This window comes from Telmatherina bonti (assembly GCF_933228915.1).
Source record: "Telmatherina bonti genome assembly, chromosome: 10".
Lineage (NCBI taxonomy): Eukaryota > Metazoa > Chordata > Actinopteri > Atheriniformes > Telmatherinidae > Telmatherina > Telmatherina bonti.
The window spans coordinates 1,112,973-1,184,802 of record NC_136628.1 but is presented as its reverse complement, the minus strand read 5'-3'; the positions used below and the strand labels follow the sequence as shown (position 1 = coordinate 1,184,802).

General features: G+C 46.7%; 2 protein-coding genes across 2 annotated transcripts; both read right to left on the bottom strand.

Moving 5' to 3' along the window:
• Positions 1–13,453: 13,453 nt before the first annotated feature.
• Positions 13,454–21,827, bottom strand: LOC306761683 (uncharacterized protein). The gene is made up of 4 exons (XM_079247948.1): positions 21,694–21,827; positions 18,611–18,689; positions 17,905–18,140; positions 13,454–13,702 (listed from the first exon to the last, which is right to left on the bottom strand). Exons 1-4 carry the CDS (start codon positions 21,717–21,719, stop codon positions 13,585–13,587), a joined length of 459 nt encoding a protein of 152 aa, XP_079104074.1. The 5' UTR covers positions 21,720–21,827; the 3' UTR covers positions 13,454–13,584.
• Positions 21,828–36,169: 14,342 nt separating this feature from the next.
• LOC306761694 (putative transcription factor ovo-like protein 3) lies at positions 36,170–40,862 on the bottom strand (the record flags this gene model as incomplete). Its single annotated transcript, XM_079247963.1, has 4 exons — positions 40,743–40,862; positions 40,415–40,647; positions 38,485–38,674; positions 36,170–36,492 (listed from the first exon to the last, which is right to left on the bottom strand). Exons 1-4 carry the CDS (start codon positions 40,840–40,842, stop codon positions 36,170–36,172), a joined length of 846 nt encoding a protein of 281 aa, XP_079104089.1. The 5' UTR covers positions 40,843–40,862.
• Positions 40,863–71,830: the final 30,968 nt, after the last annotated feature.

The following is a 71,830-nucleotide window of genomic DNA, read 5'->3' as shown; positions in this document are numbered from 1 at the left end:
TGGTGAATGCTACTAGTGAAGGCTACTGGTGAGTGCTACTGGTGAAGGCTACTGGTGAAGGCTACTTGTGAATGCTACTTGTAGAGGCTACTGGTGAATGCTACTGGTGAAGGCTACTGGTGAATGTTACTGCTGAAGGCTACTAGTGAATGCTACTGGCAAATGCTACTGGCCAGTGCGACTGCTGAGTGCTACTGGTAAAAGTTACTGCTGAAGACCACTGGTGAATTCTGCTGGTAAATGCTACTGGCGAGTGCTTCTGGCGAATGCTACTGGTGAGTGCTACTGGTGAAGGCTACCCGTGAATGTAATTGGTGAGTGCTACTGGTGAAGGCTACTGGTGAAGGCTACTGGCAAAATCTACTTGTGAAAGCTACTGGTGAATGCTACTGGTGAAGGCTAGTGGAGGAGGGTACTGGTGAATGCTACTGGTGAAGGCTACTGGCAAATGCTACTGGAGAAGGCTACTGGTGAATTCTACTAGTAAAGGCTACTGGTGAAGGCTACTGGCAAAATCTACTGGTGAATGCTACTGGTGAAGGCTAGTGGAGGAGGGTACTGGTGAATGCTACTGGTGAAGGCTACTGGCAAATGCTACTGGAGAAGGCTACTGGTGAATTCTACTAGTAAAGGCTACTGGTGAGTGCTACTGGTGACTGTTACTGGTGAAAGCTTCTGGTGAATGCTACTGATGAACACGAATGGCAAATGCTAATGGTGAACGCAACTGGTGAACGCTTCCGGTGAAGGTTACTGGTGAAGGTTACTGGTGAATGCTACTGGTGAATGCTACTGGTGAAGGCTACTGGTGAAGGCTACTGGTGAATGCTACTTGTAGAGGCTACTGGTGAATGCTACTGGTGAAGGCTAGTGGAGGAGGGTATTGGTGAAGGCTACTGGCAAATGCTACTGGTGATGGCTACTGGTGAATGCTAAAGGTGAATGCTAATGGTGGAGGCTACTGGTGAAGGCTAAGGGTGGAGGCTGCTGGTGATGGCTACTGGTGAACACTACTGGTGAATATTACGGCTTAAGGCTACTGGTGAATGCTACTGGTGAATGCAACTGGTGAACGCTACTGGTGAATACTATTGGTGGATGCTACTGGTGAATGCTACTGGTGAAGGCTACTGGTGAAGGCTACTGGTGAATGCTACTTGTAGAGGCTACTGGTGAATGCTACTGGTGAAGGCTACTGGTGAATGTTACTGCTGAAGGCTACTAGTGAATGCTGCTGGCAAATGCTACTGGTGAGTGCGACTGGTGAGTGCTACTGGTAAAAGTTACTGCTGAAGACCACTGGTGAATTCTGCTGGTAAATGCTACTGCCGAGTGCTTCTGGTGAATGCTACTGGTGAGTGCTACTGGTGAAGGCTACCCGTGAATGTAATTGGTGAGTGCTACTGGTGAAGGCTACTGGTGAAGGCTACTGGCAAAATCTACTTGTGAAAGCTACTGGTGAATGCTACTGGTGAAGGCTAGTGGAGGAGGGTACTGGTGAAGGGTACTGGTGAATGCTACTGGTGAAGGCTACTGGCAAATGCTACTGGTGATGGCTACTGGTGAATGCTAAAGGTGAATGCTAATGGTGGAGGCTACAGGTGAAGGCTAAGGGTGGAGGCTGCTGGTGATGGCTACTGGTGAACGCTACTGGTGAATATTACTGCTTAAGGCTACTGGTGAATGCTACTGGTGAATGCAACTGGTGAACGCTACTGGTGAATACTATTGGTGAATGCTACTGGTAAAGGCTAAGGGTGGAGGCTGCTGGTGATGGCTACTGGTGAACGCTACTGGTGAATATTACTGCTTAAGGCTACTGGTGAATGCTACTGGTGAATGCAACTGGTGAACGCTACTGGTGAATACTATTGGTGAATGCTACTGGTGAATGCTACTAGTGAAGGCTACTAGCGAAGGCTACTGGTGAAGGCTACTGGCAAAATCTACTTGTGAAAGCTACTGGTTAATGCTACTGGTGAAGGCTAGTGGAGGAGGGTACTGGTGAAGGGTACTGGTGAATGCTACTGGTGAAGGCTACTGGCAAATGCTACTGGTGAATGCTACTGGTGAATGCTAAAGGTGAATGCTAATGGTGGAGGCTACTGGTGAAGGCTAAGGGTGGAGGCTGCTGGTGATGGCTACTGGTGAACGCTACTGGTGAATATTACTGCTTAAGGCTACTGGTGAATGCTACTGGTGAATGCTACTGGAGAAGGCTACTGGTGAATGCTACTAGTAAAGGCTACTGGTGAAGGCTACTGGCAAAATCTACTTGTGAACGCTACTGGTGAAGGCTACTGGTGAGTGCTACTGGTGACTGTTACTGGTGAAAGCTTCTGGTGAATGCTACTGATGAACACGAATGGCAAATGCTAATGGTGAACGCAACTGGTGAACGCTTCCGGTGAAGGTTACTGGTGAAGGTTACTGGTGAATGCTACTGGTGAATGCTACTGGTGAAGGCTACTGGTGAAGGCTACTGGCAAATGCTACTGGTGATGGCTACTGGTGAATGCTAAAGGTGAATGCTAATGGTGGAGGCTACTGGTGAAGGCTAAGGGTGGAGGCTGCTGGTGATGGCTACTGGTGAACGCTACTGGTGAATGTTACTGCTTAAGGCTACTGGTGAATGCTACTGGAGAAGGCTACTGGTGAATGCTACTAGTAAAGGCTACTGGTGAAGGCTACTGGCAAAATCTACTTGTGAACGCTACTGGTGAAGGCTACTGGTGAGCGCTACTGGTGACTGTTACTGGTGAAAGCTTCTGGTGAATGCTACTGATGAACACGAATGGCAAATGCTAATGGTGAACGTAACTGGTGAACGCTTCCGGTGAAGGTTACTGGTGAATGCTACTGGTGAATGCTACTGGTGAAGGCTACTGGTGAAGGCTACTGGTGAATGCTACTTGTAGAGGCTACTGGTGAATGCTACTGGTCAAGGCTACTGGTGAATGTTACTGCTGAAGGCTACTAGTGAATGCTGCTGGCAAATGCTACTGGCGAATGCGACTGGTGAGTGCTACTGGTAAAAGTAACTGCTGAAGACCACTGGTGAAATCTGCTGGTAAATGCTACTGGCGAGTGCTTCTGGCGAATGCTACTGGTGAGTGCTACTGGTGAAGGCTACCCGTGAATGTAATTGGTGAGTGCTACTGGTGAAGGCTACTGGTGAAGGCTACTGGAAAAATCTACTTGTGAAAGCTACTGGTGAATGCTACTGGTGAAGGCTAGTGGAGGAGGGTACTGGTGAATGCTACTGGTGAAGGCTACTGGCAAATGCTACTGGTGATGGCTACTGGTGAATGCTAAAGGTGAATGCTAATGGTGGAGGCTACTGGTGAAGGCTAAGGGTGGAGGCTGCTGGTGATGGCTACTGGTGAACGCTACTGGTGAATGTTACTGCTTAAGGCTACTGGTGAATGCTCCTGGAGAAGGCTACTGGTGAATGCTACTAGTAAAGGCTACTGGTGAAGGCTACTGGCAAAATCTACTTGTGAACGCTACTGGTGAAGGCTACTGGTGAGTGCTACTGGTGACTGTTACTGGTGAAAGCTTCTGGTGAATGCTACTGATGAACACGAATGGCAAATGCTTATGGTGAACGCAACTGGTGAACGCTTCCGGTGAAGGTTACTGGTGAATTCTACTGGTGAATGCTACTGGTGAAGGCTACTGGTGAATGCTACTTGTAGAGGCTACTGGTGAAGGCTACTGGTGAATGCTACTGCTGAAGGCTACTAGTGAATGCTGCTGGCAAATGCTACTGGCGAGTGCGACTGGTGAGTGCTACTGGTAAAAGTTACTGCTGAAGACCACTGGTGAATTCTGCTGGTAAATGCTACTGGCGAGTGCTTCTGGCGAATGCTACTGGTGAGTGCTACTGGTGAAGGCTACCCGTGAATGTAATTGGTGAGTGCTACTGGTGAAGGCTACTGGTGAAGGCTACTGGCAAAATCTACTTGTGAAAGCTACTGGTGAATGCTACTGGTGAAGGCTAGTGGAGGAGGGTACTGGTGAATGCTACTGGTGAAGGCTACTGGCAAATGCTACTGGTGATGGCTACTGGTGAATGCTAAAGGTGAATGCTAATGGTGGAGGCTACTGGTGAAGGCTAAGGGTGGAGGCTGCTGGTGATGGCTACTGGTGAACGCTACTGGTGAATGTTACTGCTTAAGGCTACTGGTGAATGCTACTGGTGAAGGCTAATGATGGAGGCTACTGGTGAATGCTACTGGTGAAGGCTAATGATGGAGGCTACTGGTGAATGCTACTTGTGAAAGCTACTTGTGAATGCGACTGGTGAATGCAACTGGTGAATGTTACTGCTTAAGGCTACTGGTGAATGCTACTGGTGAAGGCTACTGGTGAATGCTACTGGTGAAGGCTACTGGTGAATGCTACTAGTAAAGGCTACTGGTGAAGACTACTGGCAAAATCTACTTGTGAAGGCTACTGGTGAAGGCTACTGGTGAGTGCTACTGGTGACTGTTACTGGTAAAAGTTACTGCTGAAGACCACTGGTGAATTCTGCTGGTAAATGCTACTGGCGAGTGCTTCTGGCGAATGCTACTGGTGAGTGCTACTGGTGAAGGCTACTGGTGAAGGCTACTGGCAAAATCTACTTGTGAAATCTACTGGTGAATGCTACTGGTGAAGGCTAGTGGAGGAGGGTACTGGTGAAGGGTACTGGTGAATGCTACTGGTGAAGGCTACTGGCAAATGCTACTGGTGATGGCTACTGGTGAATGCTAATGGTGGAGGCTACTGGTGAAGGCTAAGGGTGGAGGCTGCTGGTGATGGCTACTGGTGAACGCTACTGGTGAATATTACTGCTTAAGGCTACTGGTGAATGCTACTGGTGAATGCAACTGGTGAACGCTACTGGTGAATTCTGCTGGTAAATGCTACTGGCGAGTGCTTCTGGCGAATGCTACTGGTGAGTGCTACTGGTGAAGGCTACCCGTGAATGTAATTGGTGAGTGCTACTGGTGAAGGCTACTGGTGAAGGCTACTGGAAAAATCTACTGGTGAATGCTACTGGTGAAGGCTAGTGGAGGAGGGTACTGGTGAAGGGTACTGGTGAATGCTACTGGTGAAGGCTACTGGCAAATGCTACTGGTGATGGCTACTGGTGAATGCTAAAGGTGAATGCTAATGGTGGAGGCTACTGGTGAAGGCTAAGGGTGGAGGCTGCTGGTGATGGCTACTGGTGAACGCTTCTGGTGAATGTTACTGCTTAAGGCTACTGGTGAATGCTACTGGTGAAGGCTAATGATGGAGGCTACTGGTGAATGCTACTGATGAACACGAATGGCAAATGCTAATGGTGAACGCAACTGGTGAATGCTTCCGGTGAAGGTTACTGGTGAAGGTTACTGGTGAATGCTACTGGTGAATGCTACTGGTGAAGGCTACTGGTGAAGGCTACTGGTGAATGCTACTTGTAGAGGCTACTGGTGAAGGCTACTGGTAAATGTTACTGCTGAAGGCTACTAGTGAATGCTGCTGGCAAATGCTACTGGCGAGTGCGACTGGTGAGTGCTACTGGTAAAAGTTACTGCTGAAGACCACTGGTGAATTCTGCTGGTAAATGCTACTGGCGAGTGCTTCTGGCGAATGCTACTGGTGAGTGCTACTGGTGAAGGCTACCCGTGAATGTAATTGGTGAGTGCTACTGGTGAAGGCTACTGGTGAAGGCTACTGGCAAAATCTACTTGTGAAAGCTACTGGTGAATGCTACTGGTGAAGGCTAGTGGAGGAGGGTACTGGTGAAGGGTACTGGTGAATGCTACTGGTGAAGGCTACTGGCAAATGCTACTGGTGATGGCTACTGGTGAATGCTAAAGGTGAATGCTAATGGTGGAGGCTACTGGTGAAGGCTAAGGGTGGAGGCTGCTGGTGATGGCTACTGGTGAACGCTACTGGTGAATGTTACTGCTTAAGGCTACTGGTGAATGCTACTGGTGAAGGCTAATGATGGAGGCTACTGGTGAATGCTACTGGTGAAGGCTAATGATGGAGGCTACTGGTGAATGCTACTGGTGAAGGCTAATGATGGAGGCTACTGGTGAATGCTACTGGTGAAGGCTAATGATGGAGGCTACTGGTGAATGCAACTGGTGAATGTTACTGCTTAAGGCTACTGGTGAATGCTACTGGTGAAGGCTACTGGTGAATGCTACTAGTAAAGGCTACTGGTGAAGGCTACTGGCAAAATCTACTTGTGAACGCTACTGGTGAAGGCTACTGGTGAAGGCTACTGGTGAGTGCTACTGGTGACTGTTACTGGTGAAAGCTTCTGGTGAATGCTACTGATGAACACGAATGGCAAATGCTAATGGTGAACGCAACTGGTGAACGCTTCCGGTGAAGGTTACTGGTGAATGCTACTGATGAAGGCTACTGGTGAATGCTACTTGTAGAGGCTACTGGTGAATGCTACTGGTGAATGCAACTGGTGAATGTTACTGCTTAAGGCTACTGGTGAATGCTACTGGTGAAGGCTACTGGTGAATGCTACTGGTAAAGGCTACTGGTGAAGGCTACTGGCAAAATCTACTTGTGAACGCTACTGGTGAAGGCTACTGGTGAGTGCTACTGGTGACTGTTACTGGTGAAAGCTTCTGGTGAATGCTACTGATGAACACGAATGGCAAATGCTAATGGTGAACGCAACTGGTGAACGCTTCCGGTTAAGGTTACTGGTGAAGGCTACTGGTGAATGCTACTGGTGAAAGCTTCTGGTGAATGCTACTGATTAACACGAATGGCAAATGCTTATGGTGAACGCAACTGGTGAACGCTTCCGGTGAAGGTTACTGGTGAATTCTACTGGTGAATGCTACTGGTGAAGGCTACTGGTGAATGCTACTGGTGAAGGCTACTGGTGAATGTTACTGCTGAAGGCTACTAGTGAATGCTGCTGGCAAATGCTACTGGCCAGTGCGACTGGTGAGTGCTACTGGTAAAAGTTACTGCTGAAGACCACTGGTGAATTCTGCTGGTAAATGCTACTGGCGAGTGCTTCTGGCGAATGCTACTGGTGAGTGCTACTGGTGAAGGCTACCCGTGAATGTAATTGGTGAGTGCTACTGGTGAAGGCTACTGGTGAAGGCTACTGGCAAAATCTACTAGTGAAAGCTACTGGTGAATGCTACTGGTGAAGGCTAGTGGAGGAGGGTACTGGTGAATGCTACTGGTGAAGGCTACTGGCAAATGCTACTGGTGATGGCTACTGGTGAATGCTAAAGGTGAATGCTAATGGTGGAGGCTACTGGTGAAGGCTAAGGGTGGAGGCTGCTGGTGATGGCTACTGGTGAATGCTACTGGTGAATGTTACTGCTTAAGGCTGCTGGTGAATGCTCCTGGAGAAGGCTACTGGTGAATGCTACTAGTAAAAGCTACTGGTGAAGGCTACTGGCAAAATCTACTTGTGAACGCTACTGGTGAAGGCTACTGGTGAGTGCTACTGGTGACTGTTACTGGTGAAAGCTTCTGGTGAATGCTACTGATGAACACGAATGGCAAATGCTAATGGTGAACGCAACTGGTGAACGCTTCCGGTGAAGGTTACTGGTGAATGCTACTGGTGAAGGCTACTGGTGAATGCTACTTGTAGAGGCTACTGGTGAAGGCTACTGGTGAATGCTACTGCTGAAGGCTACTAGTGAATGCTGCTGGCAAATGCTACTGGCGAGTGCGACTGGTGAGTGCTACTGGTAAAAGTTACTGCTGAAGACCACTGGTGAATTCTGCTGGTAAATGCTACTGGCGAGTGCTTCTGGCTAATGCTACTGGTGAGTGCTACTGGTGAAGGCTACCCGTGAATGTAATTGGTGAGTGCTACTGGTGAAGGCTACTGGTGAAGGCTACTGGCAAAATCTACTGGTGAATGCTACTGGTGAAGGCTAGTGGAGGAGGGTACTGGTGAAGGGTACTGGTGAATGCTACTGGTGAAGGCTACTGGCAAATGCTACTGGTGATGGCTACTGGTGAATGCTAAAGGTGAATGCTAATGGTGGAGGCTACTGGTGAAGGCTAAGGGTGGAGGCTGCTGGTGATGGCTACTGGTGAACGCTACTGGTGAATGTTACTGCTTAAGGCTACTGGTGAATGCTACTGGTGAAGGCTAATGATGGAGGCTACTGGTGAATGCTACTGGTGAAGGCTAATGATGGAGGCTACTGGTGAATGCTACTTGTGAAAGCTACTTGTGAATGCGACTGGTGAATGCAACTGGTGAATGTTACTGCTTAAGGCTACTGGTGAATGCTACTGGTGAAGGCTACTGGTGAATGCTACTAGTAAAGGCTACTGGTGAAGGCTACTGGCAAAATCTACTTGTGAACGCTACTGGTGAAGGCTACTGGTGAGTGCTACTGGTGACTGTTACTGGTGAAAGCTTCTGGTGAATGCTACTGATGAACACGAATGGCAAATGCTAATGGTGAACGCAACTGGTGAACGCTTCCGGTGAAGGTTACTGGTGAAGGTTACTGGTGAATGCTACTGGTGAAGGCTACTGGTGAATGCTACTTGTAGAGGCTACTGGTGAATGTTACTGCTGAAGGCTACTAGTGAATGCTGCTGGCAAATGCTACTGGCGAGTGCGACTGGTGAGTGCTACTGGTAAAAGTTACTGCTGAAGGCCACTGGTGAATTCTGCTGGTAAATGCTACTGGCGAGTGCTTCTGGCGAATGCTACTGGTGAGTGCTACTGGTGAAGGCTACCCGTGAATGCAATTGGTGAGTGCTACTGTTGAAGGCTACTGGTGAAGGCTACTGGCAAAATCTACCTGTGAAAGCTACTGGTGAACGCTACTGGTGAAGGCTAGTGGAGGAGGGTACTGGTGAAGGCTACTGGTGAGTGCTACTGGTGACTGTTACTGGTGAAAGCTTCTGGTGAATGCTACTGATGAACACGAATGGCAAATGCTAATGGTGAACGCAACTGGTGAACGCTTCCGGTGACGGTTACTGGTGAAGGTTACTGGCGAATGCTACTGGTGAATGCTACTGGTGAAGACTACTGGTGAAGGCTACTGGTGAATGCTACTTGTAGAGGCTACTGGTGAAGGCTACTGGTGAATGTTACTGCTGAAGGCTACTAGTGAATGCTGCTGGCAAATGCTACTGGCGAGTGCGACTGGTGAGTGCTACTGGTAAAAGTTACTGCTGAAGGCCACTGGTGAATTCTGCTGGTAAATGCTACTGGCGAGTGCTACTGTTGAAGGCTACTGGTGAAGGCTACTGGCAAAATCTACCTGTGAAAGCTACTGGTGAACGCTACTGGTGAAGGCTAGTGGAGGAGGGTACTGGTGAAGGGTACTGGTGAATGCTACTGGTGAAGGCTACTGGCAAATGCTACTGGTGAATGCTACTGGTGAATGCTAAAGGTGAATGCTAATGGTGGAGGCTACTGGTGAAGGCTAAGGGTGGAGGCTGCTGGTGATGGCTACTGGTGAACGCTACTGGTGAATGTTACTGCTTTAGGCTACCTGTGAATGCTACTGGTGAATGCAACTGGTGAACGCTACTGGTGAATACTATTGGTGAATGCTACTGGTGAACGCTACTAGTGAAGGCTACTAGTGAAGGCTACTATCAAAGGCTACTGGTGAAGGCTACTAGTGAATTCTACTGGTGAATGCTAATGGTAAAAGCTAAAGGTGAATGCTACTGGTGAATGCTACTAGTGAAGGCTACTGGTGAGTGCTACTGGTGAATGCTAATGGTAAAAGCTAAAGGTGAATGCTACTGGTGAATGCTACTAGTAAAGGCTACTGGTGAAGGCTACTGGCAAAATCTACTTGTGAACGCTACTGGTGAAGGCTACCAGTGAGTGCTACTGGTGACTGTTACTGGTGAAAGCTTCTGGTGAATGCTACTGATGAACACGAATGGCAAATGCTAATGGTGAAGGCTACTGGTGAGTGCGACTGGTGAGTGCTACTGGTGAAGTCTACTGGCAAATTCTACTTGTGAACGCAACTGGTGAACGCTTCCGGTGAAGGTTACTGGTGAAGGTTACTGGTGAATGCTACTGGTGAATGCTACTGGTGAATGCTACTTGTAGAGGCTACTGGTGAATGCTACTAGTGAATGCTACTGGCAAATGCTACTGGCGAGTGCAACTGGTGAGTGCTACTGGTAAAAGTTACTGCTGAAGGCCACTGGTGAATTCTGCTGGTAAATGCTACTGGCGAGTGCTTCTGGCGAATTCCACTGGTGAGTGCTACTGGTGAAGGCTACCCGTGAATGCAATTGGTGAGTGCTACTGGTGAAGGCTACTGGTGAAGGCTACTGGCAAAATCTACTGGTGAAGACTACTGGTAAATGCTACTGGTGAAGGCTACTGGCAAATTCTACTTGTGTATGTTACCGGCTAATGCTACTGGTGAAGGCTTCTGGTAAATGGTACTGGTGAATGCTACTGGTGAATGCTACTGGTGAATGCTAAAGGTGAATGCTAATGGTGGAGGCTACTGGTGAAGGCTAAGGGTGGAGGCTGCTGGTGATGGCTACTGGTGAACGCTTCTGGTGAATGTTACTGCTTAAGGCTACTGGTGAATGCTACTGGTGAAAGCTACTTGTGAATGTGACTGGTGAATGCAACTGGTGAATGTTACTGCTTAAGGCTGCTGGTGAATGCTACTGGTGAAGGCTACTGGTGAATGCTACTAGTAAAGGCTACTGGTGAAGGCTACTGGTGAATGCTACTAGTAAAGGCTACTGATGAATGCTACTGGTGAATGGTACTGGTCAAGGCTATTGGTGAAGGCTACTGTTGAAGGCTATTGGTGAAGGCTACTGTTGAAGGCTATTGGTGAAGGCTACTGTTGAAGGCTACTGGTGAAGGCTACTGGTGAATGCTACTGGTGAAGGCTATTGGTGAAGGCTACTGGTGAATGCTACTGGTCAACGCTACCTAACAAGCAAACGGAACAAAAACAATTTAAAGACAAATACACACACAGAAATTATTCAAGCAAATAAGCTAAAGTAAATGGACTGGTTACAAATGAGTGACAGCAGGCATAAAGGGGTTAAACTGGTCAAGTGGTTTCAGTGTCTGTTGCAGGTTTCTGTTATTTTCAAAGACAAGCTCAACATGTTTTACAAATCACTCTCAATGCAATCAATACCAGGCCATTTTTCTGCTGCCCAGTATGGTTAAAAATTAAACTAGTACAACAGTAGAAATAACCAAGCTTTGCAGTTTTTTGCAGGTATGCTAACATGTAGCATAGCAACATGGCTGGGAGAAACTCAGCTAAAAGCCACCAGCATCCAAACCAAAGTGAGAGCATCACTGTCCACTTCAGAGCTTCTGGTAGTTTCGTCGCTTCAAGCAAACCACTTGAACTGTGAAGTTCTGTCTTTCCTGGGCTTCACGTCTTTCTGGACCCTATTGTGGTGTTTCTAAGGTGAATGTGGAGTCTTTCTCTGGATTCTCCTTACTCTGACCATTGATAGAGGTGTCGAGGTCCATCATCATCAACAGCCAATGGCTTTCTGAGATATTCACCGCTGGTTTTCATTTAATATAACAGTTTTTTAGGAATACCCTTTAACATTTTCTGCTGTATTCCAGGTGAATTTCCTCTTCATGCAGTAATTCTGACACTTCTCTGGTATTCTCATATGTAGTTGTACTTTTTTTTTCTTTTTTACCACCACTCTGAAGTCAGACTCAGCATTAGAAACGTGACTGGACCGGTTCTTCTTTCTCATGGTGTTCAGAAGAATAATATCACAACAGAATCACACGGTGAAAAAACGATGTTGCTTCTACGGTCTCTGGCTTCAGTCTAAGTCTAATTTGCAGCTTCCAGTGACGTCGGAAACTAAACACTTATAAAATGATACATTTTAGCAAATAAAAGCTTTCTAACTCCAAATCTTTTAAAATGTTTTACTTCTCCTTTAAACTAAATTATAAAATGTAAAATAATACATTTGGCTCCATCATCATGTCTGAGCTTTGTTTTGAGATCCAGTCCTTGTAGCTGTAATTCATTCATGTCAGGCAGAGTGCAGAGAAACAGCCCTCATCAAGAAGCTGTCACCATAAGTTGATGGACAACGTGGATCATTTCTGGCACTTTTCCAGTTTGTCCAAATTCCCATTTTAAATAATCCTTTTAGTAAATATTAACCTTTAACTTAAACCCTCATTGCTATGCTTCTCTGGATAAACATCACACTGAATGCTGTAAATGACTCTGAAGGCAGTCGTCACTACTGTAGCCTCACAGCAAGAAGGTCGCTGGTTCGATCCTCGGCTGGGGGGTTGAACGGTGGTCTTTCTGTGTGGAGTTTGCATGTTCTATGCGTGTGTTCTCTCCAGGTTCTCCGGCTTCCTCCCACCATGCAATGACATGCATGTTAGGCGACCTGGTTGCTGTACTGTCCTTAGGAGTGTGTGTGTGTGTGTGTGTGTGTGTGGCCCTGTGGTGTACTGGCAAGCTGCCCAGTGATTACTGGGACAGACTCCAGCTCCAGGACCAGGCAGTAAGGAAAAAGACTGAGAGATTGTGAGGGGAAGGCTTCTTCGCGGTGGTTTAGAGGTTGAGGTTGAAGCAGCAGACTGGAAACAGTTACATGGACCAGCTGGTTTCTAGAATCATTTATTCAGGTGTCACATGTTTCACCTACATATCAAAACATCAGTTTTTCATTTTCCTCTCAAAAGTATCTCCAAGACGAAGCTACAAACACTGCATCAGTAAGTAGTCTGGAGCCGACGTGTGTGATCTGCGCACGGCTTTGGTCGACTGAAGGATGAAGTACAACAAACACCTTGTTGGAATAAAGCAATTTCAAACATAAAGGAGCAGAACAGGACTGACCTCACAGACAATCATGTTTGTGGGAGGTACAGGGAAACAATAATATGCTCTCCCTCCTCCTCTTCTTCCTCAGCTAAGCCACAGCCTCTTGTCACATCGCCCTCTGGTGGCTGAACTTGGTATTAAACAACAAATCAGGTTGAACCAGGTTAAACTAATGTTTAGTTGCCTTCTACAGACGTCTTAGCTAACTAATGTGACCACACAGTAATTCCCCTTACAAGAGCTTGAAGATGAAGTAAAGTCCCATTAAAAAAGATTTATTTGGCAATGAAATTTATTTTGATTTCAGTCTTTCACAGAACTGTAAAACCTGCTGACTCAGTTCTTGGTGTCTAACCAGGAAATGATCCCTGACTGAGTCACAGCAGGACAGAGACGGCTGTGCGCTGACCACACTTCACATCCGATGGAAAAACCGCCGTGACAACAGAGCTGCTGAGCCAGGAGCAGGTGAGAGGATTTAATAGAATCATTGTTGGATTAGGTTGTCATGACAACGGCTAGAGAAGCTGCTGCCCTGAGAAGTCCTGCAGGATGTTGCTTCAGTGTCTGACACAGCTGAACCTCAAACTGCAGCACTGCAAAGAGCTCGGCGCATCTCAGACGTAACAGACCCACGTCTACACGTGTCCTCGCAGTTACGTCCAAAGGGTTCTGGGAACAGTTGGACATGCAGAAGCTACACATTGCACCAGTTGACCTGATCTCCACACAGCGGCAGGGCTCAGCTCCTCAGGCAGGGGGGGGCTGCTTCCGGAGTCGTAGGGGACGCTGGGGGGGTCAGGCGGTACAAGGACGACTGACTCTGGGACGGTCCAATTGAGGATTTGCGGGTCGCTGAGCTGTAAGGACAGAGGAGACGAATTAAAACCCCGCCCACTTTTTGTAAACTGTAGAAGCCCCGCCCCCTTTAATCCCAGCGACATGATGTCAGACAGCCAATTAACAGCTGATGTCACATGTCTGGTTCAACATGTGCAGCACGATGAAGACCCAACAGAACTTTGCACTGTGTAGAAACTTGGATTAAACTGGTAAATATGGAAATAACAACAGAAATTTACTGGAATTCTGGAAGAAAAGTAACAAATTATTTTCATTTTCATCATCAAATGTCAAAACATTTCCGAGCCGGTTGTCATGGCGATCACATCCGGGACTCAGAGCGACTACATGTGAACTGGTTCTGGTCCAGGTGGGAACTGCTTCTACATGTGAACTGGTTCTGGTCCAGTTGGGAACTGGTTTTGGTCCAGGTGGGAACTGGTTCTACATTTAAACTGGTTTTGGTCCAGGTGGGAACTGGTTCTACATTTAAACTGGTTCTGGTCCAGGTGGGAACTGGTCCTGGTCCAGGTGGGAACTGCTTCTACATGTGAACTGGTTCTGGTCCAGTTGGGAACTGGTTCTGGTCCACGTGGGAACTGGTTCTACATTTAAACTGGTTCTTGTCCAGGTGGGAACTGGTCCTGGTCCAGGTGGGAACTGCTTCTACATGTAAACTGGTCCTGGTCCAGGTGGGAACTGCTTCTACATGTAAACTGGTCCTGGTCCAGGTGGGAACTGCTTCTACATGTAAACTGGTCCTGGTCCAGGTGGGAACTGCTTCTACATGTAAACTGGTCCTGGTCCAGGTGGGAACTGCTTCTACATGTAAACTGGTTCTGGTCCAGGTGGGAACTGATTCTGTTCCAGGTGGGAACTGGTTCTACATTTAAACTGGTTCTGGTCCAGGTGGGAACTGATTCTGTTCCAGGTGGGAACTGGTTCTACATTTAAACTGGTTCTGGTTCAGGTGGGTACTGGTTCTGGTCCAGGTTGAGACTGGTTCTACATGTGAACTGGTTCTGGTCCAGGTGGAGACTAGTTCTATATGTGAACTGGTTCTGGTCCAGGTGGGAACTGATTCTGGTCCAGGTGGGAACTGGTTCTGGTCCACGTGGGAACTGGTTCTACATGTGAACTGATTCTGGTTCAGGTGGGTACTGGTTCTGGTCCAGGTTGAGACTGGTTCTACATGTGAACTGGATCTGGTCCAGGTGGGAACTGGTACTGGTCCAGGTGGAGACTGGTTCTATATGTGAACTGGTTCTGGTCCAGGTTGAGACTGGTTCTACATGTAAACTGGATCTGGTCCAGGTGGGAACTGGTACTGGTCCAGGTTGAGACTGGTTCTACATGTGAACTGGATCTGGTCCAGGTGGGAACTGGTACTGGTCCAGGTGGAGACTGGTTCTATATGTGAACTGGTTCTGGTCCAGGTTGAGACTGGTTCTACTTGTAAACTGGATCTGGTCCAGGTGGGATCTGGTTCTGGTCCAGGTGGAGACTGGTTCTATATGTGAACTGGTTCTGGTCCAGGTGGGAACTGGTACTGGTCCACGTGGGAACTGATTCTACATGTGAACTGATTCTGGTCCAGGCGGGAACTGGTTCTACATGTGAACTGGTACTGGTCCAGGTGGAGACTGGTTTTACATGTGAACTGGTTCTGGTTCAGGTGGGAACTGATTCTGTTCCAGGTGGGAACTGGTTCTAAATGTGAACTGGTTCTGGTCCAGGTGGGAACTGATTCTGGTCCAGGTGGGAACTGGTTCTGGTCCATGTGGGAACTGGTTCTACATGTGAACTGATTCTGGTCCAGGTGGAGACTGGTTCTACATGTGAACTGGTTCTGGTCCAGGTGGAGACTGGTTCTGGTCCAGGTGGGAACTGATTCTGTTCCACTTGGGTACTGGTTCTACTTTTGAAGTGGTTCTGGTTCAGGTGGGAACTGGTTCTGGTCCAGGTTGAGACTGGTTCTACATGTGAACTGGTTCTGGTCCAGCTGGAGACTAGTTCTATATGTGAACTGGTTCTGGTCCAGGTGTGAACTGGTTCTGGTCCATGTGGGAACTGGTTCTACATGTGAACTGGTTCTGGTCCAGGTGGGAACTGCTTCTACATGTGAACTGGTTCTGGTCCAGTTGGGAACTGGTTCTGGTCCACGTGGGAACTGGTTCTACATTTAAACTGGTTCTGGTCCAGGTGGGAACTGGTTCTGGTCCACATGGGAACTGGTTCTACATGTGAACTGGATCTGGTCCAGGTGGGATCTGGTTCCTGTCCAGGTGGAGACTGGTTCTAAATGTGAACTGTTTCTGGTCCAGGTGGGAACTGATTCTGTTCCAGGTGGAGACTGGTTCTGCATTTGAACTGGTTCTGGTCCAGGTGGGAACTGGTTCTGGTCCACGTGGGAACTGGTTCTACATGAGAACTGGTTCTGGTCCAGGTGGAGACTGGTTCTATATGTGAACTGGTTCTGGTTCAGGTGGGAAGTGGTTCTACATGTGAACTGGGTCTACATGTGAACTGGTTCTGGTCCACGTGGGAAGTGGTTCTACATGTGAACTGGGTCTAAATGTGAACTGGTTCTGGTCCAGGTGGAGACTGATTCTGGTCCACGTGGGAACTGGTTCTACATGTGAACTGGTTCTGGTCCAGGTGGGAACTGGTTTTTGTCCAGGTGGAGACTGGTTCTACAAGTGAACTGGTTCTGGTCCAGGTGGGAACTGGTTCTGTTCCACGTGGGAACTGGTTCTACTTGTGAACTGGTTCTGGTCCTGGTGGAGACTGGTTCTGTATGTGAACTGGATCTAGTCCAGGTGGGAACTGTTCTGGTCCAGGTGGGAACTGGTCCTACATGTGAACTGGATCTGGTCCAGGTGGGAACTGGTTCTGGTCCAGGCGGGAACTGATTCTACTTGTGAACTGGATTTGGTCCAGGTGGGAACTGGTCCTACATGTGAACTGGATCTGGTCCAGGTGGGATCTGGTTCCTGTCCAGGTGGAGACTGGTTCTAAATGTGAACTGTTTCTGGTCCAGGTGGGAACTGATTCTGTTCCAGGTGGAGACTGGTTCTGCATTTGAACTGGTTCTGGTCCAGGTGGGAACTGGTTCTGGTCCACGTGGGAACTGGTTCTACATGAGAACTGGTTCTGGTCCAGGTGGAGACTGGTTCTATATGTGAACTGGTTCTGGTTCAGGTGGGAAGTGGTTCTACATGTGAACTGGGTCTACATGTGAACTGGTTCTGGTCCACGTGGAGACTGATTCTGGTCCACGTGGCAACTGGTTCTACATGAGAACTGGTTCTGGTCCAGGTGGAGACTGGTTCTATATGTGAACTGGTTCTGGTTCAGGTGGGAAGTGGTTCTACATGTGAACTGGGTCTACATGTGAACTGGTTCTGGTCCACGTGGAGACTGATTCTGGTCCACGTGGCAACTGGTTCTACATGTGAACTGGTTCTGGTCCAGGTGGGAACTGGTTCTTGTCCAGGTGGAGACTGGTTCTACAAGTGAACTGGTTCTGGTCCAGGTGGGAACTGATTCTGTTCCACGTGGGAACTGGTTCTTCTTGTGAACTGGTTCTGGTTCTGGTGGAGACTGGTTCTGTATGTGAACTGGATCTAGTCCAGGTGAGAACTGGTTCTGGTCCAGGTGGGAACTGGTCCTACATGTGAACTGGATCTGGTCCAGGTGGGAACTGGTTCTGGTCCAGGTGGGAAGTGGTTCTACATGTGAACTGGGTCTACATGTGAACTGGTTCTGGTCCACGTGGAGACTGATTCTGGTCCACGTGGCAACTGGTTCTACATGTGAACTGGTTCTGGTCCACGTGGAGACTGATTCTGGTCCACGTGGCAACTGGTTCTACATGTGAACTGGTTCTGGTCCAGGTGGGAACTGGTTCTGTTCCACGTGGGAACTGGTTCTTCTTGTGAACTGGTTCTGGTTCTGGTGGAGACTGGTTCTGTATGTGAACTGGATCTAGTCCAGGTGAGAACTGGTTCTGGTCCAGGTGGGAACTGGTCCTACATGTGAACTGGATCTGGTCCAGGTGGGAACTGGTTCTGGTCCAGGTGGGAACTGGTTCTACTTGTGAACTGGATCTGGTCCAGGTGGGAACTGTATCTGGTCCTGGTGGGTTCTGGTTTAGGCGGAATGTGTCTGTCAAGAATGAACAGGTTAAGGAAGGTGAACATCCTCCAGGTGAGGTCACCTGTCCTGCAGGTCCTCCTGGTTCTCTCCGTCCACGGATCCCTCGGCACCACTCTGCTCTTCATCATCATCATCAGCATGTTTGGAGGCGAGGCGGTGAGCTGGCCAGACCAGCTCCCCGCTCTCCTGCTCGCTGGACTCGGTAGGCTCCACCACGATGGACGGCAGGCGCTCCCTCCGGTACAGGAACTCCTCTGGATAGTCGGACTCGTCGTTCATACTGACTTCAGGGAAGATCTGGATCAGGGAGGAGATCCGGTCAGAACCACAGTTTGTGTCAAATCAGTCACTTCATTTCATTTGGCAGACACACACACAGACGTAGCCACGTAGCCAGCCATCAGAACCAGGTCAGAACCAGGTCAGAACCACAGCCTCGGTCAAATCAGTCACTTCATTTCATTTCAGATTTTATCAATAATTATTTCCTCTGTTTTCATTCAGAACCATCAGAACTGTCCTGGAACCACACACACACACACACACACACACACACACACACACACACATACACACACACACGTAGCCACGTAGCCAGCCATCAGAACCAGTTTAGAACCAGGTCAGAACCAGATCAGAACCAGTTTAGAACCAGATCAGAACCAGTATAGAACAAGGTCAGAACCAGATCAGAACCAGATCAAAACCAGTTTAGAACCAGATCAGAACCAGGTCAGAACCTGGTCAGAACCAGGTGGAACTCCTACCTGATAGGCTCGGCTCCCCCGTCTCTGGACCGGAACCTCCTCCATCTGGGAGTCGGCCGGACTGAGGATGGTGTTCAGACTGCAAACACACAACAATGTGGAAACAATAATCTGCTGTTCCACGTGAGATTACAGGTTAGAGCCGAGGTTTCCGTCAGGATGAACCGCTGCTCAGAATGAATGAATGAATGAACCAATGGATGAACAAAAGAATGAACATGTGAACGAACGAATGAATGAATTAACTAATGAACAAATGAATGAATGATTGAACGAATGAATGAACAAACGAATGAATGAATGAACAAATGAATGAACCAATGAATGAATGAACCTATGGATGAATGAAAGAACGAACAAATGAATGAACGAACGAATGAATGAACGAACGAATGAATGAACCAATGAATGAATGAACCAATGAATGAATGAACCTATGGATGAATGAAAGAACGAACAAATGAATGAACGAACGAATGAATGAACGAACGAATGAATGAACCAATGAATGAATGAACCAATGAATGAATGAATGAGTAAATGAACCAATGAATTAATGAACGAATGAAAGAATGAATGAATGAATGAAGGCCTACTGCTTGAGCTGAGGAACAATGTAAGGTAAATTAGATCACGGATGGATTAAATATCTGTATTCATGTGTTAAGGACAAGTTTCCTTTGGAGGAGCTGGTGAATGGAAGAATGTGAAGGGATGAATTCTTCTTCAGGTAGCGGAGGCCAAAGGAAGAGCTGCTGCTGAGTTAATCTGAAGATAATCTCTTAATGACATAATGGGCTCGATCTTCCCCTGCGAAACCAGGAAAGGCTGAACGTTGGTCTGCAGGACTTGGGGTCCATCAGACGCCATAACCGACTTGCTGATTTCAATTCCTGCACATGCTCAGAAGCGACATCAGTGTTGACTCAGTCCAGTCCTTCAGTCATCTGAAGACAATGTTCAGATGGTCCGATATTTCGATAGTCAGATGTTTAGTCAGATGTTTAGATGTTTAGATGGTCAGATGTTTAGATAGTCAGATGTTTAGTCAGATGTTTAGATGTTTAGATGGTCAGATGTTTAGATGGTCAGATGTTTAGATAGTCAGATGTTTAGATGGTCAGATGTTTAGATGGTCAGATGTTTAGATGGTCCGATGTTTCGATAGTCAGATGTTTAGTCAGATGTTTAGATGTTTAGATGTTTAGATGGTCAGATGTTTAGATGGTCAGATGTTTAGATGGTCAGATGTTTAGATGTTTAGATAGTCAGATGTTTAGATAGTCAGATGTTTAGATGTTTAGATGGTCAGATGTTTAGATGGTCAGATGTTTAGATGGTCAGATGTTTAGATGTTTAGATGGTCAGATGTTTAGATAGTCAGATGTTTAGATGTTTAGATGGTCAGATGTTTAGATGGTCAGATGTTTAGATAGTCAGATGTTTAGATGGTCAGATGTTTAGATGTTTAGATGGTCAGATGTTTAGATGGTCAGATGTTTAGATGGTCAGATGTTTAGTCAGATGTTTGATGTTTAGATGGTCAGATGTTTAGATGGTCAGATGTTTAGATGGTCAGATGTTTAGATGTTTAGATAGTCAGATGTTTAGATAGTCAGATGTTTAGATGTTTAGATGGTCAGATGTTTAGATGGTCAGATGTTTAGATGGTCAGATGTTTAGATGTTTAGATGGTCAGATGTTTAGATAGTCAGATGTTTAGATGTTTAGATGGTCAGATGTTTAGATGGTCAGATGTTTAGATGGTCAGATGTTTAGTCAGATGTTTAGATGGTCAGATGTTTAGATGTTTAGATGGTCAGATGTTTAGATGGTCAGATGTTTAGATGGTCAGATGTTTAGTCAGATGTTTGATGTTTAGATGGTCAGATGTTTAGATGGTCAGATGTTTAGATGGTCAGATGTTTAGTCAGATGTTTAGATAGTCAGATATTTAGATAGTCAGATGGTCAGATGTTTAGATGGTCAGATGTTTAGATAGTCAGATGTTTAGATGTTTAGATGGTCAGATGTTTAGATGGTCAGATGTTTAGATGTTTAGATAGTCAGATGTTTAGATGGTCAGATGTTTAGATGGTCAGATGTTTAGATAGTCAGATGTTTAGATAGTCAGATGTTTAGATGGTCCGATGTTTAGATAGTCAGATGTTTAGATAGTCAGATGTTTAGATGGTCCGATGTTTAGATAGTCAGATGTTTAGATGGTCAGATGTTTAGATAGTCAGATGTTTAGATGGTCCGATGTTTAGATGGTCAGATGTTTAGATAGTCAGATGTTTAGATGTTTAGATGGTCAGATGTTTAGATGGTCAGATGTTTAGATAGTCAGATGTTTAGATAGTCAGATGGTCAGATGTTTAGATAGTCAGATGTTTAGATGTTTAGATGTTTAGATGGTCAGATGTTTAGATGGTCAGATGTTTACATGGTCAGATGTTTAGATAGTCAGATGTTTAGATGTTTAGATGTTTAGATGGTCAGATGTTTAGATGGTCAGATGTTTAGATAGTCAGATGTTTAGATGGTCAGATGTTTAGATAGTCAGATGTTTAGATGGTCAGATGTTTAGATAGTCAGATGTTTAGATAGTCAGATGTTTAGATAGTCAGATGTTTAGATGTTTAGATGGTCAGATGTTTAGATGGTCAGATGTTTAGATGGTCAGATGTTTAGATAGTCAGATGTTTAGATGGTCAGATGTTTAGATAGTCAGATGTTTAGATGTTTAGATGGTCAGATGTTTAGATGGTCAGATGTTTAGATGTTTAGATGGTCAGATGTTTAGATGGTCAGATGTTTAGATGTTTAGATGGTCAGATGTTTAGATGGTCAGATGTTTAGATGTTTAGATGGTCAGATGTTTAGATGGTCAGATGTTTAGATGGTCAGATGTTTAGATGTTTAGATGGTCAGATGTTTAGATAGTCAGATGTTTAGATGTTTAGATGGTCAGATGTGCAGATCTGTTCTTATTAAGTTGAATAAACTCTGACGCCATTTTACCAGAGTTCTGCTGAAACGAGCAGGTTAGTGTGGGCGTATCCGAGTGTGTTGCGTCTTACCTGTGTGAGGCGGGAATGCAGCTCATCTTTCCTCAGAACGAGAAGAAGCTCCAACCAAGCAAGACTCGGACTGTTCAGGATCTGCAGCTCTGCAGATTCCCGTCTCTTTCTGTCAGCAGCTTAGCTTCCTTTCCTCCATCGCTACCTCCCTCCTTCTGGGTTTACCCCCCCTCCCCCGTGGGATTTTCCATGGTGTAATGCAGAGTGACGCAGACCGCCATGCAACATGCCGACAGGCTGACAGGCTCAGCAGTTATCCACTCAGCCTGGATGGAACATGTGAGGATGCAGCAGCTCAGATTATCAGATAGCAGATTAGCAGATAGCAGATTAGCAGCTAAGCTCTGTGCAAACGTGACATTTTGGAGATTATTTGACATCATGATTATTGTTGCGAGTGTTTGTCCAAATAACCATCCAGATGGCCTGGTAGCAAGCAGCTCCAGCAGAGGACTGGGAACGAGGCTACTGGGTTTCATCCCAGTGAAACACCAACATGCTGAAACGTGGAAAATCGTCCCTTTAAAGTCGTTTTTATCAGGAACTGATTTATTTATCGGATGACGATCAGAATCCAGAAATCTGAACCCACGTCTAGATGTTCAGCTGGATCTGGGACTGAGAGCTACCAGTCCTCCCAGTGCTCCCAGTGCTACCAGTCCTCTTAGTGCTACCAGTCCTCCCAGTGCTAGCAGTCCCCCCAGTGCTACCAGTCCCCCCAGTGCTACCAGTCCTCCCACTGCTCCCGGTGCTACTAGTCCTTCGGGTGCTACCAGTCCTCTTAGTGCAACCAAGTCCCCCCAGTGCTACCAGTCCTCCCAGTGCTACTAGTCCTCCCAGTGCTACCAGTCCCCCCAGTTTTACCAATCCCCCCAGTGCTCCCAGTCCTTCCAGTCCTTCCAGGGCTACCAGTCCTCCCAGTTCTACCAATCCTTCCAGTGCTACCAGTCCTCCCAGTGCTACCAGTCCCCACAGTGCTACAAATTCTAAAAGTGCTAACAGTCTCCCCAGTGCTACCAGTCCTCCCAGTGCTACTAGTCCTCCCAGTGCTATCAGTTCCCCCAGTTCTACCAATCCCCCCCAGTCCTTCCAGTGGTACCAGTGCTACCAGTCCTCTTAATGCTACCAGTCCTCCCAGTTCTACCAATCCTTCCAGTGCTACCAGTCCTCCCAGTGCTACCAGTCCCCACAGTGCTACGAGTTCTAAAAGTGCTAACAGTCTCCCCAGTGCTACCAGTCCTCCCAGTGCTACCAGTCCCCCCAGTGCTACCAGTCCCACCAGTGCTACGAGTCCTCTTAGTGCTACCAGTCCTGCCAGTGCTACCAGTCCTCCCAGTGCTACCAGTCCTCCCAGTCCTCCCGGTACTACTAGTCCTCTTAGTGCTACTAGTCCTCCCAGTGCTCCCGGTGCTGCCAGTCCTCTTAGTGCTACTAGTCCTCCCAATGCTCCCAGTGCTACCAATCCTCCTAGTTCTACCAGTCATCCCAGTGCTACCAGTCCTCTTAGTGCTACCAAGTCCCCCCAGTGCTACCAGTCCTCCCAGTGCTACTAGTCCTCCCAGTGCTACCAGTCCCCCCTGTTTTACCAATCCCCCCAGTGCTCCCAGTCCTTCCAGTCCTCCCAGTGCTACCAGTCCTCCCAGTTCTACCAATCCTTCCAGTGCTACCAGTCCTCCCAGTGCTACCAGTCCCCACAGTGCTACGAGTTCTAAAAGTGCTAACAGTCTCCCCAGTGCTACCAGTCCTCCCAGTGCTACTAGTCCTCCCAGTGCTATCAGTTCCCCCAGTTCTACCAATCCCCCCCAGTCCTTCCAGTGGTACCAGTGCTACCAGTCCTCTTAATGCTACCAGTCCTCCCAGTTCTATCAATCCTTCCAGTGCTACCAGTCCTCCCAGTGCTACCAGTCCCCACAGTGCTACGAGTTCTAAAAGTGCTAACAGTCTCCCCAGTGCTACCAGTCCTCCCAGTGCTACTAGTCCTCCCAGTGCTACTAGTCCCCCCAGCGCTACCAATCCTCCCAGCGCTCCCAGTGCTACCAGTCCTCCCAGTTATACCAGTCCTCCCAGTGATACCATTCCTCCCAGTGATACCATTCCTCCCAGTGCTACCAGTCCTCCCAGTGCTCCCGGTGCTACCAGTCCCCACAGTGCTACCAGTCCCACCAGTGCTACCCGTCCTCCCAGTGCTACCAGTCTTGTTAGTGCTACCAGTCCTCCCAATGCTCCCAGTGCTACCAGTCCTCTTAGGGCTACCAGTCCTCCCAGTCCTCCCAATTCTCCCAGTGCTACCAGTCCTCTTAGGGCTACCAGTCCTCTTAGTTCTACCAGTCATCCCAGTCCTATCAGTCCCCCCAGTGCTACCAGTCCCCTCAGTGCCACCAGTCCTCCCAGTGCTACCAATCCTCCCAGTGCTACCAGTCCCCCCAGTGCTACCGGTCCTCCCAGTGCTCCCGGTGCTACCAGTCCTCCCAGTCCTCCCAGTGCTACCAGTCCTCCCAGTGCTACCAGTCCCCACAGTGCTACCAGTCCCACCAGTGCTACCCGTCCTCCCAGTGCTACCAGTCCCCCCAGTGCTACCAGTCCTCCCGGTGCTACCAGTCCACTTAGTGCTACCAGTCCTTCCAGTCCTCCCAGTGCTCCTGATGCTACCAGTCCTCCCAGTGCTACCAGTCCTCCCAGTGCTACCAGTCCCCCCAGTGCTACGAGTTCTAAAAGTGCTAACAGTCTCCCCAGTGCTACCAGTCCTCCCAGTGCTACTAGTCCTCCCAGTGCTACTAGTCCCCCCAGCGCTACCAATCCTCCCAGCGCTCCCAGTGCTACCAGTCCTCCCAGTTATACCAGTCCTCCCAGTGATACCATTCCTCCCAGTGATACCATTCCTCCCAGTGCTACCAGTCCTCCCAGTGCTCCCGGTGCTACCAGTCCCCACAGTGCTACCAGTCCCACCAGTGCTACCCGTCCTCCCAGTGCAACCAGTCTTCTTAGTGCTACCAGTCCTCCCAATGCTCCCAGTGCTACCAGTCCTCTTAGGGCTACCAGTCCTCCCAGTCCTCCCAATTCTCCCAGTGCTACCAGTCCTCTTAGGGCTACCAGTCCTCTTAGTTCTACCAGTCATCCCAGTCCTATCAGTCCCCCCAGTGCTACCAGTCCCCTCAGTGCCACCAGTCCTCCCAGTGCTACCAATCCTCCCAGTGCTACCAGTCCCCCCAGTGCTACCGGTCCTCCCAGTGCTCCCGGTGCTACCAGTCCTCCCAGTCCTCCCAGTGCTACCAGTCCTCCCAGTGCTACCAGTCCCCACAGTGCTACCAGTCCCACCAGTGCTACCCGTCCTCCCAGTGCTACCAGTCCCCCTAGTGCTACCAGTCCTCCCGGTGCTACCAGTCCACTTAGTGCTACCAGTCCTCCCAGTCCTCCCAGTGCTCCTGATGCTACCAGTCCTCCCAGTGCTACCAGTCCTCCCAGTGCTACTGGTCCTCCCAGTGCTACCAGTCCTCCCAGTGATCCCAGTACTACCAGTCCTCCCAGTGCTCCCATTGCTACGAGTCCTCTTAGTGCTACAAGTCCTTCCAGTGCTACCAGTCCTCCCAGTGCTACCAGTCCCACCAGTGCTACAGGTCCTCTTAGTGCTACCAGTCCTCCCAGTCCTCCCAGTGCTACCAGTCCTCCCATTGCAACCAGTCCTCTAAGTGCTACCAGTCCCCCCAGTGCTACCAGTCCTTCCAGTGCGACTAGTCCTCCCAGTGCTGCCCGTCCTCCAGGAGCTACCAGTCCTCCCAGTGCTACCAGTCCTCTTAGTGCTACCAGTCCTCCCAGTGCTACCAGTCCTCCCAGTACTACCTGTCCTCTTAGTGCTACCAGTCCTCCCAGTACTACCAGTCCACTTAGTGCTACCAGTCCTCCCAGTGCTCCCAGTGCTACCAGTCGTCTTAGTGCTACCAGTCCTCGCAGTGCTACCAGTCCTCCCAGTGCTCCGAGTGCTACCAGTCCTCTAAGTGCTACTAGTCCTTCCAATGCTCCCAGTGCTACCAGTCCTCTGAGTGCTACCAGTCCCCCGAGTGCTACCAGTCCTCCCAGAGCTACCAGTCCTCCCAGTGATACCAGTCCTCCCAGTCCTACCAGTCCTTCCAGTACTACCAGTCCTCTTCGTTCTACCAGTCCTCCCAGTGCTATCAGTCCCCCCAGTGCTACCAGTCCTCCCAGTGCTACCAGTCCTCCAAGTACCACCAGTCCACTAAGTGCTACCAGTCCTCCCAGTGCTACCAGTCCTCCCAGTGCTACCAGTCCTCCCAGTACCACCAGTCCACTAAGTGCTAGCAGTCCTCCAAGTGCTACCAGTACTAGCAGTCCTCTTAGTGCTCCCAGTCCTCCCAGTGCTCCCAGTTCTACCGGTCTTCTTAGTGCTACCAGTCCTCCCAGTGCTACCAGTCCCACTAGTACTAGCAGTCTTCTTAGTGCTACCAGTCCTCCCAGTCCTCCCAGTGCTACAAGTCCCCCCAGTGCTACCAATCCCCCCAGTACTACCAGTCCTCCCAGTGCTACCAGTCCTCCCAGTGCTACCAGTCCTATTAGTGCTACAAGTCCCATCAGGACAGTTCACCATGTTCTCCTGCAGCTTCTAGAGGATCCTGATGGAGATGTTCTCCTGCAGTTTCTGGAGGATGCTGATGGAGACGTTCTCCTGCAGCTTCGGGAGGATCCTGATGGAAACGTTCTCCTGCAGTTTCTGGAGGATCGTGATGGAGACGTTCTCCTAACCTTCTGGAGGATCGTGATGGAGACGTTCTCCTAACCTTCTGGAGGATCCTCATGGAGACGTTCTCCTGCAGCTTCTTGAGGATCCTGATGGAGACGTTTTCTTGCAGCTTCTGGAGGATCCTGATGGAGACGTTCTCCTAAACTTCTTTAGGATCCTGATGGAGATGTTGTCCTGCAGCTTCTGTGGGATCCTGATGGAGATGTTCTCCTGCAGCTTCTGGAGTATCCTGATGGAGACGTTCTCCTGCAGCTTCTGTAGGATCCTGATGGAGATGTTCTCCTGACCTTCTGTAGGATCCTGATGGAGACGTTCTCCTAACCTTCTTTAGGAACCTGATGGAGACGTTCTCCTAACTTTCTCGAGGATCCTGATGGAGACGTTCTCCTAACTTTCTGGAGGATCCTGATGGAGACGTTCTCCTGCAGCTTCTGGAAGATCCTGATGGAGACGTTCTCCTGCAGCTTCTGGAGGATCCTGATGGACACGTTCTCCTAACCTTCTTGAGGATCCTGATGGAGACGTTCTCCTAACTTTCTGGAGGATCCTGATGGAGATGTTCTCCTGCAGCTTCTGAAGGATCCTGATGGAGACGTTCTCCTGCAGCTTCTCGAGGAACCTGATGGAGACGTTCTCCTAACCTTCCGAAGGATCCTGATGGAGACGTTCTCCTGACCTTCTGTAGGATCCTGATGGAGATGTTCTCCTAACTTTCTGGAGGATCCTGATGGAGACGTTCTCCTGCAGCTTCTGGAGGATCCTGATGGAGACGTTCTTATGCAGCATCTTGAGGATCCTGATGGAGACGTTCTCCTAACCTTCTGGAGGATCCTGATGGAGACGTTCTCCTAACTTTCTCGAGGATCCTGATGGAGACGTTCTTCTAACTTTCTCGAGGATCCTGATGGAGATGTTCTCCTGCAGCTTCTGGAAGATCCTGATGGAGACGTTCTCCTGCAGCTTCTGGAGGAACCTGATGGAGACGTTCTCCTAACCTTCCGAAGGATCCTGATGGAGACGTTCTCCTGACCTTCTGTAGGATCCTGATGGAGATGTTCTCCTAACTTTCTGGAGGATCCTGATGGAGACGTTCTCCTGCAGCTTCTGGAGGATCCTGATGGAGATGTTCTCCTGCAGCTTCTGAAGGATCCTGATGGAGACGTTCTTATGCAGCTTCTTGAGGATCCTGGTGGAGACGTTCTCCTAACCTTCTGGAGGATCCTGATGGAGACGTTCTCCTAACTTTCTCGAGGATCCTGATGGAGATGTACTCCTGCAGCTACTGAACGATCCTGATGGAGACGTTCTCCTAACCTTCTGGAGGATCCTGATGGAGACGTTCTCCTAACTTTCTCGAGGATCCTGATGGAGACGTTCTCCTGACCTTTTATAGGATCCTGATGGAGATGTTCTCCTGCAGCTTCTGGAAGATCCTGATGGAGACGTTCTCCTAACTTTCTCGAGGATCCTGATGGAGACATTCTCCTAACCTTCTGGAGGATCCTGATGGATTCGTTCTCCTGCAGCTTTTGGAGGATCCTGATGGAGACGTTCTCCTAACCTTCTGTAGGATCCTGATGGAGACGTTCTCCTAACCTTCTGGAGGATCCTGATGGAGATGTTCTCCTAACTTTCTGTAGGATCCTGATGGAGATGTTCTCCTAACCTTCTGGAGGATCCTGATGGAGATGGTAAATGGTAAATGGACTTGTACTTCTATAGCGCTTTTCTAGTCATACAGACCACTCAAAGCGCTTTACACTACTTGTCACATTCACCCATTCACACACACACTCACTCAACACACTCATACCCCGATAGGCACATCGGGGGGGGCAGTTTGGGGTTCAGTGTCTTGCCCTAGGACACTTCGGCATTTCAGGGGAAGCCTGGAATCGATCCTTCAACTTACCTGTTGAAGGACAACTGCTCTTCCTCCTGAGCTACAGCCGCCCCTGATAGAACCTGATGGAGATGTTCTCCTGCAGCTTCTGTAGGATCCTGATGGACACGTTCTCCTAACCTTCTTGAGGATCCTGATGGAGACGTTCTCCTAACCTTCTTGAGGATCCTGATGGGGACGTTGTCCTGCAGATTCTGACGGATCCTGATTGAGACGTTCTCCTAACCTTCCGAAGGATCCTGATGGAGACGTTCTGCAGACCTTCTTTAGGATCCTGATGGAGACGTTCTCCTAACCTTCCGAAGGATCCTGATGGAGATGTTCTCCTAACTTTCTGGAGGATCCTGATGGAGATGTTCTCCTGCAGCTTCTGAAGGATCCTGATGGAGACGTTCTCCTAACCTTCCAAAGGATCCTGATGGAGACGTTCTTCTGACCTTCTGTAGGATCCTGATGGAGATGTTCTCCTAACTTTCTGGAGGATCCTGATGGAGACGTTCTCCTGCAGCTTCTTGAGGATCCTGATGGAGACGTTCTTATGCAGCTTCTTGAGGATCCTGATGGAGACGTTCTCCTAACCTTCTGGAGGATCCTGATGGAGACGTTCTCCTAACTTTCTCGAGGATCCTGATGGAGACGTTCTTCTAAATTTCTGGAGGATCCTGATGGAGACGTTCTCCTGCAGCTTCTGAAGGATCCTGATGGAGACGTTCTTATGCAGCTTCTTGAGGATCCTGATGGAGACGTTCTCCTAACCTTCTGGAGGATCCTGATGGAGATGTTCTCCTAACTTTCTCGAGGATCCTGATGGAGACGTTCTTCTAACTTTCTCGAGGATCCTGATGGAGATGTACTCCTGCAGCTTCTGAACGATCCTGATGGAGACGTTCTCCTAACCTTCTGGAGGATCCTGATGGAGACGTTCTCCTAACTTTCTTGAGGATCCTGATGGAGACGTTCTCCTAACCTTCTGTAGGATCCTGATGGAGACGTTCTCCTGACCTTTTATAGGATCCTGATGAAGATGTTCTCCTGCAGCTTCTGGAAGATCCTGATGGAGACGTTCTCCTAACCTTCTTTAGGAACCTGATGGAGACGTTGTCCTGCAGTTTCTGACGGATCCTGATTGAGACGTTCTCCTAACCTTCCGAAGGATCCTGATGGAGACGTTCTGCAGACCTTCTTTAGGATCCTGATGGAGACGTTCTCCTAACCTTCCGAAGGATCCTGATGGAGACGTTCTCCTAACCTTCTGGAGGATCCTGATGGAGACGTTGTCCTGCAGATTCTGACGGATCCTGATTGAGACGTTCTCCTAACTTTCTGTAGGATCCTGATGGAGACGTTCTTATGCAGCTTTTGGAGGATCCTGATGGAGATGTTCTCCTAACTTTCTGTAGGATCCTGATGGAGATGTTCTCCTAACCTTCTGGAGGATCCTGATGGAGACGTTCTCCTAACCTTCTGGAGGATCCTGATGGAGATGGTAAATGGTAAATGGACTTGTACTTCTATAGCGCTTTTCTAGTCATACAGACCACTCAAAGCGCTTTACACTACTTGTCACATTCACCCATTCACACACACACTCACTCAACACACTCATACCCCGATAGGCACATCGGGGGGGCAGTTTGGGGTTCAGTGTCTTGCCCTAGGACACTTCGGCATTTCAGGGGAAGCCTGGAATCGATCCTTCAACTTACCTGTTGAAGGACAACTGCTCTTCCTCCTGAGCTACAGCCGCCCCTGATAGAACCTGATGGAGATGTTCTCCTGCAGCTTCTGTAGGATCCTGATGGACACGTTCTCCTAACCTTCTTGAGGATCCTGATGGAGACGTTGTCCTGCAGATTCTGACGGATACTGATTGAGACGTTCTCCTAACCTTCCGAAGGATCCTGATGGAGACGTTTTGCAGACCTTCTTTAGGATCCTGATGGAGACGTTCTCCTAACCTTCCGAAGGATCCTGATGGAGATGTTCTCCTAACTTTCTGGAGGATCCTGATGGAGACGTTCTGCAGACCTTCTTTAGGATCCTGATGGAGACGGTCTCCTAACCTTCCGAAGGATCCTGATGGAGATGTTCTCCTAACTTTCTGGAGGATCCTGATGGAGATGTTCTCCTGCAGCTTCTGAAGGATCCTGATGGAGACGGTCTCCTAACCTTCTTGAGGATCATGATGGAGACGTTCTTATGCAGCTTCTGTAGGATCCTGATGGAGATGTTCTTATGCAGCTTCTTGAGGATCCTGATGGAGACGTTCTCCTAACCTTCTTGAGGATCCTGATGGAGACGTTCTCCTAACTTTCTGGAGGATCCTGATGGAGATGTTCTCCTGCAGCTTCTGAAGGATCCTGATGGAGACGTTCTCCTGCAGCTTCTGGAGGAACCTGATGGAGACGTTCTCCTAACCTTCCGAAGGATCCTGATGGAGACGTTCTCCTGACCTTCTGTAGGATCCTGATGGAGATGTTCTCCTAACTTTCTGGAGGATCCTGATGGAGACGTTCTCCTGCAGCTTCTGGAGGATCCTGATGGAGACGTTCTCCTAACCTTCTGGAGGATCCTGATGGAGACGTTCTTCTAACTTTCTCGAGGATCCTGATGGAGATGTACTCCTGCAGCTTCTGAACGATCCTGATGGAGACGTTCTCCTAACCTTCTGGAGGATCCTGATGGAGACGTTCTCCTAACCTTCTGGAGGATCCTGATGGAGACGTTCTCCTAACTTTCTCGAGGATCCTGATGGAGACGTTCTCCTAACCTTCTGGAGGATCCTGATGGAGACGTTCTCCTAACCTTCTGGAGGATCCTGATGGAGACGTTCTCCTAACTTTCTGGAGGATCCTGATGGAGACGTTCTCCTGCAGCTTCTGGAAGATCCTGATGGAGACGTTCTCCTGCAGCTTCTGGAGGATCCTGATGGACACGTTCTCCTAACCTTCTTGAGGATCCTGATGGAGACGTTCTCCTAACCTTCTTGAGGATCCTGATGGAGACGTTCTCCTAACCTTCTGTAGGATCCTGATGGAGACGTTCTCCTGACCTTTTATAGGATCCTGATGGAGATGTTCTCCTGCAGCTTCTGGAAGATCCTGATGGAGACGTTCTCCTAACCTTCTTTAGGAACCTGATGGAGACGTTGTCCTGCAGATTCTGACGGATCCTGATTGAGACGTTCTCCTAACCTTCCGAAGGATCCTGATGGAGACGTTCTGCAGACCTTCTTTAGGATCCTGATGGAGACGTTCTCCTAACCTTCCGAAGGATCCTGATGGAGACGTTCTGCTAACCTTATGTAGGAACCTGATGGAGACGTTGTCCTGCAGATTCTGACGGATCCTGATTGAGACGTTCTCCTAACCTTCCGAAGGATCCTGATGGAGATGTTCTCCTGCAGCTTCTGAAGGATCCTGATGGAGACGGTCTCCTAACCTTCTTGAGGATCCTGATGGAGACGTTCTTATGCAGCTTCTTTAGGATCCTGATGGAGACGTTCTTATGCAGCTTCTTGAGGATCCTGATGGAGACGTTCTCCTGACCTTCTGTAGGATCCTGATGGAGATGTTCTCCTAACTTTCTGGAGGATCCTGATGAAGATGTTCTCCTGCAGCTTCTGAAGGATCCTGATGGAGACGTTCTCCTGCAGCTTCTGGAGGAACCTGATGGAGACGTTCTCCTGCAGCTTCTGGAGGATCCTGATGGAGACGTTCTTATGCAGCTTCTTGAGGATCCTGATGGAGACGTTCTCCTAACCTTCTGGAGGATCCTGATGGAGACGTTCTCCTAACTTTCTCGAGGATCCTGATGGAGACGTTCTCCTGCAGCTTCTGGAGGAACCTGATGGCGGCGTTCTCCTAACCTTCCGAAGGATCCTGATGGAGACGTTCTCCTGACCTTCTGTAGGATCCTGATGGAGATGTTCTCCTAACTTTCTGGAGGATCCTGATGGAGACGTTCTCCTGCAGCTTCAGGAGGATCCTGATGGAGATGTTCTCCTGCAGCTTCTGAAGGATCCTGATGGAGACGTTCTTATGCAGCTTCTTGAGGATCCTGATGGAGACGTTCTCCTAACTTTCTCGAGGATCCTGATGGAGACGTTCTGCTATCTTTCTCGAGGATCCTGATGGAGACGTTCTCCTAACTTTCTCGAGGATCCTGATGGAGACGTTCTCCTAACCTTCTCGAGGATCCTGATGGAGACGTTCTCTTAACCTTCTGGAGGATCCTGACTGAGACGTTCTCCTAACTTTCTCGAGGATCCTGATGGAGACGTTCTCCTAACCTTCTCAAGGATCCTGATGGAGACGTTCTCCTAACCTTCTTGAGGATCCTGATGGAGACGTTCTCCTAACTTTCTGGAGGATCCTGATGGAGATGTTCTCCTGCAGCTTCTGAAGGATCCTGATGGAGACGTTCTCCTGCAGCTTCTGGAGGAACCTGATGGAGACGTTCTCCTAACCTTCCGAAGGATCCTGATGGAGACGTTCTCCTGACCTTCTGTAAGATCCTGATGGAGATGTTCTCCTAACTTTCTGGAGGATCCTGATGGAGACGTTCTCCTGCAGCTTCTGGAGGATCCTGATGGAGACGATCTCCTAACCTTCTGGAGGATCCTGATGGAGACGTTCTCCTAACTTTCTCGAGGATCCTGATGGAGACGTTCTTCTAACTTTCTCGAGGATCCTGATGGAGATGTTCTCCTGCAGCTTCTGGAAGATCCTGATGGAGACGTTCTCCTGCAGCTTCTGGAGGAACCTGATGGAGACGTTCTCCTAACCTTCCGAAGGATCCTGATGGAGACGTTCTCCTGACCTTCTGTAGGATCCTGATGGAGATGTTCTCCTAACTTTCTGGAGGATCCTGATGGAGACGTTCTCCTGCAGCTTCTGGAGGATCCTGATGGAGATGTTCTCCTGCAGCTTCTGAAGGATTCTGATGGAGACGTTCTTATGCAGCTTCTGGAGGAACCTGATGGAGACGTTCTCCTAACCTTCCGAAGGATCCTGATGGAGACGTTCTCCTGACCTTCTGTAGGATCCTGATGGAGATGTTCTCCTAACTTTCTGGAGGATCCTGATGGAGACGTTCTCCTAACCTTCTGGAGGATCCTGATGGAGACGTTCTCCTAACTTTCTCGAGGATCCTGATGGAGACGTTCTTCTAACTTTCTCGAGGATCCTGATGGAGATGTACTCCTGCAGCTTCTGAACGATCCTGATGGAGACTTTCTCCTAACCTTCTGGAGGATCCTGATGGAGACGTTCTCCTAACCTTCTGGAGGATCCTGATGGAGACGTTCTCCTAACTTTCTCGAGGATCCTGATGGAGACGTTCTCCTAACCTTCTGGAGGATCCTGATGGAGACGTTCTCCTAACCTTCTCGAGGATCCTGATGGAGACGTTCTCCTAACTTTCTGGAAGATCCTGATGGAGACGTTCTCCTGCAGCTTCTGGAGGATCCTGATGGACACGTTCTCCTAACCTTCTTGAGGATCCTGATGGAGACGTTCTCCTAACCTTCTGTAGGATCCTGATGGAGATGTTCTCCTGCAGCTTCTGGAAGATCCTGATGGAGACGTTCTCCTAACCTTCTTTAGGAACCTGATGGAGACGTTGTCCTGCAGATTCTGACGGATCCTGATTGAGACGCTCTCCTAACCTTCCGAAGGATCCTGATGGAGACGTTCTGCAGACCTTCTTTAGGATCCTGATGGAGACGTTCTCCTAACCTTCCGAAGGATCCTGATGGAGACGTTCTGCTAACCTTATGTAGGAACCTGATGGAGACGTTGTCCTGCAGATTCTGACGGATCCTGATTGAGACGTTCTCCTAACCTTCCGAAGGATCCTGATGGAGATGTTCTCCTGCAGCTTCTGAAGGATCCTGATGGAGACGGTCTCCTAACCTTCTTGAGGATCCTGATGGAGACGTTCTTATGCAGCTTCTTTAGGATCCTGATGGAGACGTTCTTATGCAGCTTCTTGAGGATCCTGATGGAGACGTTCTCCTGACCTTCTGTAGGATCCTGATGGAGATGTTCTCCTAACTTTCTGGAGGATCCTGATGAAGATGTTCTCCTGCAGCTTCTGAAGGATCCTGATGGAGACGTTCTCCTGCAGCTTCTGGAGGAACCTGATGGAGACGTTCTCCTGCAGCCTCTGGAGGATCCTGATGGAGACGTTCTTATGCAGCTTCTTGAGGATCCTGATGGAGACGTTCTCCTAACCTTCTGGAGGATCCTGATGGAGACGTTCTCCTAACTTTCTCGAGGATCCTGATGGAGACGTTCTCCAGCAGTTTCTGCATGATCCTGATTGAGACGTTCTCCTAACCGTCTTTAGGATCCTGATGGAGATGTTCTCCTAACTTTCTGGAGGATCCTGATGGAGATGTTCTCCTGCAGCTTCTGAAGGATCCTGATGGAGACGTTCTCCTGCAGCTTCTGGAGGAACCTGATGGAGACGTTCTCCTGCAGCTTCTGGAGGAACCTGATGGCGGCGTTCTCCTAACCTTCCGAAGGATCCTGATGGAGACGTTCTCCTGACCTTCTGTAGGATCCTGATGGAGATGTTCTCCTAACTTTCTGGAGGATCCTGATGGAGACGTTCTCCTGCAGCTTCTGGAGGATCCTGATGGAGATGTTCTCCTGCAGCTTCTGAAGGATCCTGATGGAGACGTTCTTATGCAGCTTCTTGAGGATCCTGATGGAGACGTTCTCCTAACCTTCTGGAGGATCCTGATGGAGACGTTCTTCTAACTTTCTCGAGGATCCTGATGGAGACGTTCTCCTAACCTTCTGGAGGATCCTGATGGAGACGTTCTTCTAACTTTCTCGAGGATCCTGATGGAGACGTTCTCCTAACTTTCTCGAGGATCCTGATGGAGACGTTCTCCTAACTTTCTCGAGGATCCTGATGGAGACGTTCTCCTAACCTTCTCGAGGATCCTGATGGAGACGTTCTCTTAACCTTCTGGAGGATCCTGATGGAGACGTTCTCCTAACTTTCTCGAGGATCCTGATGGAGACGTTCTCCTAACCTTCTCAAGGATCCTGATGGAGACGTTCTCCTAACTTTCTCGAGTATCCTGATGGAGACGTTCTCCTAACTTTCTCGAGGATCCTGATGGAGACGTTCTCCTAACTTTCTCGAGGATCCTGATGGAGACGTTCTCCTAACCTTCTGGAGGATCCTGATGGAGACGTTCTCCTAACTTTCTCGAGGATCCTGATGGAGACGTTCTCCTAACCTTCTCGAGGATCCTGATGGAGACGTTCTCTTAACCTTCTGGAGGATCCTGATGGAGACGTTCTCCTAACTTTCTCGAGGATCCTGATGGAGACGTTCTCCTAACCTTCTCGAGGATCCTGATGGAGACGTTCTCCTAACTTTCTCGAGGATCCTGATGGAGACGTTCTCTTAACCTTCTCGAGGATCCTGATGGAGACGTTCTCCTAATTTTCTCGAGGATCCTGATGGAGACGTTCTCTTAACCTTCTCGAGGATCCTGATGGAGACGTTCTGGAAACTACGGCTTAGTCCGTTCTTAGGCTGTTATCAGCAATCTAAAGAGATCACATCACAAAAGTGGAACTCTGCGTGTAGAACCATGTAAACTACAATGTAACTTATTTGTTCTGAGCTTTTACTGAAATGTGGGTGGAAATAGAGACACCGTTTTATCTTTATTTACTTCGTTCTCCTTACATGTGATCTGAGAACCGACTGAACACACATGATGACATCATGCATGGTCTGCCCGTCTCACAGCTGAGTACTGAAGATGGTTTCATCGACAGGCAGAGGAAAGCCTACATGTAGTAAGAAGAAGCTGAGTACAGAAGGTAAGGGTTGAGTTTAGGATCTGCAGATGGAAAGCTGCTGTTCTCATGGGCCTGGCGGCGGTAATATCTACGGAGAGCAGGACTGCTGGGGTGATGCTGCCTCACATGGAGGAAGTACTCATCAGGACGGCTTGAGGTGAAACCACAGTCCTCACATACAAAGATCTTGGAGCGTCTCTGGCGGTAGGCATACTGTTGATGAACACCATGGATCTTCCTCATGTGGGACTCCAGGGAGCAGCGTTGGGTGAATGCCTTCTCACACAGCTCACACTTGTAGGGACGGATACCTGCAACATACAGGGACACAGTCGACATGCGGCGACTGATCTGGCAACAAAGGCAGTCCGCCTGCTAGATGCAGTAGCAGCAGTACTAGATGCAGTACTAGGTGCAGTAGCAGCAGTACTAGGTGCAGTACTAGGTGCAGTAGCAGCAGTACTAGGTGCAGTACTAGGTGCAGTAGCAGCAGTACTAGGTGCAGTAGCAGCAGTACTAGGTGCAGTACTAGGTGCAGTAGCAGCAGTACTAGGTGCAGTACTAGGTGCAGTAGCAGCAGTACTAGGTGCAGTACTAGGTGCAGTAGCAGCAGTACTAGGTGCAGTAGCAGCAGTACTAGGTGCAGTACTAGGTGCAGTAGCAGCAGTACTAGGTGCAGTAGCAGCAGTACTAGGCGCAGTAGCAGCAGTACTAGGTGCAGTAGCAGCAGTACAAGGTGCAGTACTAGGTGCAGTAGCAGCAGTACTAGATGCAGTACTAGGTGCAGTAGCAGCAGTACTAGGTGCAGTACTAGGTGCAGTACTAGGTGCAGTACTAGGTGCAGTAGCAGCAGTACAAGGTGCAGTACTAGGTGCAGTAGCAGCAGTACTAGATGCAGTACTAGGTGCAGTAGCAGCAGTACTAGGTGCAGTAGCAGCAGTACTAGGTGCAGTACTAGGTGCAGTAGCAGCAGTACTAGGTGCAGTACTAGGTGCAGTAGCAGCAGTACTAGGTGCAGTAGCAGCAGTACTAGGTGCAGTACTAGGTGCAGTAGCAGCAGTACTAGGTGCAGTAGCAGCAGTACTAGGTGCAGTAGCAGCAGTACTAGGTGCAGTACTAGGTGCAGTAGCAGCAGTACTAGGTGCAGTAGCAGCAGTACTAGGTGCAGTACTAGGTGCAGTAGCAGCAGTACTAGGTGCAGTACTAGGTGCAGTACTAGGTGCAGTACTAGGTGCAGTAGCAGCAGTACAAGGTGCAGTACTAGGTGCAGTAGCAGCAGTACTAGATGCAGTACTAGGTGCAGTAGCAGCAGTACAAGGTGCAGTACTAGGTGCAGTAGCAGCAGTACTAGATGCAGTACTAGGTGCAGTAGCAGCAGTACAAGGTGCAGTAGCAGCAGTACTAGGTGCAGTACTAGGTGCAGTACTAGGTGCAGTAGCAGCAGTACAAGGTGCAGTACTAGGTGCAGTAGCAGCAGTACTAGATGCAGTACTAGGTGCAGTAGCAGCAGTACTAGGTGCAGTACTAGGTGCAGTAGCAGCAGTACTAGATGCAGTACTAGGTGCAGTAGCAGCAGTACAAGGTGCAGTAGCAGCAGTACTAGATGCAGTACTAGGTGCAGTAGCAGCAGTACAAGGTGCAGTACTAGGTGCAGTAGCAGCAGTACTAGATGCAGTACTAGGTGCAGTAGCAGCAGTACTAGGTGCAGTAGCAGCAGTACAAGGTGCAGTAGCAGCAGTACTAGATGCAGTACTAGGTGCAGTAGCAGCAGTACAAGGTGCAGTACTAGGTGCAGTAGCAGCAGTACTAGATGCAGTACTAGGTGCAGTAGCAGCAGTACTAGGTGCAGTACTAGGTGCAGTACTAGGTGCAGTAGCAGCAGTACAAGGTGCAGTACTAGGTGCAGTAGCAGCAGTACTAGATGCAGTACTAGGTGCAGTAGCAGCAGTACTAGGTGCAGTAGCAGCAGTACTAGGTGCAGTAGCAGCAGTACTAGGTGCAGTAGCAGCAGTACAAGGTGCAGTACTAGGTGCAGTAGCAGCAGTACTAGATGCAGTACCAGGTGCAGTAGCAGCAGTACTAGATGCAGTACCAGGTGCAGTAGCAGCAGTACTAGATGCAGTACCAGGTGCAGTAGCAGCAGTACTAGATGCAGTACTAGGTGCAGTAGCAGCAGTACTAGGTGCAGTAGCAGCAGTACTAGGTGCAGTAGCAGCAGTACTAGATGCAGTACTAGGTGCAGTAGCATAAGTACTAGATGTAGCAGCAGCAGTACAAGGTGCAGTACTAGGTGTGTGTAGTACCCGTGTGTGTTCTCATGTGTCTCTTCAGGTCGAAGGTGTCGTTGAAGCCTTTCCCACAGAAGCGGCAGGGATGTCTCTTCACCAGGCTGTGGCACTTCAGATGGCGGGTCAGCATCCGCTGGAGGGGGAAGACTTTGTGGCACACGGAGCAGCCAAAGTCTCCAGAGATGGGGGACGTACGAGGACGGGGCTGGAAGGGGCACAGGGACAAACACACCATCATCATCATCACCAGATGAACTCTTCATCTACCTGCTGGTCCAGTCAGCTTCTCTTCACTTTTACTAGGATGACTTTGATGTTTCAAGTCAAATCCAATTTCAATTCCAAAAAGGTTTCCTGTGTAAAATGTAAAGTAAAATTCACTGATTTACTATCTCATCAACTCACCAACTATCCCCATTAAAACAGTTTTATCCCCATTAAAACAGTTTTATCCCCAGGAGATCAGTTTTATCCCCAGTAGAACAGTGTTATTCCCAGTTAAACAGTTTTATCCCCAGTAAAACAGTGTTATCCCCAGTAAAACAGTTTTATCCCAGTAAAACAGTTTTATTCCCAGTACATCAGTTTTATCCCCAGTAGAACAGTGTTATTCCCAGTAAAACAGTTTTATCCCCAGTAAAACAGTTTTATCCCCAGTAAAAGAGTTTTATCCCAGTAAAACAGTTTTATTCCCAGTACATCAGTTTTATCCCCAGTAGAATAAAACTGTTCCATTTGGCTGTTTGGAGCTGCCAGCCTGAGACCTGCTATGGACTCAAGGCCAAGGGCAAATTGTTTTCCTCAGATTCCTCTGAGGAATCCTCTGGATTCGGCTTCCCAGCGGCCCTGGGCCGGTACAACCCCCCCCCCCCCCCCCCCCAACCCCTGATGTGACTAACTATTGTCGTAGTTGTCATACCTGCCAGACTGCTGGGAAACATGAAGACATGTTCATAGATGCTCTGTCCCCCTCTTCATCCACCCCCAGTCCCCTCCCACATGATTCACCGCCTCCCTGGACTTTGTGTGTCTTGTTTGAGTTTGTGCTTCAGTGAATGAGGTTTTTTACCCTTGCCCACCCACCCATTGTCCTAATGTATCTCTGTTCTTTTCTGTTATAAGGCGCCGCTGGTAAAACTGGCTGCAGGGCCTGAGCTTCAGTTTGGTTCTGTAAACTTGTCATAAATGTTCCATGTCTGTCAAACATGTCAAACCTTGGACGAGCTGGCTGGAACCTTGAATTTCCCCTCGGGGATGAATAAAGAATCTTTGATTTGATTTGATTTGGTTCCAGCAGCTGGTCTCCTCCCAGATGTTAGCAGACAGATGTTAGAAGAAGAGGAGATGCTAACAATGCTAAACATGGAACTATGATTTACAGATGTGCTCCTGCATCAGATGCAAACTGAACTCATTATTTTCATGAAAATGTAAAACGTCTCAGTTTGTTTTACTGGGAATAAAATGTGTATCGATGAGAATTGGAAATGATTATTTTCTGTTGTAAAAAGACTTTTATTTTAGTTATCTAAGAATTCTATAGAAATTGTAGTTTTAATAAAGCGATTGGTTGATGTGTTTTGTGTCTGAAAAAACAAACTTTTTGTCTGTTTACGTCTCATTTTTTTCACCAGTCACCAGTGACGGACATGAAAAGCTGCAACAGAGTTAAGAAGGTTTTCTCTGGAGAAAAACTTTGTAAGAAGCATTTAATGCTTATTCTTCTTATCCAGTTTGAAGTTGCAGCAACTCGATAAACCTGTTTGAAGTGTGAGTTTATTCCTTCCCATCTCTGTTACAAAAGATCCAAATTTCCTGGTTGAGGAGAAAAATATTCCTGCTCTCAGTCCCCGTTTTCAGTCAGGAGGTTTCTGCTTTTTCAGAGCTGATGTTGGCCCAGACAGACCTGCAGAAACTGGGTTCATACGAGGAGACGGTAACTTACCTTTGCTCTGCTGACCAGGGCCAGCGTGCTGGGATAGTAGAAGGAGCTTCGCAGCATTAGTTTAGACCAGTCTGGTCTGGAGTGTCCTGCTGGTCCTGCTGGTCCTGCCAGAGGTACCGGGACTATAATTCCACCTGCTGCCTCGCATCCTGAGGCAGCTGCAGGCTGAGGCACGCTGGAAGGATTCTTGACATCAGAAGTGAAGGAAATCTCTTCCACAGTGTTTCCACTGGCTAAAAAAAGATCCAAACACATAAAAACATATGAATGTCTGCTCAAAACGAGTCAAACTGAAGTCGGGTTGATGGAAAGCAGCTGCAGTCCCTACCTGCTGGGCTGTGGTCTTGCAGGTTATGCTGTTCTGGTTCCTTCCACTGCCACGCTCCACAAGCTCCACGTTTCTTCTTCACAAGGAAAGACCTCGGCATCCTCCAAACTCTCCGGATCTGGTTCTTCCTGACCTGTCCTGAGGACTCAAACTGCTTTATGGATCGGATCTCACTGAGCAGGACTTCTAGCACCTTTTAAGACCTGAAACTCATCCCTCGACAAACTGCAGAGGAAGTGTCCCAGCAAATCACTGCACTTATTTCCATAACCCTCCCTAGTCTGGAGTGTGTGTGTGTGTGTGTTTGGACAGTAGTACACCTGTGCATATCTGCCATTTTAACTGGTCCTCCATTGGTTTTGCATGTCAGGTAGTGAGAATCCGGGGAGCTTCTCATTCAAGTTGCCCTTGGCATGCAAATTCTGGTCCTAGACCAAGCCCTGCCCCGACAAAGGCCACGGTCTGAGTAACAGGAGCAAGCACAGTGGAGCCACAGCTTTAACTGCTAGGTAAATCAGGCCTTTCTGCTTTTTTGTTGGAATTGTTTGATTGGATTACACTGCAGACAAAGTCACACACTGAACGGATCACAAGCGCTGACGGCGTGCTGAATGTATGTTTTCCATGACTACAGTGGTCCTATCTGCTGCTGTGCTGGGAGACACCCCCAGCAACATTCTTCTGCTAGAACTGCATGACTTCATACCAGAAAACGTGTGTTAGAGACTGTTAAACGTTGTTGTGTCCACAGTCCGTCTCATTGGGGAACAGGAAACACAAATGAGGCCTGAAGGTGAAGTCGATCATGCAAATCAGAGACGACTCCAAGAACATCAGGTTGTTTGTGTTTGTTGTCTCCATCTGCTCATCTCCTTCTCATTTCTGCTGTGGCTTCTGCGGGTCAGACATGATCGTCTGTCTGTCCTGCCACGGTTTCAACGGGGTTTGGTTTGGATTCCAGCGACTGGAATCGCAGAAAACATGAAAACAGACACGATTAACCTCGAAATCCCTTCTGGCCTTTTTTCTTTTCTCTATATCTAAATAATTTATTCTTTTTTTTTATTTGCTTTTGTTTGCTCATTATATTACAACATTGTTATATTTTTCAGTTGTTATTTGTCCTCATTATTTGTCATTCACTTATTTAATATTTCATTGCATTCATTTCATTCCAGTTTTTCTTTATTTTCCACAGATTTTGCCTGCATTTGTGTTGTTTTAACATAGTTTTAGATGAATTCACGTGTCGAGGGCTTGCTTGGTGATCATTGTGTGCAGACATCTTGTGTATCGGAGCATCTCATCCTGTTCAGGTGGTTCTGGTCTAAAAGCAGAGAAAGACCTTTACGTTTGCAGCTAACTCCGTCTAACTTTCACACATCGCTGCATTTTTATTAAACAACAAGCTTCTGGAAGATAATTCCTTTCAGAGGCGGATTAGCAGCTGCACTCGGTGGTTTGAGTTGAAGTGCGTCCTGGACATTTTTGACTGCACTGTGTTTTCAGAGCTGCTCTGTAACTGTATGCAAAGCAGCTGCCTGTGTGCTGCAGCATGGAAATGAACTGATGAAGAGCCACATTACTCTGTCCCAACAAAAAGCGGACTGATGGGAATGTTGCCGTCCAGACGACGGCAGCAAGGAGACGATGTTGACTCTGGATCTCGTACAGACGATGTCGCTCTGCGTGGGAAGAAAGTTTACTCCAGTGATGGTGCAGATGAGAAGTGGCCTGTCTGAACCTGACTGCCGCACCCTGACACACACACACACACACACACACACACACACACCAACCATGCTGTGTATCAGGATCTGTGAAATGAAACAGACTTTATTTACTGGATATGACTTCATTCTAATCAGGTTTTTTGCAAAACTAATCATGTTTGTAAATAATGAACTTTAGAGTGTGAAGGGTTAAATAGGATCAATAAGGTGAGGGTGTAAAATCAATACTGAATCAATCCTTTTGAAGGTACTTGCTAAAACGTATTTGGTTAATCAATAATTCTAATGATACATAAACGTTTACAATGATTTCAGATCACAGATAAAATGTCGATTTTCCAGTCACCATAATGGTTTCCAGTTCTCCTGCTGGGAGGAAACCAGTTGTCTGGTCTCAGCGTTTAGACCACAGTTGACCCGTTCCAACGATGCAAACAGCTGCAAGTCACATGACAGCTGTTTGCATCCCGCTTTGTTCCCCTCTCTGGCAGCAGCTCTGACGGCTCACGAGTTGAGGCACGTCTAAGAGTTCAGCTAGCCCGTTTGCAGCTGGAAGCCCAGGAGAAAGCTCAGCAGAGAAACATGCAGCTTGACATTAAAAAGATGGAAATTGAAGCTGAGAAAGCTGTGAGACTACGCCAGTTAGAGCTGGACTCCCAACCAAGGCTTGGGCTCTCACCACCCTCTGCTAGACCTACTGGGTCTGCAGCCTCAGTACAGCCTACCAGTCCTTTGGACATAACCAGGTTTATTGCTTTGGTTCCGGAATTCTGAGAATCTGAAGTGGACTGTTATTTTGCGGCCTTTGAGCGCATTGCCCATGCACTGCAGTGGCCTCAGGATGTTTGGTCCCTTCTCATCCAATAGGGTTAGGTTGTAGCAGCACTTCCTCTTACAGACAGTTTAAAGTGTGACATTGTGAAAGCTTCGGTCCTGAAAGCTTATGAGCTTGTACCGGAAGCCTATCGGCAAAAGTTCAGAACATTTAAGAAAAGCCCCGCTCAGACCTATGTGGAGTTTGCCAGGGAAAAAGGCAATCTGTTTGACAGATGGTGTTCTTCATGCGGCATCACAAACTTTGAAACTCTGAGAGAGTTAATATTGTTAGAAGAGTTCAAAAATTGTCTTCCTGAACGTCTTGTGGTTCACCTAAATGAACAGAAAGTGCATGAGTTGTCTTCTGCTGCGGTGTTGGCAGATGAGTATACGCTGACACATAAAACAGTTTTTCATTCAACCGTACCAAAAGCTGAATCTGTACATGAAACGGTTCCTGTTGCACTGAAAACACAGAGGAAAGAGGTGAGGGAATGTTTTTATTGCCACAAAACTGGACACCTCATCTCCAACTGTCTGGCTTTGAAGCATAAAACTCACAACTCTCCATCAAAACCTAAAAGTGTTGGTTTGTTAAAATCAGAGTCAGGTATGATGAGCTCAGTTGACTGCACCCTTGACCCACGTTTTCAGCCTTTTTTAATTACCGGAGCAGTTTCGCTGGCTAATAATCCATCTGAGGAAAAACAGGTACGTGTTCTGCGTGATACAGGTGCATCCCAGACTATTATATTGGCTAACACATTACCCTTTTCTGATGCATCATATGCTGGGTACAGTATCATTCTCCGAGGAGTGGAAATGGGATATGCACCCAGACCAGTACATTTAGTGCATCTGAAAACTGATTTGGTGACTGGAAGTTTTCCAATGGCTGTATGTTCAGCTTTGTCCATTGACGGTGTTTCTCTCCTTCTAGGCAATGACATTGCAGGTGGCAGAGTAGTTCCTGCCCTTGAGGTTCTTGACGTCCCGGTAAAGTCCGGTATTGAAAGCAAAATAACCACGACATGTGTGCTCACTCGTGCGCAAAAGCATAAAAAGAAAACAGAAAATGTTGAAATTGATTTGTCTGACAGTTCTCTCATGTCACTACTTTCAGGTGGAGTTACACAGGAGGGTACTGCGGAGAGCGAAACAGTGTCTGACGAAAAAGTTCAGACAGCTCTGCAACCCCCTGTTGACCTCACACTTCCGGTTTCACGTGCACGGCTGGGTGCCGAGCAGAGGAAGGATCCTACTTTGCAGAAGTTTTTTGAGGAGGTGGTGATTGCCAAGAAAGCAAGTGCAGAGACTGTTGGTTTTTACATTGAGAATGACATTCTGATGCGACGTTGGTGCCCTGTAGTGCTACCAAATGCTGATTGGAATGTAGTAACTCAGATTGTGGTGCCATTGCTTTTCCGACACCAGGTGCTGCATTTGGCTCATGATGGCGCTTGGTCGAGTCATTTAGGTATAACCAAAACCTACCAGCTCATACTAAAGCCCTTTTACTGGCCTGGTCTTAAGTCTGATGTGACTAACTATTGTCGTAGTTGTCATACCTGCCAGATTGCTGGGAAACCGAACAAACCCATTCCCCGTGCCCCGCTTCATCCAATCCCTGTTGTGGGTGAACCATTTGAGCGTCTTATTATAGACTGTGTGGGTCCACTCCCTCGTACTACATCAGGAAATATGTTTCTGCTCACTTTAATGTGTGCATCAACTCGGTACCCAGAAGCCATCCCCTTACGCCGGATTACTGCGCACCATAGTTAAAGCAATGACAAAATTCTTCTCCACATTTGGTCTTCCCCGTTTAATCCAGACAGATCAAGGATCTAATTTCATGTCAACAATATTTAAACAAGTACTACGTGAACTAAATGTTCAGCATGTGACCTCTAGCGCCTACCATCCTGAAACTCAGGGCGCATTGGAGAGATGGCACCAGACAGTAAAGTCAATGCTAGTAAAAATTGTTAAGAGAAAGAGAGAAACTGGGATGAAGGCGTCCCATTTGTGCTGTTTGCAGTTCGCGAAGCTCCCCAGGAATCGTTGGGTTTTAGTCCTGTGGAACTTATTTTTGGTCATACGCTTCGGGGACCCCTCCAGGTCCTCAAGGAGAAGTTACTAGAATCCCACACATCACCAGAAAGTAATGTATTGGACTTTGTCTCCTCCTTTCGTGAGCGCTTACATCATTCACGTGCCTTTGCTGCAGAGACTTTACAGACGTCTCAGAAAGTGATGAAACGTCATCATGATAAATCCGCTGTTTTACGTGCTTTTCAAACCGGGGATAAAGTTCTACCTTTATTGCCTATGCCTGGCTCGACCTTAAGTGCTCGTTTCTCTGGTCCTTACATTGTCCAAAACAAGTTAAGTAACACTGATTATGTCCTTTCTACCCCTGACAGAAAGCGCAAAACACGCGTGTGCCATATTAACATGCTAAAGCGCTATGTGACACGTGATCCTGTTGCGTCTCCATCAGTTTCAACACCAGTGGCTACTCATAGTTCTGCTCTCATCATAGCAGCAGGTTCCCCAGATGAGAGTTTATCCACTCGAGTTGTGTCCAGATTGACTCCGCGATTGTCAAACTCAGATGTTAAAGTCTTTGCCTTCTTCCCCGCAACATTTGACAGAAAAGCAACATACAGACATTATGTCTGTGGTGCATGAACATTCTCAGCTGTTCAGTGATGAACCAACACGTACAACTGTCATTGAACATGACATTGATGTTGGAAATGCAACACCTATCAAACAACGTCCCTATAGAGCAAATCCAACCAAAAGAGCCCAGATGAGGAGTGAAACTGACTATATGCTTCAACATGGCTTTGCCAAACATAGTTCTAGCCCTTGGAGTTCACCATGCCTTGTTGAGATGAAACCTGATGGATCCCCAGGTTTATAACTGATTATCGGAAGGTGAATGCTGTAACTGTTACTGACGCATATCCTTTACCGCGGATTGAGGATTGTGTTGATACCCTTGGTGCTGGACCTTATGAAAGGATATTGGCAGGTCCCACTCACTGACCGAGCATCTGAAATATCAGCTTTTGTCACCCCAGATAGATTCCTGCAATACACAGTGATGGCCTTTGGAATGTGCAATGCACCAGCAACCTTTCAGCGCTTGGTGAATAAAGTCTTGTCTGACATCCCAAATTGCAATGCCTATCTGGACGACTTGGTTGTATACACCCCTACCTGGGAAGAACATGTAGCTGTGCTCCATAAAGTGTTTTCTCGTCTTGTGAGGGCGTCGCTTACCCTACTTTGCCAAATGTGAATTTGTAGTATTTTTGTCTGTGGTTACAGAGCTGTTTGGGTTTTGTGTTATTGTATTAAGAAAGTTATCTCTTCCGTATTGGGAAGTTTTGAGTTATCCCTTATTGTTTTGGTAAATTCACTATTTGTAAATAAATTTATTGGTGAACTTTTAGTTACCATCCCCTTTTAAAACCCCTAGACTCCACAGGGGTCGTAACAACACATTAGCAGGAGGGACCGGAAACATCCATTTGTCGTAGTTGTGAGAGGGATTTCTGCCTTTTATTAACAATGATCGTGGAAGCTCTCACCTTCTGTCTGTGATGTTTTCGTCCATGTGGGTCAAAGCGTCCTGAAACGGGGCGTGTAGACCATCGTCTGGTGCTCCACATCCAGGACTTCTCATTAGGATCTGTAATTTCTCATTTCCTCTTGACACTGCTAAATCCTCTGAAATCTCATCACTGGCTACATCGTGGCTTTTCATGCAGGAGCTGCAGTTTAATCAGCGACTCTCCTGCAGATTTAGCCGAGTCTCAGCGCTGCGACCTTTCAGCTACAGAATGGCTTCTCTGAGTCTGCCGGCTGAAATGCGGATCATTGTTCATGTGTATAAATACGGCCCACCATGGCAACCTACATGAGGGACAGCAGATAAGTACAAGCCATGCAGGAATTTACACAATGGAGGAGAAATCATCAAAGCTTTTGATTTAATCCTTTGTGGCATGCATCATGGTGCCAGTTGGGGAAAAAATGCTTTCACATCTTAAAATAGTCTAAATAAATATTATTTATTCATGAGTGTGATTGTCTGGGAAAGAGATATTTATGGATTCTGGAGGTAAAGTAAAACATCAGCAGCATAAAGACTTGTTTTATTCAGTCATTCATTTTCTGAACTGTTTAATCTGATTCAGGGTCGCGGGGAAGCTGGAGCCTATCCCAGCTGGCTTTGGGTGACAGGCAGGGTACACCCTGGACAGCTTGCCAGTCCATTGCAGGGCCACACAACCACTCACTCCTACAGGGAAGTTAGAGTAACCAATAAACCTAACATCATGTCTTTGGATGGTGGGAGGAAGCTGGAGAACCTGGAGAGAACCATGCAGACATGGGGAAACCATACAGACTCCACTCAGAAAGGCCACTGACCAAACCCCTCCCCAGCCAAGGATTGAACCAGTGACCTTCTTGCTGTGAGGCCACAGTGCTAACCACTGTGCCACTGTGCAGCCCCACTTGTTTTATGTTTTATTTATTTAGCCTGAATTCCTTTGATTTCTTGTTTTTGTCTTATGGCAGCTGCCAAGGGTTCAATAAAAACTGCAAAGAGTGATGGAGAAAGCGGGCAGGCCTGTCTGGTGCCTCTCTGTAAGCAGAAGTTTGGAGAAGTCTGATCTTTGCTCTTCACACATGCATTTGGGTTGCTGTATAATATTTTAATCCAGTCAGTGAATGATGACCCAAATCCTAAATCAGTTGTATAAATGTGGTGATGTCGGGTCTCCAGGCCCATCTCCGCCACACAAAGACAAGCTGGTAGCAGCTGGCCTTGGAGCAGCTTCCAGTTTGTACCAGCTGAGCTGGTTGTTCTGGGTAAACTGGGATGTTTGGCCTCATACACTTTTTCTGCCTGTTCTGTCAGAAGCTGCAAGCGCCGTGTAGAGTTCTCTTCAATTCAATTCATCTTTATTTATATTGCGTCAAATCACGGCAATGCCATCTCAAGACGCTTTACAGACAGAGGGGAAAACATAATGAAGGCCAATTCATAACAGCCTATATAAGGAAACCAACAGATTGAGTTGAGTCCAACTCAATCTCCCATCCTGAGCAAGCACACTGGCGACAGTGGGAAGGAAAAAACTCCCTTCTAACAGGAAGGAAACCTCCGGCAGAACCCGGCTCAGGACAGGCAGCCATCTGCCTCTGCTGTGTGGGGGGAAGAGGACAGAAAGACAACAGACAACAGGAACTGCTACTCCCGGCCAGGGAGACCTGCTGAGACAGGAGACATACATGTTAATGATGCTACACTGTTATGGTGGGGGGGGGGTAAAAGAGAGAGATAAAGAGAAAGAAGCTCAGTGTATCAGGAAATGTCCCTCAGCAGTCTAAACCTATAGCAGCATAGCTAAGGGATGCTAACCATCCCTAGCTATAGGACTTATCAAAAAGATAAGTCTTCAGCCTAGTCTTAAAGGTAGGGAGGGTGTCTGCTTCCCTAACACTAACTGGGAGCTTATTCCATAAGAGAGGGGCCTGAAAACCAAAGGCTCTGCCTCCTGCTCGGCTCTTTGAGACCCTAGGAACCACAAGTAAGCCTGCAGTCTGCGAACGAAGTACTCTGCTTGGTATATAAGGAACTATGAGGTCTTTGATATATAGTGGTGCCTGGTTGTGGAGGGCTTTATATGTAAGGAGAAGGATTTTAAATTCTATTCTAGATTCAACAGGCAGCCAATGAAGAGAGGCTAAAACTGGAGAAATATGATCTCTCATGCTGGTTCTGGTCAGGACTCTGGCTGCAGAATTCTGGATCAGCTGAAGGCTTTTCAGGGCATATTTAGGACAACCCAGTAATAGAGAGTTACAGTAATCTAGTCTCGAAGTAACAAAAGCGTGAACCAGTTTTTCTGCATCACTCTGAGACAGAATGTCCCTAATTTTGGCTATATTACGTAAATGAAAGAAGGCTGTTTTAGTAACCTGCTTAACATGTGGGCCAAAGGACAGGTCAGGGTCAAATATTACTCCAAGGTTTCTCACTGTAGCACTGGAAGCTAAAGTAATGCCATCCAGGTTCATTACAAAACTGGAGAATTTAGCTCTGAGTTTTTCAGATCCAACAAGAATTACTTCAGTCTTATCTGAGTTTAAGAGGAGAAAATTTCTAGACATCCAAGTCTTTATGTCTATGAGACAATTTTGTAGCCTATTGGGCTGATTTGTTTAAAGGATAAGTATATCTGAGTATCATCTGCATAACAATGAAAGTTTATTCCATGCTGTCTAATAATTTTGCCTAAAGGGAGCATATATAGCGTGAAGAGTATTGGTCCAAGTACAGAACCTTGAGAAACTCCATGACTTACTGTAGTTTGTGAGGAGGACTTGTCATTTACATGAACAAACTGAAGTCTATCAGATAAATATGATTTAAACCATCTTAACGCTGTACCTGTAATTCCAACCACCTGTTCTAGTCTCTGTAACAGAATGTTATGATCGACTGTATCAAATGCAGCACTAAGATTAAGCAAGATAAGTACGGACACAAGTCCTTTGTCTGAGGCCATAAGAAGGTCATTAGTAACTTTCACCAATGCCGTCTCAGTGCTATGATGAGCTCTAAATCCTGACTGGAACTCTTCAAATAAATTATTTCTGCTCAGGTGGGCATGTAGCTGAGCTGAAACTATTTTCTCCAGAATTTTGGACATAAACGGGAGGTTAGATATAGGTCTATAATTTGCTATCACCTCTGGATCCAGAGATTGCTTTTTAAGTAAAGGCTTGATTACAGCAGTTTTAAATGATTGTGGTACATATCCTGTCACTAAAGACATATTGATAAGATTTAATAGTGATGTATTAATTAAAGGGAAAATGTCCTTAAAGAGGCTCGTTGGGAGAGGGTCTAAGATACAGGTGGATGGTTTAGATGAAGCTATTATTTTAGTTAATTCAGAGGGTTGGACAGGACAGAAACTATTTAGACACAAGTCAGATCCTGGTTCTAAGGATGCTTCGGAGACCACAACAGGCTCAACATTATAGGTAGAAGGAAGAATATTGTGAATTTGATCTCTAATAGTATCAATTTTATTCCTGAAAAAATACATGAAATCATCACAGCTAAGTGAGAAAGGAATACATGGCTCCACAGCGCTCCGGCTCCTAGTAAGCCTGGCTACAGTGCTGAAAAGAAACTGAGGGTTGTTTTTGTTTTCCTCTATCAATGATGAATAATAAGCTGTTCTTGCCGTACGTAAGGCTTTTTTGTATACAATTAAACTTTCTTTCCAGGTTAAGTGAGACTCCTCTAGTCCTGATGAACGCCATCTGTTTTCCAAACGCCTTGACGCCTGTTTTAGAGCTCGAAGCTGGGAATTAAACCAGGGAGCCTTCATAATCTTACCTAATTTCTTCTTCTTTAGGGGAGCAACATTATCCAAGGTTGTACGCATTGAAGCTGTTATAGTATCAGCATGTTGATCAATCTGAGCAGGAGTAAGGCTTAAAGGGGGACTCTCAGTCATGCTAACACATGGTAGAGGGGAAAAAATTGATTCAATTGATTGTTTAAATTTTGTAATATTATTGTCTGATAAACATCTACTATAGTAGAATTTATGTTTGGTCAGTGAGTAATCAAATAAAGTGAATTCAAAGGTTAATAAGAAGTGATCGGACAAGACAGGGTTTTGAGGAAATACTTTGAGCTTATCAGTCTCAATACCAGATGTTAGAACCAGATCAAGAGTATGACCATGAGAGTGAGTGGCTCCATGGACATTTTGTGAAAACCCAATTGAGTTTAGAATAGAGCTAAAGGAAATGTTTAAACTATCATTTTCATCGTCAACATGAATATTAAAATCACCTAGTACAATGACCTTATCAGTAGTCAGCACTAACTCAGACAAGAGATCAGAGAATTCGGTCAGAAACTCGGAGTAAGGTCCAGGTGGGCGATACACTAATGCTAAAAGGAGCGGTTTCTCTCAATTCCATTTTGGATGAGATAAATTTAATGTCAGGAATTCAAAGGATTTATAGTTAGTTTTGAGCTTAGGACTAATTAATAATTCTGACTGAAAAATAGCTGCAACACCTCCTCCTCTGCCTGTAGTTCTAGGAATGTGAAAGTTTAAATAGTTAGCTGGCGTAGCTCCATTAATACTAACATAATCCTCTTGCTGTAACCAGGTTTCCGTAAGACAGAATAAATCAATGTGGTGATCACCTATCAAGTCATTGACTAATAAAGACTTATTTGGGAGGGATCTGATATTCAGTAGGCCACACTTTATTGTCTTATTTTCAGATTTTATTAGATCCATTGTTTTTATTTTCATAAGGTTTTCACGATTAACCCCAGAAGTGTTTTTGTGTTGTTTAATTCTTACTGCTGGGGAGTTGTATAAGGTCGGAATGGGGTTTTGGGTGGGCGGTGGCAGGTGGGAAGCTGCAGAAAAGTGTGTAGGACTACAATTCTGCCTCCTGGTCCCAACCCTGAGTTGTCAATTTAGCTGACTAATAAAAGAGTCCATATTGCTAGATAAGAGAGCGGCTCCATCCAACGTGGGATGGATGCCATCTCTCCTAATAAGACCAGGCTTTCCCCAAAAAGCGCTCCAATTATCTATAAAACCCACGTTGTTATCGGGACACCACCTAGACAACCAGCGGTTGAAGATTACATGCGGCTAAACAAGTCATCGCTGATAAATTTGTCAAGGGACCAGAGAAAACTACGGAGTCTGACATGCTCTTGGCAAAGTTACACACCGAAGCAACATTAATTTTAGTGACCTCCGATTGGCGTAACCGGGTGTCGTTACCGCTGACGTGAATTACAATCTTATGGTATTTACGTTTAGCCTTAGTCAGCAGTTTCAAATACGATTCGACGTCGCCCGCTCTGGCCCCAGGAATGCATTTGACTATGGTCCCCGGTGTCTCTAGAGCCACGTTTCTGACTATGGAACTACCTATAATCAGGGTTTCTGCCTCAGCGGGTGTGTCGCCGAGCGGGGAAAATCTGTTAGAAACGTGAACAGGTCGGTGGTGGCCAGTGGGTTTTGGTTTGGGGCTACGCTTCCGCTCTTCAGCTCACCCTCATCTTACTGACTCCAGCTTTGGGTTTTATTTGTTTTTCCTGACTCCTGTTTCAGTCTTCTTTTTCTTCCCTGTGGAGTTTGGTGATGTAGCGTATTATCATTAACGTTAACCTGGGATCCAATGTCGCAGCGACAGTGGGTGTTTTAATTATTAATTCGCTGTGTCCTTAGACAAGCCGACGATCTCGGGGCACCACCCAGCCCTAAATTTGTTATCCGGTCAGGCAGGGAATACCGTAATATGACAATGATATTTGTCTAATAACAGATAACCATCAGTCTCAGAATATGCTTACTGTGAGTTCTCGTCAGAGGGAACAAATCACTTCCTTAAAGATCGATCATGCTACCACAACTTCTTAAAATATAACACACTTTATTAAAAACCACACCGGTTAAAATCATCAGGCACAAATGAAATTAATGATGTAAACCAGAAATAGCGTCAGCAAGCATCAAATACTGAATTAGCCAAGATGAGAGAGAGAGAGAGAGAGCGAGAGTATGGAAGCTCGAGCCGAGCCAACAACCACAATGAAAAAATAAAACTATTAAAGGTAAAGTTATGTAAGCTGCTTACATAACTTACACAACTAGGAAGGTTGGAAAGATGGCAAGTCTAATGAAGTTAACTAAATATGTCAGGGTAGACTATCAGGCGGATACCGGGGGAATGGATTTAAAAAGGGCAGCTTCTGCTTACTAAGACACCAGCTGGATCGGAGACAGTGGAAGAATGGGTCGGCCTTACTTCAGCGTCTTGGTGGTCGAGAAACCGAACCTTGGGTCCAGTGGGCAAGGATTCAGTGGTCGTCCTGATACTTGTCCAAAGGGGACCTCCGCAGAAGTCAGGAGCTCGCCTGGAACCGCCTGGTTCAACGTCTGAAACTGGACCCAACTCCGATTAGAATCCACGGGTCACGGGTGCCGGCAAAGTCCTGGGATCAGCTGGAGCAGTAACGTTCGGGTCATCCGTACGTTACTGGTCACAGTCTTTGTGGGCCGGGGGAGCAGCTTTGATGGTGTGTCAGAAGCAAAAATTGTTCAGCCAGAATTGGATGAGTTTTCTGGTGTTAAGCAGTCGAGCGAGTTTATTGTAATAAAAAATGAACACGGCGCCAGATGGACCAAAACAGAACTAAAGCAAACATCAAACGAAAATGAAGCGAAAACAAAAAAAGAAAGAGAACAAGAGAAAAAAAACGAGAGACGAAAAACAAGAGCAGGAAATAAAGAGAAGAGCGAGCAAGTTCCGGGAAGACCCGCAGTTAAATATGCCGGCGCTCTGGGCGGACCTTAGATTATCCAATCAGAGCGCAGGGGTCAGGACATGGGGTCTATAGGTTTGGTCAAAATACTAAGTTCTTGGGGAATTAAACTTAACATTTTTCCAACCTCAAAACATGTCTATAAAATCCATTTATAGATGAGAAGAAGTATGAATGATCCTTATAAACATGAACCTTAAAACAGTTTTGCTGTTGTTAAAAGGGGAAAAGGTTTGTTAACAGGTACAAGACATTTCATAAAGACATTTCAAATACATTTCATCAATGATTTCACTTTCCACAGACCTGGTGGGTCAAGAAATCATTTCCACAAGTTCTTACTTTGAGTCAGAATCGTTAATAACAACAGCATATAATGTTAATCACTGTGTATTTAATCAGCCTGAAATGCATATCTCAACCTGTTTGAGGGTGTCTGCTAGATGGCACCATTGCTCCATCCAAGGAATCACAGAAATTAACTAACTTGCTAACTTCTGTGGATTTCACATCTGAAAAACGGTTAAAGTCTTGGATTAATTTAGAAAGGAAGAAGAGTCCATTTATCCAGGTGTGCTGAGGATACATCCAGTATTTTATACAGTTTAGAATTCAGAGCTTGAAGGTTCTGCTCTGAATTCTAAACTGGTCTTTGTGTGCTGTGGATACAAAGGGACCTCCTGGACCTGGACCTCTTACCAGGGTCCAACTTCAAAAGGGTGCCACAGTCTGTCTGTGTAGACATTTCCTACCAGGAACAAGATAAGACCAGTAGGGTTCCTGGTTTAAAGTGGAGGTCTGTCTACCCGGATTAAGATTAATCTGATTTTTAGGGCTTTCATTGAGCTCTGTTTTGGAGATGTGTGGATGGACTTCCTTTTGAAGTAGAAAGTCCTGAGTCCTTATCTGATTCAGGGGTTAATTCGGCCTTGGGGATTGCTACAGTGACATGACACCAAGTTACCTTTATCAGTTAAATCTGGTCTTAATGGAACTTGTTGCCCATCTGAGCCAGAGTCGGTAGTTTTAGTTTGTCTTCCTCTCCCATCTGCATTAACACACCTGTGTCTGCGCAGTGTCCTCTACTGTAGCAGCTGTAACTATACCAACAGGTACGTCTAGGTACATCTTGTGTTTTAATTCAGCCTTTTTATCATTTCTTTACCTTTAGTAGCATCTGTTTCTCCTCCTGTTCCATCCTCATTCGGCTTACCTTTCAGTTGTCTGTCCCTCTAATGCCCTATCATGTTTTTCTTCTCTGAACTGATGGAAATCATCAGTTGGAACTCAGTCCACCTGGGGCCTCCTAATAGCCTTTGCAATGTTCCCTGGATTTATCAGCCTTTTTCAGTCCACCTGTTGCTTCAGTCCATGTTGCCAAGACTCCCAGCCTACTTAAACACTCTTCAGTCTCTTCCTCTCTGCTAGATCATCAGCAGACCATGTGTAGTTGTTGTCCAGCATTCAAGAGATAGTCTCAAATTGTCGACCCACCTTTTCACATCTCTGGGTTACCCTTCTTGCTCTGCATACGACGGACTCCTCTTGAATTTTCTGGACACAGACACTTGCCTTGTTTTTGGACCCCCGAGCCTCACCCATCGTCCTAGGAAAGTACCTCATCTGCTTTATCACAATCTTGACCTCTTGCCTCCCTCCTGACCATGTCTCTAGAACCAGGACTCTCTCAGCTGCTTATTCCCCATGACTAATCCTCTGTCCCTTAGCCTCACCTCTCATCACTCATCTTCAAATAATCTGGTTTCGTTCAGGACTCCTTTGCGTGTGGTTGAATTTCCGGGTCCTCACAGTTATCCTTTACACTTCACAGATAGAAACACTGACATTTCGGTCAAGACACTTTACATTTCCATTCATCCATCCATCCATCTTCTGCCACCTATCCGGGGTCGGGTCGCGGGGGCAGCAGCAGGGAAGCCCAGACTTCCCTCTCCCCAGTCACATTTACTGACTCTGCGGGGGGGATCCCAAGGCGTTCCCAGGCCAGCCGAGAGATATAATCCCTCCAGCGTGTCCTGGGTCTTCCCCGGGGTCTCCTCCCAGAGGGACGTGCCTGGAACACCTCACCAGGGAGGTCCAGGAGGCATCCTGACCAGATGCCCGAGCCACCTCAACTGGTTCCTCTCGATGCGGAGGAGCAGCGGCTCTACTCTGATCTCCTCCCGGATGACCGAGCTCCTCACCCAATCTCTAAGGGAGAGCCCGGCCACCCTGCGGAGGAAACTCATTTCAGCCGCCTGTAAACTGTATACGCCTGTATGCTATGCCATTATCTTACATCATTAATATTAGTTTAGAAAAATGTATTTTCCTTGCAAATGGGAAACAGCTAAGACTGTCTCAGGCCACTACTTTATATGCATAATTTAACCAGAGACCAGACCAGAGTCCAGACTAGAGACCAGTCCAGACTCCAGAACAGAGACCAGACCAGAGTCTAGACCAAACAGCAGAACAGAGTCCAGACCAGAGTCATGACCATAGGTGAGGGTAGGAACGTAGATCGACTGGTAAATGGAGAGCTTCGCCTTCTGGCTCAGCTTCTTCTTCACCACGACAGAACGGCGCAGTCCGCCTTACTGCAGACGCCGCACCGATCCGTCTGTCGATCTTATCTGTCGTGGGTAGCTGTAGCTCAGGAGGAAGAGCAGTCAGCTTGTAACTGGAAAGTTGGGGGTTGGATTCCAGGCTTCCCTGAAGTGTTCCTAGGCTAAAACACTGAACCCTAAGTTGAGTGTAAGTTGCTTTGGATAAAAGTGTCTGCTAAATGATTGTAGAATAGAATAGAATAGAATTGTTCCCTCACTCGTGAACAAGACCCCGAGATATTTAAACTCCTCCACTTGAGGCAGGACCTGACTCCCGACCCGGAGAGGGCAGTCCACCCTATTCCGGCTGAGGACCATGGTCTCAGATTTGGAGGTGCTGATTCTCATCCCAGCCGCTTCACACTCGGCCGCGAATCGCTCAACACTAGAACTGCCAAGAGGGTCATTTTTACCACTTTGCATTTTCAACTTCACATAACTCTCTTAAATTTAACCCTATCTACCTTAAACTTCATGACTTTTCCGGAAATTAACATTTTTGTTATCTATTGGATTTTGAGTTGTCTGTGATACAAAATAAAAAGGTTATGATCATTTTGACCTAGAACTACAGAGGCGGTCATTTTTACCTCGTAGAAAACTGTAAAACCGTGAAAGGAGCTGCATCTCACAGGGTCAGTATTGCTAGGCGACCACGCTCTGGCACCAAAAATTAACAGATAGAACATAGTTTCTTTGATTCTGCCTTTAGTTATGAATCACAAATCCAGACAAAAATAAAATGGATTTCAGTGAATCAAAATAAACTCTTAACAATTTGTTAAAACTATAATCAATACATTTGCATAAGTTTAGGGCAAGACTAAATGAATAAATTGCTGGCAAGAAGCCAAGTTTTCATCTCAGGCTGCAACTAAAAGATGGTCTGTTGCAGGTTTTTCTCATGTTTTGGACTTTGCTGCACTGAATGTGCGGGTCATCTACCGGAGCTGCATCAGTGATATGACCCAATATGCGTTCATTATTTAGCTTTATAAAACGCTGCACAGCGCGCGCACCCCAAAGCCGACACTGCCACTACGCCAATGATGCTGAGCCCGGTAGAGAGGGCAAACTGTGGTTGCATATGGAAGCATAAAAAAAGCTAAACTAATTGAATATTTGTGAAATGCCAGCTGCAGGCATCATATACTGTGTGTGTGTACAGCCCATGTGCTGAATGAGAGGAGGAGTGAAAGGAGGCTAACTGCATCTGTTTTTCCTTATTCATTTGAATAATCTTATCATAACCCCCTGTCAGTTAGGTATTTTAAGCATTATCTAATTTCTATACATACATACATACATATATATATATATATATATATATATATATATATATATATATATATATATATATATATATATATATATATATATAACCTGACAATTTGAAAATTTTTACATGTTTCAAAGACCAAAAGTCATAACACATATCTCCTAAATGAGCTGAAAAGTTTGACATTTGAATGGCTGAAGTCATACAAAAGGTTTAGGAGGAGTAGAATTTCCAACATTTTCCAGGAAAGATAAGTGTTTTATTTGAAGCATTTTAGGAACAACTTAATCAGCGTGAATGCAATTCATCGCGTTTGTGCCATTTCAGCCTATCAAATATTAAACTCTTTGGTACATTCATGAGAATGAAGCTATGACTTACCATGGCAAACTTTTGTAGATTTTGAGATATTTAGCATTTTGTCAAAATAAATTCAGGCTATTGATTGGCTCAAAGCCCTTCAAACCAAATGCGGATTGGACACTGAAAAAAATGCAGCTCAGCTATTGGTCAGTTTTTGCATAATAAGCTGGAAATTGCTTCAACAGGCTTCAGAGCTCTGCACCGATTTCCAGTGGCCGGTACATGGCAGCCATATAAATACTGACAACTTCCATTTTGTCACTTGTTGGACAGAGTTTTACAACAGTCCTGTACACATAGAGAGATTTCTCAATGTAAATCTGGCTTGTGCTTCTTAAATTCCAACAAGTTTTACATAAATTCATGGTGGAACTTTACTTTTATTGAACCTGTTTTCATTTACAATGTGTCAAGTTAGATGATTGTTCCCAGCTGTGTTCTTTAACCAGCAGGGTTCGTTTGTGACAATATAAATTAGCATAGTTAGTTTTAGCTCAGAGTTTTTGCAATATTTTTTCTAGTCAAGTCAGTCAAGAAATTCAACTCAGCAACTGGGCGATTTTTTGCATAATGAGCTGCGGACTGCTTTATCAGGGTGCACCACGACACAAGTGCATAGTGGTGTACAAGGCCCAGGTTCTCATCCAACATGTACCAGAGCTTCTTAATGGTCAGTGTTTGAATATTATATGGTTCATGCAGAGGCCTTTGTTTTGTGCTGTTGTACAATCATCTCCAGCTGTGTGCTGCACAGACTACAAGTTACAGTCTAAGAAGAGACAAAATATGCCTGAGTAGTACAGTGCAAAATGCAATGTGATTATTGATGTTGTTGTGATCCTGTTCCTTGGTGGGCGTGCCTGGCATCCTAAACACCTGATCCTCATTCTGGCAATCAGCTGCAGCACTATTTAGGATCCGCCCGGCCTGCTGTTCATCGCCAGATTGTTGAACGTTCCGCGGTACAACTCTCGGCCTGAAAGATTCTTTCCTGTGTGTAGTCCTGATCAATAACCCGTGTGTTTTTTCCCGTCAGAGATCCTGCCTGTTTGCCCGATTGTTGTCCTGCCTGCCCGCCTGCCTGCCCGCCTCTCTATCTGCTAGGTTTTCCTCCCCGCTTGTCTGCCTGCCGACTAAGCCTGGTTTCCGCATCCACCTGGGAAAGAATCAAGAATCTGAAAGAAGCAAATAAATTATCGAAACTCCAAGCCGAGTCCGCATGTGAATTCTCCGAACCTGACGTCAACCTAACAGATGTGGAAAAAAGATGTTATAATTTGTGAATACATGTGTTTTGAAACATCATATAAAGCAGATTTATTTGATTGTTCACAATGATTTTAACAACCAAACACAAATTTTTACTCTGACCTTAAATTTATAGTTATATCTGAAACATATCGTCAAACTTTTTTTAGCTGGTTCAAAGGTCTTCACCAGTTCTCAGTATCTGGAACATTGTGGTCCTGACTCCCATCTTCTTTTTTGGAAAAAAAAAGATCAAGTCAGCTCAATACCTCTCAATAGCACCTGTTCATAGCACCTAAAAAAGAAAAGTGTTTCTATACATGGCCACTATATGGCAATCTAAGACCAGAAATGAAAAGAAACTCTGTGCTTTTCAGTCCATGATACATTTCAGTTAACCAACAGCAGTTTAGTTCAACCTTTCCCTTTGTTGTGATTGGCTTTTATGTGTGTTATGTGTATATGCCACCAGCAAAGCCTGTTTGTTACCCACTAAATCAGCAGTTAATATCAACTAAGGCTTTTTATACTTTTTTTTTTTTTTTTTTTTTTTTTTTTTAAAAGGAGGGGCTGTATATCAAGTCAGCTCTGTACCTCTTAGTAGTACCTTGGTGCCACCTAAAATGAACGTTCACCTCATTGCCACTAAATGGCACTCTAAGACCAGGAATTAAAAGAAACTCCGCACTTTTCAGTCTATGGTGCTTTTCAGTTGACCAAAAGATCAATGGCTCCTTTTTCTTTTTCACAGCAGTTTAGTTCAACCTTTCTCTTTTAGCAATCCTGCTGATGACACGCTGGTGGAAATTCTAAAAAGGCATTTTCATGCCAATAGCAAAACTCTTCAATAGTTCTGCCAGTACCTTGAACATCCTCTTTTCAATAGAAATGTTTTTCCACATATCTATATCTGGGCAAAATGTAGCCTAGTGGTTATGAGAATGGGCTTTTGCACTGGATGTTGTAGATTTGAATCCAAACAGTAACATCTCCCCAAACATTACCACACAGTACAACTTATCACCTCCTTCCACATCTGTATAAATCTGTCTTCAGATTTTGCACAAACATTGACTTTTTGTGCAGGTAGTCCATATATTAACTGACAGCTTGCAGCTGAAGGTGAACACTCTGATGGGAAGGTATGCAACATTCTGTGTGCAACTACTAGCATACCATCATGATGCATAATGTTCACTGGATTTGAACCCATTCCATGTGTACCAATGCGTCCCTGTGTACCGGTGCAGAAAATGGACCAATCGCTGAGCTTCATTTTCCGTTTTGTCCAATCACAGGAACGGATTTTAAAAATTGACAAAAACTTGAATAACTCGAAGAGTATAAATGTTACAAAGACCAAAAATCACAGCACATATCTCCTGAATTGGCTAAAGAGTTCGATGCTTGAATGGTTTAAGTGAGACTATAGGTGTAGGAGGAGTAACATTAACATCTTGCAGGAAAGACAACTTCATTCCATTTGTAGCATTTTAACTACAAAAATGTCATATTTACCTGTTACTTCCCACAGTTTTTTTTTAAAATTAGAGTTAACACTTTGTATTAGTTGTGCAAGTTTCCAAGACTAACTTTGTACAGACACTATTCTATTTGAGTGAACAATAAACACTTACTCCACAGTTTGCAGCTAAATCTAAGCACTTTGATAGAACAGTATGCAGTAGTTCTTATGCAAAAACTAGCATACTATCACAGTGGCCTCAAGCTAATGCGGGATTTGAACCCATGCCTTGTATACCATTACGTACCTCTGTACCGGTGCACAAAATGGACCGATCGCTGAGCTGAATTCCGTTTCGTCCAATCACAGGAACAAGGAGGTCTTCAAAGTTTTCCTTCCACAGACTCACAACGTCCAGAGTTGAGGTCAGCAGCTCTCCATCTCCACTGTACACAGTGTTGACGGAGCACTGCTTCCCCATCCTGCCAGATGCCAACAGATCCCAGCTGCCAGATGCCGACAGATCCCAGCCGCCGGATGGTGGACCAGAATCACCTCAAAGCCGTCCGGAAGTCTTTCTCCATGGCCTCGCCGAACTTCTCCCATGCCCGAGTTTTTGCCTTGGCGACAGCCGAAGCTGCATGCCGCGTAGCCTGTCGGTACCCATCAGCTGCTTCCAGAGTCCCACAGGCCAAGAAGGCCCGATAGGACTCCTTCTTCAGCTTGACGGTCTGCCTCACTGCTGGTGTCCACCAATGAGTCCTGGAATTACCGCCACGACAGGCACCAACGACCTTACAGCCACAGCTCTGGCCAGCCGCCTCAGCAATAGAGGCACGGAACACAGCCCATTCGGACTCAATGTCCCCCGCCTCACTCGGGACATGGTTGAAGCTCTGCTGAAGGTGGGAGTTGAAGCTCGCTCGGACGGGGGACTCAGCCAGACGTTCCCAGCAGACCCTCACAACACGTTTGGGCCTGCCAGATGTGACCGGCTTCCTCCCCCACCATCTGAGCCAACTCACCACCAGGTGGTGATCAGTTGAAGCTCTGCCCCCCTTTTCACCAGAGTGTCCAAGGAATGTAGCCGCAGCTCAGACGATACAATTACAAAGTCAGTCATCGAACTGTGGCCCAGGGAATCCTGATGCCAGGTGTACATATGGACACATTTATGTTCAAACATGGTGTTTGTTATGGAAAATCCATGATGAGCACAGAAGTCCAAGAACAAAACCCTATTTGGGTTCAAGGGGGGGGCACAGACAACAGTCAGAACCCGTCCCCCCATTTAAAGGTGGTAAGTGGGGGGTAAACCTAAATGTACAGGCACTAAGTCAGGGGCTAATGAGAATGCCCACCCATCTTTCCATTTTAGATTTTGATGTCTGATGGGAGCAAATTGAAGTAGATCTGACTTGTTATCTTGATTTCTTTAAAGTACAAACTATTTTCTCACATAGATATTAGCTCAAATTAGGTCTCTTTTTATGAGGATTTCAGGCCAGTTTGGAGGGTGTGCTGCAAGGGAGATTTTTCTGCATATTTTTGGCTTTCTCAATACTTTGTATCATGAGTTTCCATGGCAATGAAAGACTTGTTAACAATCGGGATCAACTAATTAAACTCTCTCAAATCAGGATTATCAGCAAAACAACGAATCAAATCCCGATGGAGTTGAAAAGAAAGAGAGGAGGATGCAGAGCGGGAGTGAGACAGAGGAGAAAGCGATGGAGATTTAAACCATTTCTTCCAATTTTTGTGATGGGTAACGTGAGATCGCTAGTTCACAAAACTGACGAGGTCGAGATGATAACAAAGTCTCAGAAAGAATACAGAGAGTGCAGTATTACGTGCTTCACCGAGACATGGCTGCATGAACACATCCCTGACTATACTGTGTGTCTGTACTGGGCTTTGAAACGGTCCATGCAAACCTCTCATCAATTATCTACTACAATATTAATTGTCCCTTTGGGGATCAAAAAAAAAAAAAAAAATTTCATTTCATTTAAGTTCATTCACACCTGCTCGGCGCCTCTCACCATGAGCAACACTAGAGTGGAAGAAGGTCCAGCCCCTCTTGAGGGTACTGGTTCCCGAGCCCAAGCCATGCATCGAGGTGAGTCCAATTATATCTAGCCGGAACCGCTCAACCTCAAAAGCTCAGGCTCCTTCCCCACCAGAGAGATGACATTCCACGTCCCTAGAGCCAGTTTCTCCAGCCGGGGATCGGACCGCCAGGGTCCCCGCCTCTTGCTGCCGCCCAGCTCACATTGCACCCGACCCCTACAGCTCCTTTCACAGACGGTGAGCCTACGGGAGGTGGGGCCATGTAACCCTTTCGGGCTGAGCCCAGTCAGGCCCCACGGGCAAAGGCCTGGCCACCAGACACTCGCTGTTGTGCTCCACCCCCAGGCCTGGCTCCAAAGGGGGCCTCGGTGATCCACGTCCGGCAAAGGAAACATTTCCACCCATGGTTGTCATCATAGAGGTCTTTGAGCCGCACTTAGTCTCGTCTCTCCCCTAGTCACCTGTTTGCCATGTTTGACCCTACCAGGGGCATAAAGCCCCTGACAACTTAGTGGAATATTGTGGAATATTTTATACTACTTTGATGCTTCAGAGAGGACATGGCAACCAATGGCATTCGGATTCGGATCAAAAAGGATTCGGATCAAAAAGGCCGATTTGAATGTGTACTATATGAAAGGAAATATTCATTCATCCTAATTGCTTAATCCAATTCGGGGTTGCGGGGAAGCTGGAACCTATCGCAGCAGTCTTTTGGGCAAAAGGCAGGGTACACCCTGGACAGCTCGCCAGTCCATCGCAGGGCCACACAGAGACAAACAACCACTCACGCTCACACTCACTCCTAGGGGCAATTTAGAGTAACCAATAAACCTAACATGCATGTCTTTGGACGGTGGGAGGAAGCCGGAGTACCCGGAGAGAACCCACACATACACGGGGAGAACATGCAAACTCCACACAGAAAGGCCACTGACCAAACCCCTCCCCAGCCAAGGATCAAACTACAGTGCTAACCACTATGCCACCGTGCAACCAGGAAATATTCAATAAATGGAAATTGAAACTCCTCCCTGTGCCGCCACCTTATCCTGGTGGAGGGGTTTGTGTGTCCTGAAGATCCTAGTGTGGAAGCTAGATTTTATCTAAGGCCAACTTATGCACCTGGTAAACAATAATATCTATTGCAGTAACATGGCAGACAGCAGTCACCAGCAGTCAGCTTGGATCAAATCTAACTTCCACATATCCTCCCGCTGGCAGCACTACTGCAAAAACTCTGCAACTCTGGTATTTTCAGAGAAATTCCTACACGTTCCTCAACCTGAGCAAACCAGATGGTGACAACAGTCGGTCGCCGGCAGTGAAATATCCAGACAGACAATTTGTTACAATAGTAAAGGTATAGCTTAGAATTTACAATGTACAAGTTAACTTTTATAGCATTATCTTTAATCAGAGCAATTATAATGAATTTCATTGACACGTGTTTAGATGCTGTTCATTTACACAGCATCAACAAAATTTTACTATTAAGATCTATCATTAACCAGGTTAACATTGTGCATTATACATGACTATAAATAAATCAACAGGGCCTTCTTATGACAGTACGGTGCACTTTTACGGCACAGGCTAAGTGGAAGATAGCCTGTGCCCGTGTCTTTCTGAGAACCACACACTGATCTTTCTTGACCCAACTTGATGAGACTCCTTCATTCTCAGGTTATTCTGAGCAAGGTGAGCTGATGACACAAGGTGCTTGAGCGTTGAAATCTTCAGCCACAGTCTCTTAAGGTCAGGGAACATACAAGGCAACAAGAAAGAACAGTGAGGGCCAAAAAGCACCTTGACTATCAAGACCAACATGGATCTTCAATAATTGATTCTTTATCAATTCATCCGCCAGTCACCCTCACCAGTATTGTCCCCAAGGCCCCCACCCACCGGTCCCACTCCCACATAGGTGTTTTAAAACCATCAGGTGCATGTGACAAGATGCTATGTGGTGCACTTAGCAGAAAACACTGGCAAGTGACTTTTGCATGTCTGTGCAAGAGTGGCCAAACTGCACTTCCCTTTGTTGCTGGCGCTGTCGGGTCACTCTCGTAACTGTTTCCATGGTTGGATGTTGTGGCTGATGTCACAGTTCCTTCTGTTCTCCGGACCAACATCACGGTTGACACCGCGGCTTCCATCAAGAGAAACATCAAAGGAGATTCAGTCTTAAAACTCTGGATCAACTTTCTCATCCTTTGAGTCAACGGAGGTGGTCATGGTTAGGACTTCCCTTGGATGATATTTGCTTTTGCGACCTTCACAGTGATTTAGGTGGTACCATGTGGAACTTCATTTCCCATGAGCTGCTGTAGGTGTGGTCACATGACTGATGGTTTTTACGCAGAGAATGATTCCACTTTAGGCGAACCTTAAAGTATCAGCATTAGGCTTCTGCCCCCTCTTCTCTCCTGCAGACAATAAACTAAAGAACAACACTTAAATGTATCATGACTATAGGTCCATCTTTAACTTTATCTTTATAAGTGGTGCCCCTTCATTGAACTGAGTTGCAGAAATTGGTCAATAAGCGTGCAGTTAAATTGCAAAAACTGAATCTGCATGCATCAACCAAGCATCAGTTCATGTTAGGTTAGATTGGCACATTAACCTGTCCATCATCCCTTGGCATTTAGGATGATAAGATGCAGATGGATAAGAAATCTGCTACACTAAATTATTCCGCTTATGAAGTAAGCTTGTGTTATGGAGAGGTTAACATACTTAACTCAATAAATGTGTGCTCTTGCATCAACTAGGATTATAATTTACCTCATTTCCACACTTCAAATAAATATGAGTAAGAGCTTCAGTGTCTGCTTTAAACAACTGAAAATGTTTTCACTTGGATGTGCTGACATGGTCCATGTCCAATCTATTGGTCCCCATGAGGAACTGAAGAAACTTACACTCTGACCAGTCTGGGGACAATCACTCACCCCCCAGCTCCCACCTCAGAGCAGATGTGTAACAGGACACATGGCAAGAATGTTCACTGATACAGCAGGCATTTGGATCAGTCTCAAGCCTTGGCTGTTTGGAAGACTCATACGAGCAATCTTGGCAGACACTCAGTGATGCAGTTCTGGCTGTTGGCTGTTTGGGGGATGAACAGCGATCACCCCTGCAACACAACTGCAGCTTGCATGTTAAGTTCTTAGTTCAGACACTTAGCTGTGATTGGTGGATGATATTCAGGCAGACTTGTCTTTGTCCCCCCCACTCTCGTTCATCTGAGGTGTCCCCTCAATGACCACAGCGTTGTGCACCAACAACATTGTCCATGTCTTTTTACTCATCACCGAAGCAATGGCAGTTCATCAGTCTTTGTGTTTGCTTCCATGTTAGCCCTGAGTGAACGCCAGGAAGAGACAACTAAACCCGGAAAGGTGTCAACATACGTTTAAAACAATTGAAAAAATGACCCCTGACCATCATGCCGATCTGGGGATTCAATGTCCATGACTCAGTGTATCGGTTCCTCCTGGAAACACCATCTCAGACATGTGGAAGTCAACATCCCAAGCAGTTTACAATGTATGGAGTATCATAATATTTGCCTTCTGCCTGTGTCCAGTTAAAAATATCACCGTCAATGTGTGTGGAACTTGAGCATCAGTTTTCACTGTGTGGCATTTGATGTTGTCTTTTAATACTGCAGTGCACATCCCAATGATGCATTCCTGTCTGCTAAGAAGAGTGGGAAAATGACATCTCTTAATGTTCATGTAAGAATTGCTGCTAAACTGTGTGAGCTAATGTGACCAGGCTGAGCCACACTACTTTAAAAAATATGCAAGCTAAAACGCGGACCGAGTAGAGAGCACCACTACAACAACACCAGGGAGACAGACCAGTAAATTCAACCCGATTTATTTTCTTACAATTTGGGGTTGATGACACAATTAAAAGTCAGAAAAAAGAATAAAACCAAGTGAAATGTCCAGGATAAAACAAGTCTTGACTGACTTGATGTCACTTCAGTCGAGGGCAGCTTTTCCTCTGCTGACGGCCGGGCCCGACTTCGTGGGAAAACCTTCGTCTCGCGGTCCTGCATGTAAAAAGACGACGGCAGTATTCCACTCTATCCGGTGATATGTTACAGAGAAGTTGCTCACTTACATATCTGGGCAGGGTCCGTCTCCCCTGCCCATCCGCAACGTAAGGTGTTTCGTTACTGCCGTCACCACTTCCTGTTCCGACGTGCCACCTGTTTCCTCTGCACCCGACTCACCGCCTCGCTTGCGGTCAGATCACGCTGCTCCGGCTGGACTCTAAACCGCCTCGTTCCCCGCCAGGTCACACCACTCTGGCTGAAGTCCGAACCGCTCTGTTCGCTGTCAGCTCACGCCACCCCGGCTGTACTCCAAGACACCCGTCTCAGCCTCGTATCTCCACCAGTAAGCCTGTGGGGAAAACAAAACCCCTCCCCTGTCGGCTGCCCATTCGTTGATCTACGAGCCGTTGATCAGTCACTGGGTTTCTGAGCCCTCTGTCAATGTCCACACACCTGCGGTCAATCTCAACACTGGGGGGGCAGGGTCAAATCATGCATAAAACTAAGGTTGAAACCAAACATGCAATAGCATAAAAATCAAACACACATGCCACTAATAAAACAATAAAAGAAAGACTCAAACCACCCTGTGACACTAAGAGCATCTTACCAAGGTGGAGAGACAGAGTTGCGTCCACTCAGTGCAGGCTTCACACGGCCTGAATCGCTGCTTACCTGGTGACCTTCTACTGGACTCTCGAAGGAGGGAAATACACAAGATATGTCATTGAAACTCACACTATTGCCGCGCTCTCGTACCACAGATAGTCTCCAAACAACACACTACTATTATCCTGTATGTCAAAGAGACCTGGGGCCTCATTTATCAAAGTGTGCGTAGCAACGCTGACTACAGGTGGCGTACGTACGGAAAACAGATGTGGCGCAAAAAAAACTTCACGATTTACAAAGCAGCACGTCCCACATCTGTTTCCTTTTATAAATTAGGATCAACAGTAAATTTCACCACATGAGGGAACATCTGGCCACGCCCACATGTTGGCCATAAAAGGTCAGGCCGACGCCCTCATAACTGTTCTGCAGGAAAAAAGCAAAACAGAGGAATTTTCTGGAAAATGAGGAAGAAATTCTAACAGATAAAGCTGTAAAATGTAAAAGTATTTTATCTGGTGGAGACGGGATGGACATCAGCACCACCAGAAAGACAGAGGAGGTCAGCAGGGGACAGATGCTGTCAGCGTCTCATCAGACCACCGGACTTATCCAGAAAGGACAAATAAAGTGGTCAGACAGTAAAATGTAGGGAAAAAGTGCATCTTGGTCCACAGGAGGAGGAAGGGGGGGGCGCTGCCCACTCCCACAGATTAGAAGCTGGCGGGAAAATGAAGGAGTCCAGAGATACGCTGGAACAAAATGCTCCAGATGATGCTGGAAGTGCTTCATTCCTTTGTTTCAGATTATAAAATGAACGGACATAAATGAGACGTCTCTGACTCCAGTTTATTTACTGGGAACATACTGGTGTTCCTGTGTGTCCCAGCTGGGTTGCAGCGCTGCAGATGTGGTCGGAGAGGGGGGGGGGGATTCTCCACCTCTGATGTGTTGCATCACTTCTAGACGTTTGGCAGCAGTTTGGTTCCAACATGATGGTTGGAGGTCGGGGACAACAGCGCTGGTCGCAGCTGAACGGGACACGTTACCATTTAGTAGCATGTTATGTAGCGTCTCCACTATCTGCAGACATCTGCAGCTGTACAACAGGTTTCCTCCTGGGCATGGAGGCACCTCCACCTGCCTCCATCTGCCCGATGGCCGCTACACCACGTCTGGCTGTGGAGAACATCGTTCTGTTCCTCTGCTCTGGGTTGGGAAAAGGAGCGGACCCGACCTGTCAGTCCCTTCCCTTTGGAAGGTGCCGGACTGGAGTCCAGAGTCTCCATGTTCCATGTCCACCAGCAGGGACAGATAAGCCACATTGGGGAGCATTTTATATCCAACCATCACTTCATGTTCTGTATCTGCAGGTGGAGGAAACACCTGAGCAGCCTGATGATGGGCGACACGACATTTTAATGCAATTATTCATTTAGACTTTTATTATTATGGCAGCTTCTGTATGACTTCACTGTGTGAAATGGTTTTTATAACATGTAGAACTGCTTCATTTCAGAACAGATTTTAGTGGTTGATGTTTTACGTGGTGCAACAATATAAAAGGTGCTCTTTTTTTTTTTTCTTTATTTTGCAAACGTTAATATACAACATTCCGTGTAAAGGTTTATATTTGATTTTGAGCAAATGTATCAAATTTCACACCATTTCTTTGGTTTTATTTTCTGCCTTTGGTGTCGCCGTTTCTCTAAATTTTGTGCGTACGCCGGGGTCAGAGTTGGCGTGGAGGTCTGGACGTTTTACCGCCAAGTCGTATTTTGATAAATCCCAAAAGTTGACTATAATTGGCGTATGCCGGGTTTTGTGTGTGCGACAGCTTTGTAAATGAGGCCCCTGGTCTGCATTTTGTCATTCTTGTCTCTAGTCACCCATTCTTCCCTCCTCTTCCTTGCTGACCTGAAGATTACTTGTACCTAAGGCAGGTGTTCAGTAAGAGCAAAGCTCTTTCCCTACCACCACACAGGCCTTACAATGTGCCATAGACATTCTTGCCATAGACAGCTCCCATGCCATCTGGCTGGCTTTACAACATTTGTCATCCTGAAAGAGCCTCACTGGAGCAATACATCAAGGATTCCCTAGCAGCTGGAATAACCCATCACTCTTCTTCCACTCTTGGAGCAGGTTTTTTCTTTGTGTCCAAAGAGGATGGAACACTCAGACGATCGATTACAGGGGTTTAAATCAGATTACCTTCCTCTAACATCTGCTTTTGAACAGGTTCATGGGCCTACTGTCTTTTCTAAACTGGAACTTCGAAACGCATACCACATTATCCGCATTCGACAAGGGGATGAATGGAAAACTGCCTTCAAGACCCCGATTGGCCATTTTGAATATATAGTGATGCCTTTTAGACTCTGCAATGCACCCGCTGTGTTCCAAGCCCTTGTTAACGATGTCCTCAATGATTTTCTGAATGTATTCATGTTTGTCTCTCTAGATGACATTTTGATCAATTGTAAGACCCTCAGTGAACATAAGCATCATGTTCGTCAAGTCCTGCAGCGCCTTTTGGAGAATCGCCTCTTTGTGAAAGTAGAGAAGTGTGAATTTCGTCTTTTCTCTGTGACCTTCGTTGGTTGCATTTTCGAGGGTGGGCAGATTCGCACTGATCCAGAGAAGACCGAAACTGTCCAGAATTGGCCCATTCCCCAGACACGGCAACAGCTACAAAGGTTTCTGGACTTTGCCAATTTCTACCGTCATTTCATCTGGAATTAGTCAAACCGCTGACCCTCTAACCGCTCTCACGTCGACTAAGACTCCTTTTTCCTGGACCCCTGATGCTACCAAGGCCTTTTGTGATCTCGGATAAATTCTCTCATGCTCTCATTCTTGTGCAACCAGATCCCATGAAACAGTTCGTTCTGGAGGTTGATGCTTCTGATACAGGAGTAGGAGCCATACTATCCCAACGTTCAGGCTCTGATTCAAAACTTAGGCCCTGTGCATTCTTTTCCCACCGCTTGTCCTTCGTGGAGAGAAACTATGATGTAGGTGATTGTGAGCTTCTTGCCATCAAATTGGCTCTTCAAGAGTGCCGGCATTGGTTGAAGGGAATTGAACATCCTGTGTTGATTTGGACTGACTACAAGAATCTTTACCTCCAATCTGCAAAATGGTTGAATCCTCACCAGTCCTGTTGGTCCCTGTTTTTCTCCCATTTCAACCTTGTGATTACTTATCGTCCTGGCCCCAAGAACTCCAAACCTGATATACTGTCCCATCAATTTTGCCCAGTCAACAATGACAAATCCCCATCTCCTATTCTTCCTTCCAGTTGTATCATTGCAACACTCACCTGGGAGTTTGAGGATCTTGTTAAGAGCTCAACAGACTGAGTTAGATCCAGGAAACGGCCCAGCCAATCGTATTTATGTTCCTGCTTCTGTGAGGTCCCGTCTCATTCACTGGTTCCACACAGTCAAGTTCTCATGTCATCCTGGAATAAGTTGCACTGTTTCTCTGATCACACATAGATTTGGGTGGGCCACAATCCACAAAGACATCCGTGAATACATCCTGGCTTGTCCTGTTTGTGCAAGAAATAAGACTGGAAACAGACCTCCTGCTGGTTTGCTTCAGCCACTTCCCACTCCCTCCAGACCATGGTCTCAAATAGTAGTGGATTTTGTCACTGGACTCCCTGCCTCCAAACGTATGGGTGGGATCACGATGGTCCCACCATTGTCCCGCCGTGGTTGTCGTCCACTATTTTCATTTCTGAAAGGTGGCAACTCTAGTAATGCACCCAGTACTTTCCAACAGCTAAGGAGCGGCTGTTTGGAAATTCTTCCCATCAATCAGTGCTTGTATACTTGGATGATGTCATAGTGTTTTCAGGTTTGGTGCAACAACATATGGTTCTTTGTTGGGTAGATGAACAGGGGTTAAAAATGAAACTTTTAAAAGATCAGGGAAGAAAGGGTAAAACACCACAGAGGCCTATGGGTGATTTCTGAGATTCAGAGTGCATTCATGGCTTTCATCAGCTTAAGGCTGCACTGACGTCAACTCCAGTGCTAGCTTTTGCAGATTTTCAGAAACCGTTTGTGCTGGAGGTAGATGCGAGCCATTCAAGTTTAGGGGTGGTACTTTCTCGGGAGTGTGAAAGCAAGCTTGGGCCTGTTGCTTTTGCAATTAGAAGTTTGAAACCTACAGAGTGCAACATTCGGAACTACAGCTCGATGACACTTGAACTGCTTGCCCTGAAATGGGCAGTAACTGAAAAATTCAGAGAATAATTGTTGGGTCACCAATGTACAGTTTATACAGATAACAATCCTTTGAGTCATTTGGCTACTGCTAAGTTGGGGGCATTTGAAAAAAGAGGGGATTCAGAGTCTGCCATCTTTGATCTTACAATCAAGAACCAAAATG

What these genes read in the sequence shown, in the direction of transcription:
- LOC306761683 (XM_079247948.1), bottom strand. Translation starts at nt 21,719, where the DNA reads ATGAGCTGCATTCCCGCCTCACACAG. An exon ending in GGGGGAGCCGAGCCTATCAG is followed by an intron (nt 18,141 to 18,610) that starts GTAGGAGTTCCA and finishes TCCCTGATCCAG; the next exon opens with ATCTTCCCTGAAGTCAGTAT. An exon ending in CAGGAGGACCTGCAGGACAG is followed by an intron (nt 13,703 to 17,904) that starts GTGACCTCACCT and finishes CTGTCCTTACAG; the next exon opens with CTCAGCGACCCGCAAATCCT.